The sequence below is a fragment of the Oncorhynchus nerka genome, linkage group LG21 (assembly GCF_034236695.1).
Source record: "Oncorhynchus nerka isolate Pitt River linkage group LG21, Oner_Uvic_2.0, whole genome shotgun sequence".
NCBI classification, from domain to species: domain Eukaryota; kingdom Metazoa; phylum Chordata; class Actinopteri; order Salmoniformes; family Salmonidae; genus Oncorhynchus; species Oncorhynchus nerka.
Window position 1 is genome coordinate 10,424,060 of NC_088416.1, and position 60,948 is coordinate 10,485,007.

Here is a 60,948-nt window from a genome sequence, read left to right on the forward strand (position 1 = left end):
GTGGGTCGACGCTTTACTGAATGGGGACTGATTGGCTACCTGATAATGCCCCTCATTGCTTACACATGCTGGACCTTTGTGCTAAAAAAGTACAATTTGATTGACTGGTGAGTCAATGGTTGTGTCCCTATCACCTCATCTCCTTTCCTTCCTGATAGCTGACCAATGGAAATGTTCCACCTCTTGAGTGAGCTACATGGCCCAAATTTACTTTTGGTTTGAAGAGAAGGCCTATGGACCTTTTGCTGTCATCCACTTCTAATTAAATGTAATTGGTTGTCTAATTGTCCAAATTATAAAGTGGTTCATTGGTAATGATGGAATAGGCCAGTGTCATTACACGCATCGCTGTACCATAGTGAGTCAACCGTAGTGGGAGAGATGACATGTTGCCTCAGCAGTCACCGAGGTCAGATGAGATATTTACATTACCAAGTCATTACCGCTGTTGCAACAATGACTCTGACTCGCTCCTTTGACACAATGAACATGCGAAAGCCCTTTAAATGAGATACATTAGTCTCATCTTATACATTCGTACCCACATGTTATTGACATCGTGATACGAGGGCTCGTGAGGCCATGTTATCGACATCGTGATACGAGGGCTCGTGAGGCCATGTTATCGACATCGTGAGACGAGGGCTCGTGAGGCCATGTTATCGACATCGTGAGACGAGGGCTCGTGAGGCCATGTTATCGACATCGTGATACGAGCGCTCGTGAGGCCATGTTATCGACATCGTGATACGAGGGCTCGTGAGGCCATGTTATCGACATCGCGATACGAGGGCTCGTGAGGCCATGTTATCGACATCGTGATACGAGGGCTCGTGAGGCCATGTTATCGACATCGTGATACGAGGGCTCGTGAGGCCATGTTATCGACATCGCGATACGAGGGCTCGTGAGGCCATGTTATCGACATCGTGATACGAGGGCTCGTGAGGCCATGTTATCGACATCGTGATACGAGGGCTCGTGAGGCCATGTTATCGACATCGTGATACGAGGGCTCGTGAGGCCATGTTATCGACATCGCGAGACGAGGGCTCGTGAGGCCATGTTATCGACATCGCGAGACGAGGGCTCGTGAGGCCATGTTATCGACATCGCGATACGAGGGCTCGTGAGGCCATGTTATCGACATCGCGATACGAGGGCTCGTGAGGCCATGTTATCGACATCGCGATACGAGGGCTCGTGAGGCCATGTTATCGACATCGCGATACGAGGGCTCGTGAGGCCATGTTATCGACATCGCGATACGAGGGCTCGTGAGGCCATGTTATCGACATCGCGATACGAGGGCTCGTGAGGCCATGTTATCGACATCGCGATACGAGGGCTCGTGAGGCCATGTTATCGACATCGCGATACGAGGGCTCGTGAGGCCATGTTATCGACATCGCGATACGAGGGGTGGTGAAGCCACACGAAGCCACCCAAGTCGATGCAAAGAGAGAAAAAACAAAGCCTGATTAGATTGCTATTTCTCACACACACACTCCCACTCGAAAACAGCCAGTGACAGTAAACAGACAACTCATTATGTGAAATGACTTTCAACACCTATCCCCATGCATGCCAGGAAACCAGGCTTCTGGCTAGCGTGGGCTACGGCTACTGCAACCAAGTGATCAGTGTTGCTTATGACTGATGGCATATGTCACACCACCATAGTGTAAGACTGCTGGACTTCTGCTTGACCGGATCGTGTTGTGTTATTCCGATCGGTCTTGACCGGATCATGCTGTGTTAATCCGATCGGTCTTGACCGGATCATGCTGTGTTAATCCGATCGGTCTTGACCGGATCGTGTTGTGTTAATCCGATCGGTCTTGACCGGATCATGCTGTGTTATTCCGATCGGTCTTGACCGGATCATGCCGTGTTATTCCGATCGGTCTTGACCGGATCATGCCGTGTTAATCCGATCGGTCTTGACCGGATCATGCCGTGTTAATCCGATCGGTCTTGACCGGATCATGCCGTGTTAATCCGATCGGTCTTGACCGGATCATGCCGTGTTAAGCCGATCGGTCTTGACCGGATCATGCTCTGTTAATCCGATCCCGGATCATGCTGTGTTAATCCGATCGGTCTTGACCGGATCATGCTGTGTTAATCCGATCCCGGATCATGCTGTGTTAATCCGATTGGTCTTGACCGGATCATGCTGTGTTAATCCGATCCCGGATCATGCTGTGTTAATCCGATCGGTCTTGACCGGATCATGCTGTGTTAATCCGATGGGCTGAATTAAGGAATATGAGGAGTAATGTAAGGTGTTAGAGCCATTCACAGGCTTCCCTTGCACTATTAGTGGTGTGTGGTTTGGGCCTGGGGCCCGAGGCAAGGCGAGGACAGCCAAACCGACAACTGCAGTTCGAAGTTCAGCTTTTTAAAAATCAACCAAATGTTCATGAAGCACGATAGTTATTTGAATAATTATTTTTAGTTAGAGAGATCAGGGCACGAGGCTATTTTCTAAAATACAGCAAAACAACTGACAAAGTAATACACTAATATAAAAGTACACTGAACTATAATACACCGATTAGTTGTCAGGATGGAAAGGAGAGCAGGGAGGATTACTGGGACATTTGTGACACACTGAGACATGCCTCCCAGATAATGCTCCTGGCTTAAACTACCTACAAGCTTGTCTGGCAATTGACAACTGGGACGCAGGCTTGACCATGGGGTCTTAGTCATTGCCTTACAATTGACCATTAGGACATAGACATGGCCTTATCATTGACTACTGTGACACCGACCACTACCTTTTTCTATTAACTCTCCACTAACTCCATCCTCTGTCTCTCTGCAGTTTCTTTTTCTGCCGGCGGCGCCCCCTGCAGTTGTGGATGTGGTATGACCCTGTGTGGCAGGAAGGTGTTGACGGTGCTGAGCAGCGTGTTCGCTGTGTGTGCCCTGGGCCTGCTGGGCGTCGCTGTCAGTACTGACTACTGGCTCTATCTGGAGGAGGGCGTCATCCTGCCCCTCAACCAGAGTACCGAGTTACGCATGTCCCTGCACTCGGGCCTCTGGCGGGTCTGCTTCACAGCTGGTAAGTTTCTAGTTAGGGGTAGACGTTGCCCCTTAAGTACAGATCTAGGATCAGTTCAGCTTAGACATGCATATGTCCCTGCAGTCATAGATGTGGAGAGTCTGATTCATATTTGGTGAGTAGATGTTGCCCCTCTGGCACAAGTGTAAGATCAAGGTCAATAAAAAAAAAAAAATATATATATATATATATATATATATATATATATATATATATATATATATATATATATTTCTTTGACTGTCCCCATGGAGAACCCTTTTTGGTTCCAGGTAGAACCCTTTTGGAACACACAACCCAAAAGGGTTTCCTATTGGGACAGCCGGAAAACCCATTTGGAACCCTTTCTACAGAGGGTTCTACATGGAACCAAAAATGATTATACCTGGAACCAAAAAAAGGATTATTCTATGGGGACAGCCAAATAACCCTTTAAGGTTCTAGATAACACCTTTTTTCTAAGAGTTTAGTAGTACGGTGCCCCTGGAGCAAATTACTCAAGGACACATTGTCAGATTTTTACCAGCGAACTTTAAGTTACTGGCCCAACGCTCTAACTGCTAAGCTACCTGCCGCCCTAGACGTTGCCCTTCGGCACGAATCTAGGATCAAGGTAGACGCTGCCCCTTAGGCGTACCTACCAAGAGATTTCTCATCAGTTATAGTCACAGCTGTGTACATTCCCCCTCAAGCAGACACCAAGATGGCCATTAAGGAACTTCACTGGACTATATGCAAACCATATATCCTGAGGCTGCATTTATTGTAGCTGGGAATTTTAACAAAGTAAATTAGAGAACAAGGCTACCTAAATTCTACCAGCATATTGATTGCGCTACGCGAGGGGGAAATAGCCTCGACCACTGCTACTCTAACTTCCGCAATGCATACAAAGCCCTCCCTTTGGCAAATCCGACCATGACACCATCTTGCTCCTACCGTCTTATAGGCAGAAACTCAAACAGGATGTACCAGTGACGAGAACCATTCAACGCTGATCCGACCAATCGGAAGCCACGCTTCAAGATTGTTTTGATCACGCAGACTGGAATATGTTCTGGTCAGACTCAGAGAACAACATCGACCTATACGCTGACTCGGTGAGTGCATTTATAAAGAAGTGCATTGGAGATGTTGTGCCCACTGTGACTATTAAAACCTACCCTAACCAGAAACCGTGGATGGATGGCGGCATTTGCGCAAAACTGAAAATCCGATCCACCGCATTTAACCATGGAAAGAGGTCTGGGAATATGACTAAATATAAACAGTGTAGTTATTCCCTCTGCAAGGCAATCAAACAAGCAAAATGCCAGTACAGGGACAAGGTGGAGTCACAATTCAACGGCCCAGACACGAGACGTATGTGGCAGGGTCTACAGACAATCATGGACTACAAAAAGAACGTCACGGACACCGGCGTCACGCTTCCAGACAAACTAAACACCTTCTTTGCCCGCTTTGAGGATAATAAAGTGCCACCGTCGCAGCCCGCTAACAAGGACTGCACCCCAAACCCCCCTCCCCCACTCTCTGTGGCTGACGTGAGTAAAACGTGTTAACCCTCGCAAGGCTCCTGGCCTAGACGGCATCCCTAGCCGCGTCCTCAGAGCATGCACAGACCAGCTTGCTGGTGTGTTTACAGACATATTCAATCGCTCCCTATCCCAGTCTGTTGTTCCCAAATGCTTCAAGATGGCTACCATTGTTCCCGTACCCAAGAAGGCAAAGATAACTGAATTAAATGACTACCGCCCCGTAGCACTCACTTCTGTCATCATGTGCTTTGAGAGACTAGTCAAGGACCATATCACCTCCACCTTACCGGCCACCCTAGACCCACTTCAGTTTTCATACCGCCCCAACAGGTCCACAAATGACACGATTGCCATTACACTGCACACTTCCCTATCCCATCTGGACAAAAGGAATACATATGTAAGAATGCTGTTCATTGACTACAGCTCAGCATTCAACACCATAGTACCATCCAAGCTCATCATCAAGCTGGAGGCCCTGGGTCTCAACCCTGCCCTGTGCAATTGGGCCCTGGACTTTCTGACAGGCCGCCCCCAGGTGGTGAAGGTAGGAAACAACATCTCCACTTCGCTGACCCTCAACACTGGGGGACAACAAGGGTGCGTGCTCAGCCCCCTCCTGTACTCCTTATTCACCCACGACTGCGTGGCCATGTCACCCAAAACCCTGACAAACTTCTACAGATGCACAATCGAGAGCATCCTGTCGGGCTGTGTCATAGCCTGGTATGGCAACTGCACTGCCCTCAACCGCAAGGCTCTCCAGAGGGTGGTGCAGTCTGTGCAACGAATCACCGGGGGTAAACTACCTGCCCCCCTACAGCACCCAATGTCACAGGGAGGCCAAAAAGATAATCTAGGACATCAACCACCTGAGCCACTGCCTGTTCACACCGCTACCATCCAGAAGGCGAGGTCAGTACAGGTGCATCAAAGCAGGGACCGAGAGACTGAAAAACAGCTTCTACCTCAAGGCCATCAGACTGTTATACAGCAATCACTAACTCAGAGAGGCTGCTGCCTACATTGAGGCCCAATCAATGGCCACTTTAATAAATGGATCACTAGTCACTTTATATTATGCCACTCTAAATAATGCCACTTTAATACTCATATCACATGTATATACTGTATTTTATACCATCTATTGCAATTTGCCTATGCCGCTCGGCCATCGCTCATTCATATACTTACATGTACACATTCTCATTCACCCCTTTACACACGTATTAGGTAGTTGGGGAATTGTTAGATTACTTGTTAGATATTACTGCCCTGTCGGAACTAGAAGCACAAGCATTTCACTTACTTTACTTCAGTGTCTATGTCTCATGACTGGTACCTTCTAGCTGGCCCCGGTGCCAGTCTGTTTCTGTTTTTGGTAAGTGATGACAGGAAGTTGGCGAGGCGGCGAAACAGGCTGGCACTCCAGTCCTGATTCACTAGACCGCCACAGGACCCACTCTTGAGAGTCAAATGTTCATCCTCTCCTCTCTCCACTCCCTCCCGGCTGCATCCCAATAATCTGTCCTCGCGTTACCCTGTCTACCCATGTTGGGTTATTACCATTACTTGTCCTGTCAACTCACCCTGGCTGCCCTCTTGCTCTGGTACGCTGGGGGGGGGGGGGGGGGGAGGAGGAATCATGCTCTTCTACATTGCCTTTTTCCTTTGTCACTACCCCATGTGTCCCATTGCTGAACTGTTCGTCAGCGTTGGCCCATGCCGCTCGTCATTCCAGCATACAGCACCTGTCCTATTACCCCCCCCTCACCGCCCCCGAGGCATGCTGGGAGCTTGAAGCAGGAAGCACTAACTTTCACCCCTTTTCTCTCTTAGCGACGGCAGCTTTCAAAGTGTTTCCGAGCAGTAAACCAGGTATTCACTTCCTCTCTGATGTACTGTACTCTCTCTCCCCAGGTAGCCTCTGGATACTGAGGCTGACACAATCAACTGTAGCCAGTGCATGAGAATCAAACTAGTGACCTAACATTTACTGTATTTAAAATGCATGCACTTGCTAAGTAATATTTGTGAGGACAATAAACAGGATTTGTTTCTATATTGCCATTGTACCAGTGAAGGCTGGTGGAGGTATAAATGGGGAGGACTGGCTAATTTCTCCCTCCACCAGCATTATACTTTCCAGGAAGCATCACAGAGTGGCATGATGTTACAAAGCACACTCCTAGGTACTTCCATTTAACGTGTCTTTTTTTTGCCCTCAGTGTCCATCCTTACCTCCCATAAATCCTCAAGCAACACACTGTCAACATTTACATGTTTCTGTGGTGATTAAATAGAGGACATTTTGCTTTGGTCCAAAAGACCAACTTCCATTGAGGTTTTAGCTGTGATTTAATGGCCTTGTTGCTAAACTGCCCCACCTAGCTATCCGTTTGACCCAGAAAATCTAGGCTTGTGTTGGGTTAGTTAGTGACAGACACACAGGGTCTATCTGGCTCAGTACTGTTACGATACATCATTACACCATAGAGTGTGAATGGGCTGTGTTTGGCCCAGTGTTTCTGCTGCGTAGCGTCCATTGAGTGGGGGTATTAAATGCGGCTGTTGGTCCCAGTCTCTGTTTGATTTGTGCTTGTGCTGACTCTGGCCAATCCACTGTATAAAAGCTCGCTTCTCTCATGCCCATGAGACTATGAAGATGATGTTATGACTAGGGTGCTATAGTAGTGCTATACTAGGGTGCTATAGTAGTGCTATACTAGGGTGCTATAGTAGTGCTATACTAGGGTGCTATAGTAGCTTGCAAACAGGTCACTGATTGAACATGCTTTTTTAGTCCAGGAGTATGCCTAATAAGAGTCCAGTAAACCACCTCATAGCGAGTAAGAAACATGAAGGGGATTTCTTATTGAGTTAGAACAAAATGAAAATCAGCCACCTATCGACTTGACCGTAGACATTAAAAACAGTAGACAGTGCTGACGTCTTCCACTCATTCCTATGGACAATTTGAAGCGCGTCATATTGCTGCATGGCACCTCCTCGTAGGCTGCCGGCCCGTAATTGGTTCTGTGTCAGTACATGGTCCTGTATGACAACAGATGTAGTCAGAATGGATCCGTATATGATTAAATATCTTAAACTTGTAGCGGACTTTAAATGAATTCAGAGTGGGGATCGAAGTTGATCCATAATAAACCAATTATAGAGCCCTAAACGCCCCCCCCCCCCAAAAAAAAAAATGTTGGGCCCTTCTGGCGATTGGAATTTACATAAGCTTTCTAGGGCCAACCAGGGCTTTTTGCACCGCTAGGTTGCTACGAAGTAGACGACCAGCAGAGCTTGTGACTTCACGCTCCAGACCAGAAACTAGGGGCCCGATTTGGACAAGTAGGGGTACTGTACAAAAGTACAAATACGTCCTTTCATTCCACCAAACCATCTAACCATGGTTCACCTGTTCACCAAGTCCTCCTCCTGGCCTAACCAGTCACCTGAGTGCCCACACTCATTTTCAGGTACAACGCTGGGAAATGGTGCTCTAATTTTGATGATGTTTTTCTGGGCAGAGCTGAATAGTATTTATGAACACATAGTATGTCTGAAAGTTGCAGTCTAATTTGATTCCATTTATTATGGAATCATTCTATGGGCTGCGTTCCAAATGACCCCCTTTTCCCTACATAGTGCCTTACTGTGGTCTATATAGGGAATAGGGTGCCATTTGGGACGGGGTAATGATGGCTTAATAAGGCAGCGAGGGATCCCATGGCTCTTCATCACTAGTCTTATAGTAATTCAATTATACCAGACTGACAGCAAAGATTCCCTTATTGAAGAGGGTTAATTACTGTTAAGACTCTGCAGAGCGAGAGAGAGAGATTCAAGCGCACACATACGGTAGGCCGTCACTGTAAATAGGGATTTGTTCTTAACTGACTTGCCTAATTAAATAAAGGTTAAATAAAATAAATAAATACATGCACACACACACACCATCACCAGTGAGTAGGGTGAAATTAAAATAAGCACTCTTTCCCCACAGGACAGGGTGATAGAATGTCATGGCTGGGTGTTGGAACAAACAAACATTGAAGATCTCGGTGTATATTTGTACAATTATGTGTCTTACAAAGTAAAAGTAACCGCCTTTCTTTGGTCGCTTGTATCTTCCTCTTTCCTGATCTAACAACCCTGGTGTCGATGTCTGTTTAAACCCTTTAAAACAACACAAGTCTATTCCCAACTCTATGCAACAGTTCTCTTCTGTCTATTCCCAACTCTATGCAACAGTTCTCTTCTGTCTATTCCCAACTCTATGCAACAGTTCTCTTCTGTCTATTCCCAACTCTATGCAACAGTTCCCTTCTGTCTATTCCCAACTCTATGCAACAGTTCTCTTCTGTCTATTCCCAACTCTATGCAACAGTTCTCTTCTATGTCTATTCCCAACTCTATGCAACAGTTCTCTTCTATGTCTATTGCCAACTCTATGCAACAGTTCTCTTCTATGTCTATTGCCAACTCTATGCAACAGTTCTCTTCTATGTCTATTCCCAACTCTATGCAACAGTTCTCTTCTATGTCTATTCCCAACTCTATGCAACAGTTCTCTTCTATGTCTATTCCCAACTCTATGCAACAGTTCTCTTCTATGTCTATTCCCTATTCCCAACTCTATGCAACAGTTCTCTTCTGTCTATTCCCTATTTCCAACTCTATGCAACAGTTCTCTCCGATGTCTTTTCCCTATTCCCAACTCTATGCAACAGTTCTCTTCTATGTCTATTCCCAACTCTATGCAACAGTTCTCTTCTGTCTATTCCCAACTCTATGCAACAGTTCTCTTCTGTCTATTCCCAACTCTATGCAACAGTTCTCTTCTGTCTATTCCCAACTCTATGCAACAGTTCCCTTCTGTCTATTCCCAACTCTATGCAACAGTTCCCTTCTGTCTATTCCCAACTCTATGCAACAGTTCTCTTCTGTCTATTCCCAACTCTATGCAACAGTTCTCTTCTATGTCTATTCCCAACTCTATGCAACAGTTCTCTTCTATGTCTATTCCCAACTCTATGCAACAGTTCTCTTCTGTCTATTGCCAACTCTATGCAACAGTTCTCTTCTATGTCTATTGCCAACTCTATGAAACAGTTCTCTTCTATGTCTATTCCCAACTCTATGCAACAGTTCTCTTCTATGTCTATTCCCAACTCTATGCAACAGTTCTCTTCTATGTCTATTCCCAACTCTATGCAACAGTTCTCTTCTATGTCTATTCCCAACTCTATGCAACAGTTCTCTTCTGTCTATTCCCTATTCCCAACTCTATGCAACAGTTCTCTTCTAGGTCTATTCCCTATTCCCAACTCTTCAACAGTTCTCTTCTATGTCTATTCCCTATTTCCAACTCTGTGCAACAGTTCTCTCCGATGTCTTTTCCCTATTCCCAACTCTATGCAACAATTCTCTTCTATGTCTATTCCCAACTCTATGCAACAGTTCTCTTCTGTCTATTCCCAACTCTATGCAACAGTTCCCTTCTGTCTATTCGCAACTCTATGCAACAGTTCTCTTCTGTCTATTCCCAACTCTATGCAACAGTTCTCTTCTATGTCTATTCCCAACTCTATGCAACAGTTCTCTTCTATGTCTATTCCCAACTCTATGCAACAGTTCTCTTCTATGTCTATTGCCAACTCTATGCAACAGTTCTCTTCTATGTCTATTGCCAACTCTATGCAACAGTTCTCTTCTATGTCTATTCCCAACTCTATGCAACAGTTCTCTTCTGTCTATTCCCAACTCTATGCAACAGTTCTCTTCTATATCTATTCCCAACTCTATGCAACAGTTCTCTTTTATGTCTATTCCCTATTCCCAACTCTTCAACAGTTCTCTTCTATGTCTATTCCCTATTTCCAACTCTATGCAACAGTTCTCTCCGATGTCTTTTCCCTATTCCCAACTCTATGCAACAGTTCTCTTCTAGGTCTATTCCCAACTCTATGCAACAGTTCTCTTCTGTCTATTCCCAACTCTATGCAACAGTTCTCTTCTATGTCTATTCCCAACTCTATGCAACAGTTCTCTTCTATGTCTATTCCCAACTCTATGCAACAGTTCTCTTCTATGTCTATTCCCAACTCTATGCAACAGTTCTCTTCTATGTCTATTCCCAACTCTATGCAACAGTTCTCTTCTATGTCTATTCCCAACTCTATGCAACAGTTCTCTTCTGTCTATTCCCAACTCTATGCAACAGTTCTCTTCTATGTCTATTCCCAACTCTATGCAACAGTTCTCTTTTATGTCTATTCCCTATTCCCAACTCTATGCAACAGTTCTCTCCGATGTCTTTTCCCTATTCCCAACTCTATGCAACAGTTCTCTTCTAGGTCTATTCCCAACTCTATGCAACAGTTCTCTTCTGTCTATTCCCAACTCTATGCAACAGTTCTCTTCTGTCTATTCCCAACTCTATGCAACAGTTCTCTTCTATGTCTATTCCCAACTCTATGCAACAGTTCTCTTCTATGTCTATTCCCAACTCTATGCAACAGTTCTCTTCTATGTCTATTCCCAACTCTATGCAACAGTTCTCTTCTATGTCTATTCCCAACTCTATGCAACAGTTCTCTTCTATGTCTATTCCCAACTCTATGCAACAGTTCTCTTCTATGTCTATTCCCAACTCTATGCAACAGTTCTCTTCTGTCTATTCCCTATTCCCAACTCTATGCAACAGTTCTCTTCTATGTCTATTCCCTATTCCCAACTCTTCAACAGTTCTCTTCTATGTCTATTCCCCATTTCCAACTCTGTGCAACAGTTCTCTTCTATGTCTATTCCCAACTCTATGCAACAGTTCTCTTCTATGTCTATTCCCAACTCTATGCAACAGTTCTCTTCTGTCTATTCCCAACTCTATGCAACAGTTCCCTTCTGTCTATTCGCAACTCTATGCAACAGTTCTCTTCTGTCTATTCCCAACTCTATGCAACAGTTCTCTTCTATGTCTATTCCCAACTCTATGCAACAGTTCTCTTCTATGTCTATTCCCAACTCTATGAAACAGTTCTCTTCTATGTCTATTCCCAACTCTATGCAACAGTTCTCTTCTATGTCTATTCCCAACTCTATGCAACAGTTCTCTTCTATGTCTATTCCCAACTCTATGCAACAGTTCTCTTCTATGTCTATTGCCAACTCTATGCAACAGTTCTCTTCTATGTCTATTCCCAACTCTATGCAACAGTTCTCTTCTGTCTATTCCCAACTCTATGCAACAGTTCTCTTCTATATCTATTCCCAACTCTATGCAACAGTTCTCTTTTATGTCTATTCCCTATTCCCAACTCTTCAACAGTTCTCTTCTATGTCTATTCCCTATTTCCAACTCTATGCAACAGTTCTCTCCGATGTCTTTTCCCTATTCCCAACTCTATGCAACAGTTCTCTTCTAGGTCTATTCCCAACTCTATGCAACAGTTCTCTTCTGTCTATTCCCAACTCTATGCAACAGTTCTCTTCTATGTCTATTCCCAACTCTATGCAACAGTTCTCTTCTATGTCTATTCCCAACTCTATGCAACAGTTCTCTTCTATGTCTATTGCCAACTCTATGCAACAGTTCTCTTCTATGTCTATTCCCAACTCTATGCAACAGTTCTCTTCTATGTCTATTCCCAACTCTATGCAACAGTTCTCTTCTGTCTATTCCCAACTCTATGCAACAGTTCTCTTCTATGTCTATTCCCAACTCTATGCAACAGTTCTCTTTTATGTCTATTCCCTATTCCCAACTCTATGCAACAGTTCTCTCCGATGTCTTTTCCCTATTCCCAACTCTATGCAACAGTTCTCTTCTAGGTCTATTCCCAACTCTATGCAACAGTTCTCTTCTGTCTATTCCCAACTCTATGCAACAGTTCTCTTCTGTCTATTCCCAACTCTATGCAACAGTTCTCTTCTGTCTATTCCCAACTCTATGCAACAGTTCTCTTCTATGTCTATTGCCAACTCTATGCAACAGTTCTCTTCTGTCTATTCCCAACTCTATGCAACAGTTCTCTTCTATGTCTATTCCCAACTCTATGCAACAGTTCTCTTCTATGTCTATTCCCAACTCTATGCAACAGTTCTCTTCTATGTCTATTCCCAACTCTATGCAACAGTTCTCTATGTCTATTCCCAACTCTATGCAACAGTTCTCTTCTATGTCTATTCCCAACTCTATGCAACAGTTCTCTTCTATGTCTATTCCCAACTCTATGTAACAGTTCTCTTCTATGTCTATTCCCAACTCTATGCAACAGTTCTCTTTTATGTCTATTCCCTATTCCCAACTCTTCAACAGTTCTCTTCTATGTCTATTCCCTATTTCCAACTCTATGCAACAGTTCTCTCCGATGTCTTTTCCCTATTCCCAACTCTATGCAACAGTTCTCTTCTATGTCTATTCCCCATTCCCAACTCTATGCAACAGTTCTCTTCTGTCTATTCCCTATTCATCTACAGTCATGCCATTTCATTCCTGCACCATTCCATCGATTAACTCTACTTACCCCCTTTTCTAGCGATGAGCCCCCTAGTGTTTGGGCTTTGTATTCACATGTTAAAGGTGTCGTAAAGGGTTAATAAATGCCGTCTTCTCCTTTGCTTGTGTTGCAGGTGATGAGAAGGGCCGTTGTTTCACCGTTCAGTATGTGATGCCCACCAACGTGCAGCTGACCTCTGAGTCTACAGTTAGTGTGCTGAGTAAGTGAAGAAGACTTGTCATGGGGACATATCAAGTGTCTTAGAGTAGGAGTGCTGATTTAGGATCAGTTTGACCTTTTTAGATCACAATGTATAAGATAACATGGACAGGCGGATCTGATCCTAGATCAGCACTCCTACGCTGAGATGCTTTAGGAATACGGGCTCTGGTCCCTAGCAGAAACACACCCGTTCTGTTGTGGGAGGACATAAATGTAGAGACAAGAGTTTTTCCTGAATGTATGACCGGGCAAGTCATTAACTATCCCATAACCAGAGTTGTTCCAGATCAGATCACATGGTCAAGAAAATCTCTCGGCCTAACTCCGAGACCACCGGACAGACCGCTGTCACTTTAGGGCTCAAGATATTTCTGTTCTTAAAGTCTAAAAATAACTTTGACATGAGTTGAGTTGAGTAATAGATGAGGGGTATGCCTGAGGAGAGGAAGCACATGCTTCATCGTCAGTCCCCCAGGGTCCATTCTGATCACGTCAAACAAAAGGCATGAGTTTCATTGGAATGTCCTTCCTTTGCCTACATGACTCACAATGAATAATAGTCAATTCTGTGGACAATGATGCTATAGACATGCTGTATGTCTCATACAGAGTACAGAGTACTTCCGGGTTGGAGCGAGCGGTCGCATCCGCACTTCGGTCCGCAGGTAGTATAACTTTTCATTACATTTCATTACATTTCATTATAGTACAACGGTTTGATTTGTCTAATCTTAGCAATTTATTCTTAGCTAGCTACATAGCCGTCTTTGTATCAAAGATAATTGCGTAATTATTGTATTTCGTCGTCCTAACGTAGTCTACACTGCTATCTGCCCAGCAGCTAGCCAGCTAGCAAACGTCCACCGTATAGCAGCACTGTAGAAACTATTACACTCAACTGAACGACTTGATTAGTGTTAGCTAGCTACATAGTTGTCTTTGCTGTCTTCGTATCCAAGATAATTGTGTAGTTTAGAGTGTGTAGTCTTAGAGTGATTATCTTAATTTACCGAGGTTAGCTAGCCAGCTATTTGTCGTCCTTAACGTAGGGCGAAAACTCGCCTCCCTGCGGACCTGGCATCCTTTCACTCCCTCCTCTCTACATTTTCCTCTTCTGTCTCTGCTGCTAAAGCCACTTTCTACCACTCTAAATTCCAAGCATCTGCCTCTAACCCTAGGAAGCTCTTTGCCACCTTCTCCTCCCTCCTGAATCCTCCTCCCCCCCTCCTCCCTCTCTGCAGATGACTTCGTCAACCATTTTGAAAAGAAGGTCGACGACATCCGATCCTCGTTTGCTAAGTCAAACGACACCGCTGGTTCTGCTCACACTGCCCTACCCTGTGCTCTGACCTCTTTCTCCCCTCTCTCTCCAGATGAAATCTCGCGTCTTGTGACGGCCGGCCGCCCAACAACCTGCCCGCTTGACCCTATCCCCTCCTCTCTTCTCCAGACCATTTCCGGAGACCTTCTCCCTTACCTCACCTCGCTCATCAACTCATCCCTGACCGCTGGCTACGTCCCTTCCGTCTTCAAGAGAGCGAGAGTTGCACCCCTTCTGAAAAAACCTACACTCGATCCCTCCGATGTCAACAACTACAGACCAGTATCCCTTCTTTCTTTTCTCTCCAAAACTCTTGAACGTGCCGTCCTTGGCCAGCTCTCCCGCTATCTCTCTCAGAATGACCTTCTTGATCCAAATCAGTCAGGTTTCAAGACTAGTCATTCAACTGAGACTGCTCTTCTCTGTATCACGGAGGCGCTCCGCACTGCTAAAGCTAACTCTCTCTCCTCTGCTCTCATCCTTCTAGACCTATCGGCTGCCTTCGATACTGTGAACCATCAGATCCTCCTCTCCACCCTCTCAGAGTTGGGCATCTCCGGCGCGGCCCACGCTTGGATTGCGTCCTACCTGACAGGTCGCTCCTACCAGGTGGCGTGGCGAGAATCTGTCTCCTCACCACGTGCTCTCACCACTGGTGTCCCCCAGGGCTCTGTTCTAGGCCCTCTCCTATTCTCGCTATACACCAAGTCACTTGGCTCTGTCATAACCTCACATGGTCTCTCCTATCATTGCTATGCAGACGACACACAATTAATCTTCTCCTTTCCCCTTCTGATGACCAGGTGGCGAATCGCATCTCTGCATGTCTGGCAGACATATCAGTGTGGATGACGGATCACCACCTCAAGCTGAACCTCGGCAAGACGGAGCTGCTCTTCCTCCCGGGAAGGACTGCCCGTTCCATGATCTCGCCATCACGGTTGACAACTCCATTGTGTCCTCCTCCCAGAGCGCTAAGAACCTTGGCGTGATCCTGGACAACACCCTGTCGTTCTCAACTAACATCAAGGCGGTGGCCCGTTCCTGTAGGTTCATGCTCTACAACATCCGCAGAGTACGACCCTGCCTCACACAGGAAGCGGCGCAGGTCCTAATCCAGGCACTTGTCATCTCCCGTCTGGATTACTGCAACTCGCTGTTGGCTGGGCTCCCTGCCTGTGCCATTAAACCCCTACAACTCATCCAGAACGCCGCAGCCCGTCTGGTGTTCAACCTTCCCAAGTTCTCTCACGTCACCCCGCTCCTCCGCTCTCTCCACTGGCTTCCAGTTGAAGCTCGCATCCGCTACAAGACCATGGTGCTTGCCTACGGAGCTGTGAGGGGAACGGCACCTCAGTACCTCCAGGCTCTGATCAGGCCCTACACCCAAACAAGGGCACTGCGTTCATCCACCTCTGGCCTGCTCGCCTCCCTACCACTGAGGAAGTACAGTTCCCGCTCAGCCCAGTCAAAACTGTTCGCTGCTCTGGCCCCCCAATGGTGGAACAAACTCCCTCACGACGCCAGGACAGCGGAGTCAATCACCACCTTCCGGAGACACCTGAAACCCCACCTCTTTAAGGAATACCTAGGATAGGATAAAGTAATCCTTCTCACCCCCCACCCCCCCTTAAAAGATTTAGATGCACTATTGTAAAGTGGCTGTTCCACTGGATGTCATAAGGTGAATGCACCAATTTGTAAGTCGCTCTGGATAAGAGCGTCTGCTAAATGACTTAAATGTAAAAATATGTCATTCCCCCAGAGACCGAAGGTGCTCATGATGTATGCTTTGAAGCATGGCGTATGCCAGGGGTAGGTAACTAGATTCAGCCGCGGGACGATTTTTGTCTGAGCGGATGGTTGATTATAATCATTTGTAAAAATGCAAATTGACCACAACTAAGGCCAAAAACAGATTGTATTTGAAAATAACAATAACTTCATACCTTCATTACATTGAGACAGGATCACATATGTCTGTTTGCCTTTTTTGTGGAAATACTTGGGAACAGTTTTAGTCATTTAAACTCTTAATTTAAAAAGAAAAAATATTTTCCAAAAACGTCAAAGTTTCTGTTACTAAAAACTTTTGGGGGGGGCGGGCAAAATAAATTAAACGAGGGCCGATTTTGACCGCCTATGCTCTATGCTCTGTGTAAGAGAAAATATAAATCCATATGACACAGGCTTGGGATGGACTGAATGAACATAAGGTACAGTAGAGCTACAGTGGTCCTAACTGACACATATCCACAGAATCCACACATCTCCCCCCATATAGATGTATGTTTGTGCTATTCCTGAGGCATGGCTCATTCCACTCGAACAAGGAATACAGGGGGAGATGCAAGGGCGCAATTTCTTTTGCGAGAGATGCCCCTCAGGCCAAACGCAGATGGATACACACAGGATGGGTAATGCTCAGACAGGCACTAGGACCATGGAGACACACTGTCAGAGGAGAGAGGCTCTGGGCCAGCTCTCTAAAATGCAGTTTGAGTATATCTAAAATACAGAGCGAGAGAGATTCCCATAAGGCCTAAAGTGAGGAAGATGGGCAAATTAATATTTACAAAACTCAGAAAGCAGTAATAAGACCTGTGTCGCTCTCCCAATTTAAATAATTTGCAAAACCCACAGACCAGACCAATATACTACCAGGCTCAATTGTATTAGACACATACTTCAGAAATATTGTGCCGATTGGCCCAAATCTCATACAATTGTATCTGTAGATGCAATATCCCAATATTGTTTTCCCAATATTTAAAGATTTGATTGATCCAATGGGATCTCCTGCACTATCCAGTAATTTAACCCATTTAGTCACTGGAAAGCATATACGGCACTCAGGCTGAAGCATAGACCTGCCTCTTTACCCAGGCTATGCATTTTGACCTCCTATGGTCCGCTCCTGCTTCATAGCATAGTTATGCTGGTATGGTTAAAGAAGAATCCAGGGAGAAACCATTCTCACAGTGGGGGTGCCGGCAACATCTTTTTAAGTTGAGATGCCTGTGGAGACATCCCAGGCAGTGGAACCACCCCTTTGATGTGTGCAAATGGAATGAGACCAGGAACAGTGGTAGCTATATTGCTCCTTGTTTGTCAGAGACCTCAAGAGGGGGAAAAAAGCAATCAAACTGTGGGAAGTTGAAAAAAAAGTTCCAAAACCAATTTAACCAGGAAACAAATCTAGTGTTTGCGATATGCCATACACTGCTTTAGGGTTATTTTACTAGGTCAATCAAATCACGCTGTGCTTTATCTCAGTGGTTATAGGACACATTTATTTGACTCAATTTAAACGCTTCATAGAACACAAGAAGACTCGTCACAATAGATTTGATTTGGGATGAGTTGACACTATTGACTGAATAAACGAAACGCCAAATAAACGTACTAAAGTGTATCATCCTTTCTTTATCTCCTTCCCCTGTTCCAGAGATGATCCGTTCAGCCACTCCCTTCCCCCTGGTGAGTCTCTTCTTCTTGTTCATCGGTTTTGTCCTGAGTAACGTCGGACACATCCGGCCCCACCGCACCATCCTGGCCTTCATCTCCGGAATCTTCTTCATCCTCTCAGGTAAAATGACCTCATTCCACTTCTGTGAATGCATTTTTGTTGGAACAAAAGAGATCCTTCGCATTGTTTGAGTCTAAGGGACAGTTTCCCCGGACGCAGATTGAACCCAGTCCTCGACTAATAAACTATTTCAGTGGAGAATCGCCAATGGACAATGTGTGTTAGTCCAGGACTGGGTTCAATCTGTGTCCGGGGAAACTGGCTCAATATGGTTTAGTTTAAAATCCCCAGGACACAGTCTTTGTTGTTTCATCTATTAGTGAATCGCATGCACAGTTATTTTTGGCATTACCATAGAATGCAGCGCTTGTTCTGTAGTAACAGGAAATTTGGGTCCTGTATCAGTGATCACATCGTGACAGCTATACTATTTATTTCTATTTCTATTTCTAAGGGAATGTTGCATATCTGTACAAGTATGCAAATGTATCACCATAGAATTACAACATCCTGCTTATGCATCAGAAATACAGTAGAATCTGTATTCTTGCTGTCGCTCTGTCTCAAACACTCTCTCGCTTTCTCTCTCTCTCCCCCATCTCTCGCTTTCTCTCTTGCTTTCGCTCTCTCTGCCCCCATTTCTCTCTCTCATTTTCTCTCCCTACCCCCCCCCCCCCCCGTCCCCGTCCCGTCCCGTCCTGTCCCGTCTCTCTCTCTCCATCCCTCCTCTCTCCCTAGGTCTGTCTCTGGTGGTGGGCCTGGTGTTGTACATCTCCAGTATTAATGATGAGATGTTGAACAGGACCAAGACCAACGAGGCCTACTTCAGCTACCAGTACGGCTGGTCCTTCGCGTTCGCTGCCATCTCCTTCCTGCTCACTGAGGTAACTTCCTACTTGCTTCTTCATTACATTGTAATCCCAAATCCACCCCCATAGCCTAAACTACCCCTAGAGCCTATGCATTTTGCTTACAGCTGTCAATGTAGAGTACATAGGGCAGCGTTTCCCCAAACTCGGTCCTGGGGACCCCAAGGGGTGCACGTTTTGTTTTTTCCCCCCTAGCACTACACTGCTGATTCAAATCCTCAAAGCTCGATGATTAGTCGTTTATTTGAATCACCTATATAGTGCTACGGGGGGAAAACAGGAGAGAGTTTTTGGAAACGCTGGCATAGGGAATAGGGTCTAGGGGTCGATGAAGGTCCAATCTTTTACGCAATGACACCCACATTAAGTCTGTTGATACAGATCAGCGATTGGGCAATTAACTGTTCCTCATTAGGCATTCATAGAAAGGCACAACCCTGCAGTTGTGCCATCGTTTGTTGAAGAGGATACTTCCTGTATGTTATCCTGCTCCCTTGCATCTGTCATGTATCTCCAGACGGCCGGTGTCATGTCCGTCTACCTGTTCATGAAGCGCTACACGGCCGAGGAGATGTACAGACCCCACCCGGGCTTATACGGGCCGCGCCACAGCAACTGCTCCGACTACTCTGGTCAGTTCCTGCACCCGGACACCTGGAATCAGCGCGCCGCAGCCCCTCCAGCATCTCCAGCGAAGCCTCGCTCCAGATGAACCACTCCCTCCACTCCAACTACCCAGCGCTCCTCAAGTGTCCCGAGTACGACCGCATGTCCTCCTCCCCATGCTGAGGCCCGCGTGAAGCCCTGGAGCCTGGGCGGCGGGTTGCTCACACATCCCCAGGAAGGGAGAGTCTGGCTGGGTTGCTGAGGTGGTAGACTAGGTTGGTCGGTCTAGAGGGTGGCGATTGGGGAGGCGCCTAGGTTGCGTTTTGCGAGGGTGGGGGGGCGGGTGTATCTTTTTCCACATGTGTGACGGCCTATTTTGAAGTCCTCTTGTAGTGCACTTTTCCCGAGTTTTGACACATTTGTGAGATTACGACCCCTACAGCAGACCTTCCCTCTCTTGTTTTACTCAAAGTACAGTAGAAGTAGTGATTCTCAATCAGACTTTGTTCACCGTCGCCATACAGCACGTTCTCCATCTTGGTCAATATATAAGCCGATATCTCCCCGGTAACCCAAATAGGACTTCTGTCAACTGTATAACTTGTCAGATAATATGATACCATAAGCGGGGAAGATTGATTTTATCTTGATTCTATTTATTATGACTGTGGTTTAATCATACTTCCAGAGAAATACTTGTTTATTACAAGTATTTTTTTAATCAATTTGATTCTTTTTTTCATCGTCCATCTCACGCTCAAACACTGTTGTACTGTCAACGAAGACACACAGATAAAAGTTTTATTTTTATGGAAAGAAACCAGGAAGCTACTACTACATCCATGGAGTCCAAATGGAGTGAAAAGGGGGGTAATCAAGGGATGATGAAGCTAAAGGAGAGAGAGAAAAGAGAATAGTGTGTAGACAATAGTGTGACCATCAGATATGGAGAGCCAGTTTGAACGTAATGTAGCTGATGAAGAATGCAGAGTTGATCTAAGCTAGTCCTGGTTTTACTGTTAGTAGTGCACCAGGCACATATACGCTTCTGGTCAAACGTTTTAGAACACCTACTTATTCAAGGGTTTTTATTTTTTTAAACAATTTTCCAAATTGGAGAATAATAGTGGAGACTTTAAAACTATGAAATAACACATCTGGATTCATGTTGTAACCAAACTAGTGTTAAACAAATCAAAATATGTAATATTTCAGATTCTTCAGATAGCCACCCTTTGCCTTGATGACAGCTTTGCACACTCTTGGCATTCTCTCAAACGGCTTCACCAACAGTCTTGAAGGAGTTCCCACATATGCTGAGCACTTGTTGGCTGCTTTTCCTTCACTCTGTGGTCCGACTCATCCCAAACTGGCAGGTATAATTGAGAGAATACCAAGAGTGTACAAAGCTGTCATCAAGGCAAAAGGTGGCTATTTGAAAATATATAAAGATATTTTGATTTGATTAACACTTTTTTGGTTACTACATGATTGTGTTTTATTTCATAGTTTTGATGTTTTCACTATTATTCTACAATGTAGAACATTGTAAGAAGAAAACCCCCTGAATGAGTAGCTGTTGTACAACTTTTGACCGGCAGTGTACCTGTACAAGAATGACTGCTCTTTGGAAATTGAGTAAATCACTGAAATGTAAAATGTATATTTAAAACAAAAGTTTTGTATCAGATTGCATATGCATATAAAGTGTACAGTGACATAGCAAGCTGTTTGCTTTTGGATTCTTGGCTGTGTCCCAAATGGCACCATGTTCCCTATATAGTGCACTACTTTTGACCCTGGCCATAAGTAGTTTGCTATGTAGGGAATAGGGTGCCTTTAGGAATGTGACATTGATTAAGGAAATACCCTGTCAGAAAAAAATCTTAGGTGTTAAATGTGACTAACTTGAAAATACATCTTGTGTATTACATACACCTTAACTCAGTTTTTCACAATTCCTGACATTTAATTCTAGTAACAATCCCCTGTCTTAGGTCAGCTAGGATCACCACTTTATTTTAAGAATGAAATGTCAAAATAATAGAGGGAATGATTTATTTCAGCTTTTATTTCTTTCATCACATTCCCAGTGGGTCAGAAGTTTACATACACTCAATTAGTATTTGGTAGCATTGCCTTTAAATGGTTTAACTTGGGTCCAATGTTTTGGGTAGCCTCCCACAAGCTTCCCACAATAAGTTGGGTGAATTTTGGCCCATTCCTCCTGACAGAACTTGTGTAACTGAGTCAGGTTTGTAGGCCTCCTTGCTCTCAAACGCTTTTTCAGTTCGGCCCACAAATTCTCTATAGGAATGAGGTCAGGGCTTTGCGATGGCAACTCCAATACCTTGACTTTGTTGTCCTTAAGCCATTTTGCCACAACTTTGGAAGTATGCTTGCGGTCATTGTTCATTTGGAAGACCCATTTGCGACCAAGCTTTAACTTCCTGACTGATGTCTTGAGATGTTGCTTCAATATATCCACATAATTTCCCTTCCTCATGATGCCATCTATTTTGTGAAGTGCACCAGTCCCTCTTGCAGCAAAGCACCCCCACAACATGAAGCTGCCACCCCCGTGCTTCCCGGTTGGGATGGTGTTCTTCGGCTTGCAAGCCTCTTCCTTTTTCCTCCAAACATAATGATGGTCATTATGGCCAAACAGTTCTATTTTTGTTTCATCAGACCAGAGGACATTTCTCCAAAAAGTACGATCTTTGTCCCCATGTGCAGTTGCAAACCGTAGTCTGGCTATTTTATGGCGGTTTTGGAGCAGTGGCTTCTTCCTTGCTGAGCGGCCTTTCAGGTTATGTCGATATAGGACTTGTTTAACTGTGGATATAGATACTTTTGTACTTGCTTCTTCCAGCATCTTCACAAGGTCCTTTGCTGTTGTTCTGGAGTTGATTTGCACTTTTCGCACCAAAGTACATTCATCTCTAGGAGACTGAACACGTCTCCTTCCTGAGCGGTATGACGGCTGCGTGGTCCCATGGTGTTTATACTCGCGTACTATTGTTTGTACAGATGAACGTGGTACCTTCAGGCGTTTGGAAATTGCTCCCAAGGATGAACCAGACTTGTGGAGGGCTACAATTATTTTTCTGAGGTCTTGGCTGATTTCTTTTGATTTTCCCATGATGTTAAGCAAAGAGGCACTGAGTTTGAAGGTAAGCCTTGAAATACATCCACAAGTACACCTCCAATTGACTCAAATTATGTCAATTAGCCTATCAGAAGCTTCTCAAGCTGTTTAAAGGCACAATCAACTTAGTGTATGTTAATGTCTGACCCACTGGCATTGTGATACAGTGGAATCATCTTTCTGTAAACAAGACATTTCTGGAGTGGTTAAAAAACAAGTTTTAATGATTCCAACCTAAGTGTATGTAAACTTCCGACTTCAGCTATACATTATATATTTAAGCTACAGTATTTATGCCATAGTAAGACCTCATAGTTCCATCTTTGTACATTTAAAGTCAATTATCAATTTAGAGGACAACTATTGTCGGTGTTCAATGTTGCGACTGATGTTAGTAATTGTTATTTAGGAACAATCTAGTTTTTTCTTGTTCAGTAGTCTCATTGACACCCTAGAAGTTTCTACCCACAGTGTTCAATATGAGAAATATTAGAGTAGCTGTATAAGGAAGGGGGGTAATGGCGAAAAAGGAGACGGGTGTTGGAGTGGAGAAGCGTGTGGCTAAATTGAAAAACATCTGATAGTGTTATGGTTGTTCCACAGGCAACATTTCTACATGGGATCTCCATAAAATACATACGGCATGTTTCCACTTGATAACTTTGTTCAGTTTAAAGGATAAGTATTATATTTTGAGAGAAAAAAAATCCAAGTGTGAAAACTACCAAACAAATCTGAAATATCTCACGTTGTCAAACACTATATGAGTGTTTCTTCAGATTAGAACAGTCTTCTCAATATTTGTTTTCTCCTTTGTGTTAAACGCTGAATCATCAACATGTAAATAGACTGAAATAACTTTTTATATAGACTCTTACATGTGTAAGTTCTAACCATCTGGATGTTTTACCCATTTGTAGCCATGGTGAACCATTTATCTACTCAGTGTGGTTATAGCTGCTTTGCCTCTTGCATCGCATACTCAGAATGTGAGCTTTTGAATTTATTGTTTTACACACATATTTTAGAAAAGATTCAAGTCAGAGAAGTCATATTTATTTTTATTTTTACGATGTTCAATGTATTATATCTCTGTTGAAAATAAAGAAAAATAGCTGTATTTGATGAAGTACCTCATTGCGTAACTTCTTACCTCTTACAATATGAATGTATCCACTTTATCCTACACTACATCAGGAGACCGATTTTTATCTCAAATCAAATTGCATTTGTCACATGCTTCGTAGACTAACAGTGAAATGCTTACTTACGGGCCCTTCCCAACAATGCAGAGAGAGAAAAAAGATCAATACAGGAATAAATACAAAGAGTAACGACAATCTGTTGATTTTGTGTGATGTGCTACACATTGTCTCCCTATAGTTTAGCGGTTCCCAGCCAGCGGTACTAGGACCCCTGGTGGTACTTGGCCTATCCACAGGGGTACTTGAAAAGACTCATGAGACCATAGGCCTACTGGTTAAAAATGCACATGAGGGGGTACTTCAGTGGTACTCCGGCAAAGCAAACTTCAGTAACCAAAAAAGGTAGGGAACCACTGGTCTAGAAGTTCAGTATATTTTGTACACTGCATGGCCAATATTCTTTACTAGTATAGAAATGGATTAAGAATTCCCTTTCGACTATTGAGATATACTCCTTTTAGGGTATTGAGATGTGCCCATTTTACACTTAAGATGCACCCCATTTTAAGAGTATTGAGATGCACCCCTGATTAAGAGTTGAGATTTGCCCTTTTTAAATAGTATTGCGTTGCACTTTTTAACACATATGGGGGCTGCTTCAGACCCGGGTGACGAGTGCTTAAATGGAACTTAATTCCCTTTTCATGCACATTTCTCTTTATGCTTATTCTGACCTTGGATTTAGGCATGAGGTAATGCACACAGCAAAATCAATGGTGTACATTCAACTCTGCAAGTGTAAGATGTACACAATTTTTTAGTGAACAAATGAGTCTCACTGTATTGGTGTTAAAAAATATATATACTTTTGAAAGTGTTAAATATTTAACTCTGTTGCAGTGTTCCCCATTTTACCCTTAACGTGTTCAAAGGATCTTGATTGCGGTGTTTGCATAGCTCTAATGTAGAGTAATACGCAACACCTACAGTGTAAAACATAGCATTTGGTTTAGAGTACACTGGACCCACTTCGCTTAGTGCTGACGCTGTTAGACTTTCTCAGTATAAGAAATAAACACCTGTAATGTTGCAGTAAATATTTTTTTGGGGGGTGTATTAACACTAATTTGCATATTTCCCAGGATGCCTTTTTGAGTAAATTGTAGAGTTAACACCCATAACTGTATTTGTTAGTGACAGAGACATGGTTGTTGAACTCTTTCCTTTTAAAGAGCCTCTGAATTTCCCCAAGTGAGTTCCTGGGTGAATGTTATCATTAAAATTATACTCTGACAATACATTACATACATCATAAGGTCTTACTTATTGGTCTAGTTGATGATCTAGTTTTGTCCTAACTCAGTGGTGTTAGGAAACTCCTTGTTTACAAGCCAAATCAAGCCTGCGAGTCACGTTATGCTGGCTTGCAAAGTGATGTTTCATTCCTTTTGGAATCCAGCTAGAGTCCTCGGCTGTATCACAACTGGCCGTGATCGGAAGTCCCATAGGGAGGCGCACAATTGGCCCAGCGTCGTCCGGGTTTGGCCAGGGGGGGGGCTTTCCTTGGCTCATTGCGCTCTAGCGACTCCTTGTGATGGGCCGGGTGCCTGCAGGCTGACCTCTTCGTTAGGTGAACAGTGTTGCCTCTGACACATTGGCGCGGCTGGCTTCCGGGTGTTAAGAAGCGCGGTTTGGCGGGTAATGTTTTGGAGGACACATGACTCAAGCTTCACCTCCCGAGCCCGTTGGGGAGGTGCAGCGATGAGACTAGATTGAAATTGGTGTGAAAAATGGGGTAAGATACTAACACTAAACACACTATTTATCTTTGTATAGTTAATCGATCAATGTACATGCAAAAACAGATGTTAAAAACAATCCTAAAAAGATTAATAAACCTGCAGTAGAGCATGCTGGGAAATATAATAATGGGTGTGGTTTTGATAGGACTGTTTTACTCGCTACAGTGTAGAACAATAATTCTGGCTATTAACACCAGCACTGGGATTAAAATAACCCCACTTAGTGTTCATTTCACATGTACAAAGTGAATTTAACTCCTGAATCAACACCATAAATGTTACATTAAGTGGTGTATTAAAGTATTGAGATGTCAGCTGTATTGAGATGCACCCTTTAAGGATGATTGCAGTGTTACCACCCCTCTCATCAATTCAGTTTTGCGTCTCAAATGGCACTTTATTCCCTACGTAGTGCACTACTTTTGACCAAAGCAGGTCAAAAGTAGTGCACTATGTAGGGAATAAAGTGTCATTTGGGATGCGCCCTGTGTGAATGAACAGAGTGATGGAAATGATGTCTTCAGTACAGCCATGCAGAAGATGGGGAGCTGTGGCACTGTGCCTCTGTACTACACTGCCATCTAGTGTTGGTTATAGAAAGAAACAAGTCAGAGTTGCATTCTATACTTACCATGTTAAACAAAACAAAAAGTCTCAACAAAGACATTCAAATATTTGTCCGAAACATATAAACTGTGAACCCATGAGGAAAAACTTGGCTCATCGTGCTCTAGCAACTCCTTGTGGCGGGCTGGGTGCCTGCAGGCTGACCCCTGTCGCCAGTTGAACAGTGTTTCCTCTGACAAATTGGTGCGGCTGGCTTCCGGGTTAAGCTGGCAGGTGTTCAGGAGCGAGGTTAGGCCGGTCATGTTTCTGAGGACGCATGACTCCACCTTCGCCTCTCCTGATCCCGTTGAGGAGTTGCAGCGATGAGACAAGATCGAAATGTAAAATAAATAAGAAGGCCGAGATAGACCTCAGGACTATTATGATTACTATGGCCCCGGATGCCTTCTTCCTCAGCCTTACATAACCCCACGTGAAGACCCTGAGACTGTTACAGGCTAACTAAAGCTATGTACTTGAATGTAAGAACTTCCAGCAATGGGCCCATGGTGAAAGAGGGTAAGGTTGATTAACCATCAAGCTATCAACATATTTGACATGCATCTATTACCAACTGGGATCATTTTGACCTCAAGAAGAAACTATTGGAGAAATCAACAATCATAGCAAAGCATGACCCAAACAGACTTATTTTAGCAAAATTTCACAAACTAGCATATGTCAAATGAAAATACATTTATTTTTGTCATATGAAGCTTTTTCTAAAGTACACTACATTAGTACTATGCTGAATAAAAAGATAACTGCAACATGTAAAGTGTTGGTCCCATGATTCATGAGCTAAAATAAAATAACAGGTGCTTGAATGGCACCTTATTTCCCCCATTTTGGGCATACATTTGTTTACATCCCTGTCAGTGATCAATTTGAAGTAAATATTAACCTGTCATATTTATGTGGTAAAAAAGACTGCCACTAAGGGGGCAGTACACCAACATTTGAAATAGTTAATTTTACTGTCAAAAAGTGATTCAATTCACTTAAAAAGGTGATCCTGAGAGACATTGACCAAAAACATGCATTTGTTTTCTTTATTTACTTACGCCACAGCCAGCATTAGCATCACTTCTAGTGAAACAATATCATAACAAGTTGCACATATAGAACATTGGAGGATATTGGAGGAATTTGGGTATTTATACAACATCGGGGGTCAGTGCCATTTAAGATGAGGGAGGACAAAATATTTTTTTCATGAGCATGGCCTTTTTTTCATGAGCATGGCCTTATTTCTATTACACCATGTTATAGGACTGTCATTCATATTACATCCACCCAGTTCAATGTAAGAGCGATAGGTTTAGGCTACTATATGATAATCACATTTTCCCTATACCCATCATGAGGTTGCTAGGTGCACACAGTTCGAGCTAACATTTTTAGGTGACAGGCTACTGCTCCATGGACAGACAGTGACACATTCAATACCGCCTTTCACACTCTTGCTTGCATCTAGCTGATCTCGGGTGTAATCATTACTTCAACAGTTGCAAACGAGAGTTTCTATTTGATCAATTCAGGTATGTTTATCCCCATTTCGTTCTGTTTGCTTCCGTTTTAAGAAGAGTTTTTCAACAAAATTGTCAGAATGAATACACCCCTGATCACATGTAAACACAGACTTTTATGAGCTGTTTTTGGCTCCAACTAAGCATATATCCTCTGCAATTTTGTTAATTATGGGAAACGTTAATATAGACTGACCAGGTTAATCCAGGTGAAAGCCATGATCGCTTATTGTCACTTGTTAAAATGACCCCATGTCTCTCGCGGGGCTCAGTTGCTGGAACGTGACACTTGCAACGCCAGGGTTGTGGGTTTGATTCCCACGGAGGACCAGAGTGTGTTCCTTATTTTTGGGAAACTAAATGTATCTATCAGATTACTATAGGTGGAATTAGGTGTTCTGGGTTGGGGTCAAGACCCCAAAGGACCAGAATTGTGTTTTTTTTAAGTCCATATTGATACAGAAATCCTAAACAATTATAAAGATTTGTTAAGAACAGGTTGATTGACAAAGTAATGAAAATTTGAAGAATTGAATTAATTACCTTTTGGGCTATGATTAAAAATAATAAATGCACCAGTCGGGAGGTTAAGTGTATTACGAAGTGAGTCTGATAACAAATTCAAATGGTGCGTACATAAATGGACTAATTTGGGAATTGTGAAATGATTGACTGCCTCATTTCATTATTGCAAAACAGTCCAAAAGGAAATGACAACATCAACCAAATAGCACTCATAATCCGCACAGATACACACACTGTTTGTGCCACAGAATGTAATGGCACAAACCATAGCTACAATACAATAGTGTTATTTACATTTACATTTAAGTCATTTAGCAGACGCTCTTATCCAGAGCGACTTATCAGGTCAGCCGTTCCCTTGGCTGAAAACGGTTTGATCTGAGTGAGTGAGTGAGTGAGTGAGTGATAGATATTTCAGAGTACTGCCCTGTCTCCAACATGACGCAAATGAGATCTCTCTCCAAATCGCCTGGGTGAATCATGAGCCTGTGTATCCTTAGCTGAAATGCACAGAGACTTCTATTGGTCGAGGGATGCCTCCTGCTTTGTTAGAACATTGGAATTACAATTCATGTCCTGCGTCTCATCGTGTGTAACACAACTGAGGGAATGAAGAGAGAAACTTGATGTATATAGAATGTTGTGAACAAAGTCACCAAGTGCTTGAATACTTATTTAAAGCCCTAAAGGATTACTCTTTGCACATGGCCTCCCTGGTAAATTGATGTTTGTGTTTATTTTTTTGTCTGTGTGCGTGTGTGCGTTCATCCATGCGTATCCCTGTCTGTTGCCCTGGCAATTATCAAAAAGCTCATTTGTATCAAGATATAACAGCTGGGTGCCTGCTTGAAGTATTTAAAAAAGAGCATCTTGCTTTTAATCATTGGTGTACCTCTACGGGACTCAAGCTGATTCAACTCGGGGGAGTGGAGACTCAGCCCTTTGAAAATCAGGCTCCCACTTCCAGTCTTCAAACCTCAAAAAAAATAAAACTATGACTAAATAGCACAGCGTTTCCCAGACTTGGTTCCGGGGACCTCAAGGGGTGCACGTTTTTGGTTTTTTGAACTAGCTTATTCAAATAATCAAAGCTTGAATCCACTGTGTAGTGCTATGGCAAAAAAAACTAAATTTCCTCAGGACAGAGTTTGGGAAATGCTAAAATAGCACATCACTGATTCTCTCTGTAGCAGGATTTTTTGAAAGGCAATCCCCCCCCACCGAGGGTAATCTTTCCTGCATGGCTTTATGTCAATGGTCGAGGGACACTTCACCACATTTAACTAATAGGAGGTTAAAAAGTGGTGAAGTTTCCCTTCAAAAGATCCTAAATGTTGCAAATTAACACATTTTCCTGTATGGTGGAGATGTCCATCATTAACAACACACACACGGCAATATCAGTGAAGTTTGAGTCCAGAATTCTGTCTCTAAGCAGCTTACCACAGCCTGAGGGATTGGTTTGTCCTCTTCATTTTCACTTCCTTTGTTCCTTTCTTTCTCTCTCCTCCCCTCTGCTCCAAGCCCCGTCTAGACACTCACTATCTCCTCTGACATCATAGGGGGAAGCCATCTCTGTACCCAGGACCATACTAAACCTGAATGGCACCCTATTCCCTACACTCTTAAAAAAGGTTCTTCGGCTGTCCCCATAGGATAACTATTTTTGGTTCCATGTAAAACCGTGTTTGGTTATAGGAAGAATCATTTTGGGATCCATCTACTGTACATGGAACCCAAAAGAGTTCTACCTGGAATCAAAAGGGTTCTACCTGCAGCCAAAATAGGTTCTTCAAAGTATTCTCCTATGGGAACAGCCAAAGAACCCTTTAAGGTTTGAGATACATGCTTTGGAAAAAAAGGTGGTAAGTCAAATTATTTTTAGGTGAGGTTTTACCAGAAGAAAGTTCTAGAAATTACTCATGAGGCACTCCAACAAAATAAATGTCATTATTTGAAATAACTGGACATCATTTTGGATATCTTGGCTTTAAAAGAAGCCGTCTTTAGGATGTCCACATGCACATAGCACTCACAGATACAGTGCTCTCGGAAAGTATTCAGACCCCTCGACTTTTCCCACATTTTGTTACATTATATCAGTATTCTGACCCTTTACTCTGTACTTTGCTGAAGCACCTTTGGCAGCGATTACAGCCTGGAGTCTTCTTGGGGATGAAGCTTAGCACAGCTGTATTTGGGGAGATTCTCCCATTCTTCACTGCAGATCCTCTCAAGCTCTTTCAGGTTGGATGGGGAGCGTTGCTGCACAACTATTTTCATGTCTCTCCAGAGATGTTTGATCGGGTTCAAGTCCAGGCTGTGGCTGGGCCACTCAAGGATATTCAGAGAACTAACGAGTCAGTAAACCCACTACAATCATGCAGTAACGTTACAGTGTACAGTCAGTAAGCAGTTTAGCTGTTATACGCTCCCCATCCCGAAACCACTCCTGCGTTGTCTTGGCTGTGTGCTTAGGGTCGTTGTCCTATTGGAAGGTGAACCTTTGCCCCAAGTCTGAGATCCTGAGCGCTCTGGAGCAGGTTTTCATCAAAGATCTCTCTCTGTACTTTGCTCATCTTTGTTCATCTTTCCCCCGATCCTGACTAGTTTCCCTGCCCCTGAAAAACATCCACACAACATGATGCTGCCACCACAATAGGGATGGTATTGGTCAGATGATGAGCGGTACCTGGTTTCCTCCAGATGTGACGCTTGGCATTCAGGTCAAAGAGTTCAATCTTGGTTTCATCAGACCAGAGAATCTTGTTTCTCATGGTCTGAGAGTCCTTTGGGTGCCTTTTTGCAAACTCCTGTCATGTGTCTTTTACTGAGGAGTGGCTTCTGTCTGGCCACTCTACCATAAAGGCCTGATTGGTGGATTGCTGCAGAGATTGTCCTTCTGGAAGGTTCTCCCATCTCCACAGAGGAACTCTAGAGCTCTGTCAGAGTGTCCATTGGGTTCTTGGTCACCTCCCTGACCAAGGCCCTTCTCCCCTAATTGCTCAGTTTGGCCAGGCAACCAGCTCCATTTAAGAATGATCGAGGCCACTTTATAAATGCATGTGTGTGCCTTTCCAAATCATGTCCAATTGAATTTACCACAGGTGTACTCCAAACACATTGTAGGAACATCTCAAGGGTGATCAATGGAAATAGGATGCACCTAAGCTCAATTTCAAGTCTCATAGCAAAGAGTCTGAATACGTATGTAAATAAAATACGATTTTTTTGTCTTTTGTCCTTATGGGGTATTGTGTGTAGATGAATGAGGGGAATTTAATCAATTTTAGAATAAAGCTGTTTCGCAAACATGTGGAAAAAGTCAAGTGGTCTGAATACTTTTCGAATGCACTATACATTTGTATGCAACACGTCATACTAATACCAAGGAGGCCTACCACTGAGACAGATGGCATCCGTGCCATTTCGGTTCAAGCTCATTGCCGACCAGCATAATCCCCTTGGAGGGGGTTACGGAGATTGTCTCTAATATTTCTGTCTGTGTGAGGTCAAGATGCCACAGACTAGAAGTCATGAAAATAACATTTTGTTGCAACGTGCAACACATCTATGAAAGGATATGTGTCTTCATTGACACTCGGCAAAAACATCAGTTTCACAATTTCCCTCTTCTTTGTCTCACACATTACATGTGTGTATTTTCTGGTCATTGTCTTTCCCTCTGTGCAATGAAAAGTTAGCTATTAAGAGGAAAGTTGACGAACTAACACAAACCAGAAGGCTCTTTCTGCTGCTCTATGATCCTTAAACTATAATCCTACTTAGATAAACCAAATAACATGCTTACAATGAGAAAACAACCCAGCCCCGAGTTACCTTTTGATTTCCTATCTAAACAACACTGACATGTCTCCCACTGTCATGTCTCACCACAGAGGATGTCTCCACTCTCATTCACTGGAGCAGTTCAGGATATGATTCAACCCCTTCAAGTGGCCCATTTCTCTCTCACACACACACGCACACACGCACACACAGGAAGTGAATCAGAGTGCGGCTGGGGGGCTTTCTTTCAAAGGGATGGGACAGAAACGGCAGCGAGCTAGCCAAGCCCAGCAGGTTCTCTCTGTGTCTGTGAAAGGGAAACGCTCTGCGTGGACCACAGCTGATCCAGCTGAAGCCCGGACTTTAAAGGGGCTGTTCAACCATTGAAATTACAGTTAAGATGGACATAACTTTCAAAAGTGGTCTAAAGTCTGCAGGCTACAAGTCCAATAAATGGGAGTTGGAGGTTTGAATTGACGAGCTTAAATTCAGGCGTGAATTATAAACACTTTTTTTGTGAATTCATCTGAAATGTTTTGGTGAAGTTATGGTCATTTTCTGGCCATTTCTACACTAAAGAAAAATATGAACGCAACTTGTAAAGTGTTGGTACCGTGTTTCATGAGCTGAAATAAAAGATGCCGTAAATGTTCCACACACACAAAAACCTTATTTAACTCTAATTTTGTGCACAAACTTGTTTACATCCCTGTTAGTGAGCATTTTTCATTTGCCAAGATAATCCATCCACCTGACAGGTGTGGCATAACAAGAAGCTGATTAAACAGCATGATCATTACACAGGTGCACCTTGTGCTGGGGACAGTAAAAGGCCACTCTAAAATGTGCAATTTGGTCACACAACATAATGCCATAGAGGTCTCAAGTTTTGAAGGAGTCGAACATCGTTTTAGAGAATTTGGCAGTATGTTTAACTGGCCTCACAACCGCAGACCACGTGCATGGCGTCGTGTGGGCAAGCGGTTTGCTGATGTCCACGTTGTGAACAGAGTTTGATATCAGTTGTTATGTTGTATCCTTCTGATGCCGACTCGAGGCCAATCATTGTCGTCTCTCATTGGTTAGCTGAATAGAAGGTGTGGTCTTGGTAGAATATGTTGCGCTCTTTGGCAAATCAATTCATTTGAGGAGCGAAAGCAATTCCCACATCGAAAAACACCATTCCATTCTTGGGTGTGGAAAACATCAACCTGTGGAGGAATCAACGACTTCGGCGATGTGAACTTTGGGAAATTAAAACCATGAGAAGCGTTTAGAGGAAAAAGCTACTGAACTTAAGAAGCACTCCAGTTGAAGTTTACATGAAAGTGATGTTCTAGAAAAAAAAACCCGGCAACGATAGCCATATTCTGCCGCACCAATTCGCCATATGGTTAGAGCGCGTGCCTCTTTAGTGTGTTCATAGCCCGTTGTGGATTATTATGAGGCGTCATGGCGTGGTGTGACCGTGGGTGTCAGATACTGCTGACCATCGTGGGCGCTTTTTCAGCTTTCAGTCTGATGACAATAGCTATTGGGACCGACTACTGGCTCTATTCTCGGGCGTACATATGTAACGCCACCAATGTCACCACGGACGACATGCAACCCAAGAAAACTAGAGGCGACCTGACGCACTCCGGACTGTGGCGGATTTGTTGTATAGAAGGTACTTTGTCAGCTTTCTGGTCAATTATTTAGAGTTTTTTTTCAATTTGGTTAATATAGGAACATTTCTGATGTATGAATCATTGAGTACTTTGTGTGTTGGGGGCGTTTGGGGAAAAACATAGGTGACAAAACCTTTTCTACACTGAAATAAACTGTCCACGCACAGAGTGAAGTTGTTAAGGGCGTTTGATAGAAGATGGTGTAGGCTACTCCTGCGTGCACGCTCAGTAATTGTGGGAACGTTATACCATTATGTATCCATGTGCGTAATGCAATGTATTAGGACTACGTTATATTTTTGCTTAGGATATGACGTGGCCTCGTTACCATATACTGTACATGCATAATGCACGGCTGTATGGAAATGTGCAATAGAACTAATTCATAGCCTACTCAACCCGTTTATAATCAATGGCTGTTACTTTTAGGAGTGCAAAACTACGAGTTTAACTTCAAACTGTTTAGATGCGCTTCTCCAAACGGAGGTTCTTTGTCCATCCAGTTCAGTGTATGTGATGCTGTTGCTTGGCAACTACACCTAAGCCATTGCTATGGAAACATGAGTGAGATTTAGAAATAGTTATCGGCAAATAGGGTTAACTTTAATCAAATTCAAAGCATGCATGTTTTTCACCAACATGAGATGGAACGAATATGTGAGTTACTTTCTCGTATCAACATAAGACCTAGGTTGGGCTTTGCTAAGAGAGTTGCACAGCAATGAAAGATTCAGTCAACTTCATTTATAATGTCTACCCATTTGAGCCAGGTGCTGGGTATTGTATCTGTCAATACTTCTTAATCAATACGATAAATCTGTTCAGTGGTGTCCTTCGATTTGGTCACATCCAGATGAATATAGCATCTAAATGACATAATGGATGTTGGGTCTCTACTTTTTCCCACCAAAACCTAGTTATTTACTCTTCTCCATTGAAGTAGCCACTAGCCAGCTCTTCCAGATTACTTGAGTCATTGTTAGGCGAAATCAACCACGTTAATAAATATGCAGCCTCAACCAGCTGTAGTGTCGCGATGGGGAAATAATTCTCTAGCGAACTGCAAGCGAACTGAAGTGCACTTGCGTAAATTGGCCTGGGGAAAGATGGAGACTTCCACTTATCATTTTGATGATCAAACCTTGCAATATGAATAGGTAAATATTACTTGTTATTTCTTCTGAAGGTTAGCAAGTGAAGTACAGACACTCACAGAGAGATAGAGAGCGAGAAAGAGGGCGAGAAAAGTCAAGGTTGACAAAAAAATACAATTCTCAATCATTGCCATTCCATGTATGTCCACAGCTAGGCAACATAATGTCAAGTGGCAACATTACCCACAATTCTCTTTCCCTTTCTCAACCCTCTACTTTTCTCCAACCCCTAACATGTATGTAGCGAACTATAAATTACTAAATTGACCTCACACTGCCCATCTCTTTAACGACGTGTTCCAAATGGAAAGCTCTTTATTTAGTGCCTTGTAAAACAAAATGTTCTTAGCTGCGGGAGAGCACAGGGGAGGCTTTTAAGACGCGCACGGAACAACTTGAGTCTTGTTCCCAGCTCGCTTTAAATCAAACAAGAACTCCCACTTAACCAGCGCTTCCCTCCTGTGTCTCTGTGTCGACGGGAGACGAAATGACGCACTTCAAAGAGTGAGAGTGAGCGCGAAAGAGACAGAGTGGGAGGGGTCTTATTTACTTCCTTCTAAGTAGATAAGACACCTGTTGAATGACTGTCATTCTTTCTTTGTGTTTTTGAATGGCTTTTGATTTTGAGTAGCTATTGTTGCTTTCCCGACTGAATAAGAGACTTCTTGATGATAAGGACGATGATGCATGGGTCTTGTTGGGTGTTTTGCTCTGTGAGGTAATTGTTGAATGATGTTTGTAATAAGCAAAGGGGCTTCGTGAGATACTTTTTATAGCTAGCAAAACACATTTTGGGGGTGTTTGTGTACGCAGGTCTACTCGCACACCCGCCAGTCCCCATATGAAAACATTAGTAAAATGTCAAAGAGCTCCTCAGAGATGTAGGCACGAAATGTGCTTCTTGGGCACCAGGAGGAGGTTGCCATGGCAATGCTATGCTGAGTAATAAAGGATGAGCTGTTGTCTCGCAGGCAGACAGACTGAGTTTCCACTAGTTACCACAGGCAAAGTCAAAATTGTCTATATCGTAAAAATTCATGAAAATATTGTTTTTAAAATTTTTGTATTCATTTAAGCTTAGGTTAGGCATAAGGTTAGTAGTGTGGTTATGGTTAGATTTAAAATCGCATTTTAAGAAGAGGCATTTTAGAATTAAGCAGGTGTTTCGAATCCCTTTATCCCGGCAGTCTAGGGGGGATGGTATTGAGACCCTTAACATAACTCATGCAAAGTGTAATAGTGACAAAGTAACGATGAGAACGAATCTGGCATTGTGACAGAATTTACCTTTCGATAATCCGTACATAACCTGGACGTACCATCAGGTTTAGGAACCAGAATGCAAGGAGAACTCCAAGGATTGGAACTTGGCGTAGCCAGGTCATTCTCCAACAAATATTTAACTTCATCCTTCATTATCTTCCTCTTAGAAGCATTGACACGATATGGGTGTTGCTTGATAGGGGCAGCATTTCCAACATTTATGTCATGTTCCAACACATTTGTACGAGTAGGAACGTCATTAAAGAGACATGGAAAACTGCAGTAGCCTCACAATATCGTCGGCCTGTCCGTCCGTTAAATGAACCAGACCTGATTGGATAGACAGCAGCATTTCGGAGTTGGGCAATCTAATGCACTGCTGCTGAGTATTGCGCTACTCCAATCCATCAACAATATGACAGTCCACTATCCTATGATACAGCAGTTCCTTCCTCTGTTTTTGAACTATCTAACTGGTTGATGGGTCGGGTGTGATATGCTTTCAACATGTTAATGTGGCACACACGAGATTGGCGTTTTCAGGAGTTTGAAGCACAATCAGTTTCACTTGTTTCTCTGGTCTGTATTTCATTGAAAAGAAATTGAGCTGACAGTGAAGATCCGTGAACAGGCAATAACACCAGTACTTGGTCACCTGGCTGTAATGGACGAGAAACAGCCTGTTTATCATAGTGTCTTTTCATACTCCTCTGTGAGGAAGACAGAGCTTCCTTTGCGAGAGCACAGGCTTGGTGTAGGCGCTCACGAAAGCGACTAACATAGTCCAACACATTCTCATCTCCTGTACACAACTCTTGGGACAAAAACTGTTCTTTAAGGACTTTCATTGGTCCTCTCACTGTGTGACCAAACACTAGTTCAGCCGGGCTGAACCTTAGGGACTCCTGTACAGTTTCACGAGCAGCAAACAAAACTAGAGGAACTCCCTCATCCCAATCTTTCTCAGATTCCAAACAATATTTACGTAGCATAGACTTCAGTGTCTGATGCCATCTTTCAAGCACACCCTGAGACTCTGGGTGATATGCGCTTGCCACACGGTGAGTAATTGACAAGGATTTTAAACCTGTTTGAAGAGCTTTGATAGGAAATTGGTACCTTGATCACTTTGTGCCACCTTAGGTAACCCAAATGTTGTGAAGAATTTAATTAAGGCTTTACTCACTACCGGGGCTGTAATCCTTCGCAGAGGAATGGCCTCGGGGTATCTTGTTGCCATACACATAATCGTTAACAGAAACTGGCTACCCAATTTTGTCTTCGGTAACGATCCAACACCACATGTTCGAATGGTTCACCTATGACAGGTATTGGACAAAGAGGAGCGGGAGGAATAACCTGATTTGGTTTTCCTGTTATCTGACATTATGTGGCATGTCCGACAGAACTGAGCCACATCTCGTTTTAAACCTGTCGAAGGATCCGATCATAAGTCTTTGAGGGATAACACATATTGTCGAAAGGCTGTCGGAATCACTATTTGGTAAACAGCATTCCAATCTCCGTCCACGTCTACGCTGTCGGAATCACTATTTGGGAAACAGCATTCCAATCTCCGTCCACGTCTACATGGGATGTCCATTTACGCATGAGGAGATTACCATCAATTAAGTACGCCACATTCTTCTTCTTTACCTCTTCCAATGAGACAACACTAGAAAAACATTTAGCAAGCTTGGTGTCAACCTTTTGGTTAGCAATCAGCTGCTCACGAGTGACTGGTAACTGTATTGCATCAGCAATAAGTTCAACATACTTCGATTCTTCCTTGGGCTGTTTGTCAGAGGTGATCAGCTTCCCAGAGGTAGCACACAACCCATCCTCTTGATCAACCTCAGATTTGTCGAACACTGTTCTGTTCAATCACGTCACCCACTTGTTGTGCCTGAGCACGAGTGACAGAACAAGCGGGGAACACATGTGGAAACCTCTGTGCCAGCTCATTGGAGAGAGAGTGGTCACTTTTATCCAACACTTCCAATACGGGTATTACCTTTCCTCCGGCAATATCATTACCCATTATAAAGGTCACACCTTTTACTGGTAACCTAGGACGTACCCCCACTCTGAATATTCCATTGATTAACTCAGAGTGTAATTTCACAAAGTGCAATGGCACTGGGACAAAACCCATTTCAATACCCTGAACTAACACACTGGAACCACAGTATGTATCATCAGATAAGGGCAACACATCAGACAATATAAACGACTGCGCCACACCAGTATCTCTAAGGATTTTAACCGGACGCTGAGACGCTTCGTCATTCGCTAGGGACACAAACCCCCTCGAAAATGAAAGGTTCATAACTGCGGTCGGGGACTGAGACTTGCAAACTGCAGTTACCCTGAGGCACCTGTTTAGTTTCAGACCTCACAACTGTACGAATGAGCCCAACACCTGTTTGCGGCTTGGCACGAAGAGGCATCCCTTGTTTGTGTTTTAGCAGGAAGCAATCATTAATCATATGTCCCACTTTATGGCAATAGAAACAGGGACGCTCATTCTTCTGGCGTGCTTGATATACTACTGCTGGCCGACTAGGGCTAAAAGTAGGCAATTCAGTGGCTCTACTCTCAGTATGAGCCGCAAACACACTCTTGTGCGTCAACACGAACTCGTCTGCCAACACAGATACTTCTGACAGGGAGGATACTTTGTTAGTTTAGGTAAACTACAATGCATTCGGGTAAGCAATTTTTTAACTCTTCCAACAAGATTAATTCCCGGAGAGAGTTGAAATCAGTTACCTTACTAGCAGCATGCCATTTATCAAACAGATTTCCCTTGTCTCTAGCAAATTCCACATAAGTCTTACTAGAAGACTTCCTATGAGACCTAAATCTCTGTCGGTATGCCTCAGGCACAAGCTCATAGGCGCGAAGAACAGTAGCTTTGACCACTTCATAATTCAAACGGTCTTCCAGAGGTAGCGCTGACAAAACCTCTTGGGCTTTACCAGTTCATTTACACTGAAGCAATAGGCACCATACCTCTTCAGGCCATTTCAATGCTACGGCTATACGTTCAAAAACACAAAAATAGGAGTCAACCTCTGAATCTCTGAACAAAGGTACCAAGGCAATCTGCCTACTAATGTCAAAAGTGTTGGAAGCTCCAGTTGATGAGGATGGCTCACTAACAGACACAGCAGGAACGAAGGCTAGCCTCGCTGTCTCTGCCTCCAGTTCCATCTGGCGCATTTTGAACTCTTTGTTCTGTCTACCTCAATTGTACACATCTCCAACTCTTAACTGCCTCTGTTCTCGTTATTTTTATTTTCCTGCCTCAATTTTACACATCTCCAACTGGAGAGTCTCTCACCTAATTTGGGCTCTCTCTTCCGCCTCCAGTTGGAACTGTAGGGGAGAGTGGATCAAAACGGGCCAATGTGGCTGGAGCTTTAGCCTCGCCCTCATTCTCAGACAGGCTTAGAGGAGCAGCAATCTCCCCTACATTGGTAGTAGGCTCAGGCAGCGGTAACACAAGCACCTGCTCTTCCAAAAAAACATTTAACACTAGCTGTTTAACCGCCACCTTAACTACACTCTGCGGAATCGATACAGAATAATGGTCAGCCAAGGTCATTAAATTAACTCTACAACACTTGTCAAAAACCTCCCACGAAGGGTTTTCCAAAAAGGATTTCAAATCAAAAGTAGCCATCTTGCACTACTACCAAACAAGAGCCAACAAATAGCAAACACTAATGCTACATCAGCTATGACACTCAACACTCAACTAGACCACTATAACAACCTGCACAAGCGGCATGGGTGTCAGTAATGACATATCCCGGATGGGTAGTTGGACCCAAGGAAAGAAACAAATATCCAAAATCACCCCTAAGATAGACTAGCCTACTTCAATACAGCTAACTAACTAACCAAAAATACAGTGGGTGGTCCGACCAGTTCTTACTAGTGTATTTAGACAAAGTTTACCTACGGGTAGTGTATGCCCATGGGCGACTTGTCTTGGTACCCCCTTTTCCCACCATTAAACAAACAGTTAAACACCATAACAGAACAATACTCACAGTTGGGGACAAAGTGGCATGTAGGTGCAAAAACAAAAGAGAGATTGAGCTCCAGAGGAACCAACTGAATGGGTTTTTAAACCAAGAGAAAAGGGATGTGATTGGGTAATGGAAACAGGAGGTGTGTCTTATGATTGATGACTGCATGGTGACTGATTGGGGAATGATGATTGCCACCTGTGAGGAGGGGAGAAGGAGAGAAAAGAAATACACACACACAGGATACACACACAGGATACCTGTATCCGTAACAGCAGGGTATATGACTTTTTGGCTGTGGTAACTAGTGATGACTGACAGACGCTCTCCCGCTCTCCCCTACTCACCCGCTTCTTTCTGTTAGCTCTTTCTGCACATCTCCATCAGTTAAAAAAACACTTAGCGCACGGATCCCGCTAGGGGGATCAAATTCAACATCCGGACAACATCCGGTGAAATTGCAGTGCACCAAATTCAAAATAAAAAATCGTAATAGTAAACATTCATGAAAATACAAGTGTCTTACATGGTTCAAAAGCGTACAATCTTGATAATCAAACTCCGTTGTCAGATTTCTAAAAGGCTTTACGGCGAACGCATAGCATTCGATTGTCTGAGGACAGCGCCTCACATTAACATATTTTCCAATCCAGCACAGGCGTCAAATCAAAATAGCGATAAAATAAATCACTTACTTTTGAAGATCTTCCTCTGTTTCTAATCCCAAGGGCCCCAGCTACACAATAAATGGTTGTTTTGTTCGATAAAGTCCTTCTTTATATACCAAAAGCGCTGTTTAGTTGGCGCCATTGAATTCAATAATCCACTCCTTCAACATGCATACAAAGGATTCCAAAAAGTTACCAGCAAAGTTCATACCAACAAGTAAAACAATGTTTTATATTAATCCTCAGGTTGTCTAATATCTAAATAAACGATAATATTTGATACGGAGAATACTATGTTCAATAGCAAAGGAAAAGAACGAAGAACGCGCCCTCATTCACTCGCGCAAAAAGACTACTTTTACCTTGGCGCTCACCTTGGAAAGACTACAAATACTTCTTCACTTAAAAAAACAAAAACAAGCCTAAAACCTTGTGTAAAGACTTTATCTAGTGGAAGCCATAGGAACTGCAATCTGGGAGGCGGAAATTAGATATTTCAATAGCATTGCATTGGATGTCATTGGGAGCTAAAAGAAAATCAATTCTAAATGGATTTTCCTCTGGTTTTTGCCTGCCATATCAGTTCTGTTATACTCGCAGACATTATTTTAACAGAGTGTTTTCTATCCAATTATACCAATGATTTGCATATCCTATCAGTTTACTTTGGGCATGTCAGAGAGGCAGAAATTCAGGAAACTAGACTGCGCTGAGAGGTAAAAAAAAAAAAAAAAAAAAAATTAAAAAGCCTCCCAAGTGGCGCAGCGGTTTAAGGCACTGCATCACAGTGCTTGAGGTGTTACTACAGCCGCAGTTCGATCCCAGGCTGTATCACAGCTGGCTGTGACCGGGAGACCCATGAGGTCCAGGTTAGGGGAGGGTTTGGCCCGCCAGGATTTCCTTGTTCCATCGCGCTCTAGCTACTCCTTGTGTCAGGCTGGGCACCTGCAAGCTGACTTCAGTCACCAGTTGTACAGTGTTTCCTCCGACACATTGATGCGGCTGGCTTCTGGGTTAAGCGAGCAGTGTGTCAAGAAGCAGTGCGACTTGGCAGGGTCATGTTTCGTAAGATGCCTGGCTCTCGACCGTCGCCTATCCCGAGTCCGTACAGGTGTTGCAGCGATGGGACAATTCTAACTACCAATTGGGGAGAAAAATGGGTAAAAGTACAAAAAAATGAAATAAATCAAATCTAGCAGTGATGCGAGCTGGGGTCGGCAGACACTGAGGAATCTTTTGTTGTTACATTTGTTTAATTATTGGAGTGGCTCGCAGTGCGAGTGAAGTGGATACATTGTATCTTTTCATTGTTAGAACCAAGAGCACAGGCCAGTCTGGCTATGAAGCCAACCTGGTCTCAGAGCATTTCGTATATTATTCCTTATGTAAATCCGAAACACTCCATTTAGTATGATATGTTACATTTCGTATGGTATGTTTTCATTTGTGGATATCCATCACCCATTTCGTATGGTATACAAATTTGCCAAAAGGTACAATATGTTACAAATTTGCGTATATATTTATACATGTTACGAATTCTAGCTAGGTGGCTAACATTAGCTAGCTTGCTAACTTAAGCGAGGCTAGGGGTTAGGGTTAAGGTTAAGTTTAGGAGTTAAGGTTAAGGGTAGGGTTAGCTAAATGGTTAAGGTTAGGGGAAGGGTTAGCTAAGAAGTTGCAAAGTAGCTAAAATGTAAGTAGTTGAAAAGTTGCTAATTAGCTAAAATGCAAAAGTTATCCGTGATGACATTTGAACTCGCAACCTTTGGGTTGCTAGACGTTCGCGTTATATGCCCGCCCAACCACCCTACTTTAGTTTTGCCTAAAGTAACTATCTTATGCAACCATACTAAACGTCACATATCATACTAATTTGAGTGTCCCGGATTTAGATTACTTTGTTACGTGTAGTCCATGAGACTAGGCTAGTCACGCAGCCTCAGTGCCATAGAGGGAAAGCGGAGCATATCGACAGTCATGCTTGCACCTTTATGTCGCTGAAAACCCCGTCTCACATTTTATATAATTTCATAAACCATGTTGCAGGCCATATTAAACTACTAATGGGCCACTGATTGTTGTTTTGATAAACTACTTTGTCCAGTCATGTTACCTAGCTAGCTAGCTAAACATCCTGGTAACTTGACCAATAGTCTATGCACAAATGTGGATTGCACAGGAAGAATGGAAAAGGAAAATATAGCCTACTCAAACGAATGTGCTTCAGAAGTAAGATGCCATATGCCTAATATAAATCATTCAAAACTATATCTTAATCAAAAACCTATATTTTTCTGGTGTTCCTTCAATTATTTTCTAAGTTGGGAGCAGTGTGTGTGTGTGTGTGTGTGTGTGTGTGTGTGTGTGTGAACGAGTGAGTGAGACCTTGAGTCCATAATAGATTGAGAGTACTGCCCTGTATCCAACGCTACAGCGTACATCAGAACCAATGCTAATTATATCTCCCTCTAAATCTCCTGGGTAAATCATGACTCTGTATGCTTAGCTGATACGCACGCACATAGACACTTCTATAGGCCGAGCGACACCTCCTTAGGGTTTTGTTAGAACATTGGGCTACAATTCATGTCAAGAGAGAGTGATGTGAGTCTGTGTGTGTAAGAGATAGAGAGGATGTGTGTGTGAGAGAGGGAGTAAGTGAAATGGAGAAGGTGTGTGAGGGAGGTAGAGTAAGTATGTTTGAAATATACAGTGTAAAGTTATCTGAAGAGTAAGTTAAAGATGGTTTCATAGTGTGTTTCTCCCTTACTGCCACAATGATATGCAGATCAATATGCATTTATATTCCAGACCTTACTACATTCCTCCTGCTAAATGACAGGTAGGCCTTTGGATATGAAGAAATCATCTATTTTCTGCAGTAGGGATAGCCTATTCTATACTGAACAAAAATATAAATGCAACATGTAAAGTGTTGGTCCCATGTTTCATGAGCTGAAATAAAAAGATCCCATAAATGTTCCATGCGCACAAAAAGCTTATTTCTCTCAATTTGTGCACACATTTGTTTACATCACTGTTAGTGAGCATTTGTCCTTTGTCAGGATAATCCATCCATGACAGGTGCACAGCATGATCATTACACAGGTGCACCTTGTGCTGGAGACAATAAAAGGCCACTAAAATGTGCAGTTTTGTCACAACAATGCCACAGATGTCTGAAGTTGAGTGAGCGTGCAATTGACATGCTGACTGCAGGAATGTCCACCAGAGCTGTTGCCAGATAATTGAATGTTAATTTCTCTACCATAAGCTGCCTCCAATGTTGTTTTTGAGAATTTGGCAGTACATCCAACCAGCCTCACAACTGCAGACCACGTGTAACCATACCACCCCAGGACCTCCAGTAGACAGGATCATCCAGGGGTGACTCTCTTCCAAGATCGTCTCACCCGGTTGGCTGCCATGCATCCATAGCCAACCGGCTGCCATGCCTAGTTGCTTTAGGGAAGGCCAGGTGCACCGGCGAGAGTACCAAAGGTTGCAGGAGTGTTAGTCCTCTCAGTCTGGTGAGCGTGTTGGTGGGTTGTAGAGTTGTCTTTTCGTAGGTTGCTGAGTAGGTGGGTGGGTGGAAGGGTGTGAGTAGATGTTGTGTTGAAATGTAGGAGGGTTATCACCTCTGTGTGTTTTTGTTGCTCCCTCGGCTGCTAATGACAGAGGAGCACTGCTGTTGCGTCCGTCCCTGGTCGTATAGCTTGTTGAGTAGAGTGTAGAGTGTCTATGTGTTGAAACACAGGAGGGTTGTTACCTCAGTGTGTTTTTTGTTGTTCCCTCGGTGGCTAATGACAAAGGGGCCCTGCTGTTGCATCTAGGGTTGCAATGGGTCGGAAACTTTCCGGTAAATTTCCGGAATTTTGGGGGAAATTTTCCATGTAAAGTTAAACCCGGGAATATGGGAATTTTTGCTTAAATCCATTAAAAAAAGTTTGCTTATAACAGTGAACCTTTTTTTTGTGGGTTAACACATAAGGCAATTCTAGGTATTGTGGTATATTTTGGTTAAACTTTCCCCAATTAAATGGAATTGCAACCCTCTGCATGCATAGTACATTCTTCCATCACATGTACAGCTGATTCTCAAGATCTTGCACACTAATGAGATCCTATTGAGCCCACACTACTACACTGTCTGAGCCAAAGACTACATGTTTTCTGGTAAGTTTTGATTACAATACTGGGTGGAGTGAATATATTTTATATGACATACATGATTTTCTGTTAACTAGTAAATAGTAACCTACAGCAAAGTCTGTTTAAATCATTTCTAACTTGTTAACCATTTCTGCTAGTTAGTTTTTGCTACCATGTGGGTTTTAGCTTGCTTGAGCCTGCTAACTGAGGAGTGTTAATTCACCTGTTTCCATACATGTTTCATTTTAAAACATTTATTTTATAAAGGAGTTGTTTAATCCAACTGCTTAACTTTTTATATGTACATGGAATTGTATATATATTTTTTTTACCATTTATTTTTTCAAATCTTTACAGGAAAATGCCACAGGCACTATCTGATGTGTGGAGACATTTCACTGCAGCTAATGTAAAAGGAAAAGCTGTGTATATTTGTATATACTCTGCCAAATCATATGTGAAGAATGCAACAAAGATGCAGAATCATCTGACCAAGTGCATAAAGGTTCCACAGCGCTCACAACAAGCAACCTCTGACAAAAGTCCCTCTACTTCTATTCGAGGTGAAAATGATGAATCAGACACCTTATCGATAGCAACAGCTCATGGTCCTCCTGGAATCAGAAGTTTTTTTGACTCAATTGAGGAATGTAGTCAGAGAAATGCTGATGAATATCTTGCTCGAGCTGTGTAATCAACTGGTTTACCTCTGATGCTCACAGGCAATGTGTATTGGAAGAGATTTCTGAATGTTCTTCGCCCAGCATACACCCCTCCATCCAGACAACCCCTCCAACCAGACTTTATCTACTCATTTGCTGGATGCAGAGTTCATGTGAAGGTCAAGCAAATCATAGAGAAAGCAGACTGTATTGCAACCATCTCTGATGGGTGGTTGAATGTTCGTGGGCAAGGAATAATGAACTACTATCTCCACCCCTCTACTACTATTCTACAAGAGCACAGACACAAGGGACAACAGACCCACCGGTCTCTACATTGCAGATGAGCTGTCATCAATGACCTTGGACCACAGAAGGTTTTTCCACTGGTGACAGACAATGCTGCGAACATGAAGGCTGCTTGGTCTAAAGTGGAGGAGTCATGCATTGAATCTGCTCCTCAAGGACATCATGGCACTGAAAACAATTAATACACTCTACACGAGAGCCAAGGAAATGGTTAATTGTATGAAGGATCATCAAGTTATAGCAGAAATCTACCTCACCAAGAAAAGTGAGAAGAATAATAACACCACATTGAAGCTGCCCAGCAACACCTGTTGGGTTGGGGTTGTCATGTTGGACAGTCTCCTGGAGGGGAAGGAGTCTCCAAGAAATGGCCATATCACAGTCTGCCGATATGGACAGACCTATCAAGAGGATCCTCCTGGATGATGTATTTTGGGAGAGAGTGGTAAGCAGCCTGAAACTCCTGAAACCTATAGCAGTAGCCATTGCACGGATTGAGGGAGACAATGCCATCCTGTCTGATGTTCAGACTCTGCTTGCAGATGTAAGAGAAGAAATCTGTACTGCCCTGCCCACTTCACTGTTGCTCCAAGCAGAGGAAACTGCAGTTCTGAAATACATCAAAAAGCGTGAAGACTTCTGCCTGAAGCCCATACACGCCACAGCGTACATATTGGACCCCATGTATGCTGGCAAGAGCATCCTGTCTGGTGCAGAGATCAACAAGGTCTATGGTGACATCACTGCTGTGTCTCGCCACCTTGGCCTGGATGAGGGCAAGGTTCTTGGCAGTCTGTCGAAGTACACTTCCAAGCAAGGGCTTTGGGATGGAGATGCAATATGGCAGTCATGCCAACATATCTCATCAGCCACCTGGTGGAAGGGACTTTGTGGATCTGAGGCTCTTTCCCCTGTTGCCTCCATCATCCTCCAAATGCCACCAACATCAGCCACCTCAGAGTGCAACTGGTCCTTGTTTGGAAACACACACACCAAAGCATGCAACAGGCTGACCAATACAAGGGTTGAAAAATTGGTGGCCGTCCGGGGAAATTTGAGGCTTTTTGAGCCTGACAATGAACCATACTCAACAAAGTTGGAAAGTGACAGTGAAGATGAGGCCTCAGTCTGATGTTCAAGAGGTGGACATTGAGGAGGTCCAGGGAGAAGACGTGGAAGCCTGAGAGGAAGACTTTAGTTCCTAGACTATCATTTTACAGATGTATGTTGAAAACGTTTTTGGGAGATGCAATGGATCATTGGGGATCATTCAATATTCCCTTTCTTTTGTTGTTCAGTGAAATCATCCCATGTGAAGAATCAACTCATTTAATTAAAGTTTAATTCGTAACTAAATTGTTTTTTTATTGCTATTGGAAGGATTTAATCATTTGCAATTGTCTCCATATGATATGGTAAATTTATCCAATGCAAAAAACATCTACATTTAAATGGTATTAATATTAATTTGCATATATTTCCGTTAATTCCCATATATTCCCCTTTAATAACCACGGAAAGTTTCCACCTCTGAATATTCCCCAAAATGTGCAACCCTAGTTGCGTACACCCCTGGTCATATAGATTGTTGGGTACAGTGTAGATCTAGTTGAGTTGATATGATGTAGTTGTGGTGTTGTTGGTCCTGTGTGTCTGTCAGAGGCTCGGGCCAAGGTAGGTGTAGGGCCCATGGTCATGGCAACCCTCGTTGTCCGGCGTAGGTGGATAGACTTAAGGTGGAAGGGTCCATGGTCTGTGGCAACTCTTCGCTATTGCCCCTCGTCAGAGACGTGTAGAGGCCCATGGTAGTGGCACCTCTGATGTCTCAGTCCGAGCCTGTGACGTAGTTAAGTCGGTTGTTGTGATGGTTCATGTTGGTTGTAATGAGTTGATGGCTCGGACCAGAAGTTATGTAAGGCCCGTGGTCATGGCAACCCTCAGGGGCGGAGGGTCTTTATCAGATTTTTGGAAGGATCCATGGTCACGGCAGCCCTGTGTCTCATGGCCTGAGCTGTTGTTATGGTTGAATTGTTGGACTGTTCCTGTGAGCTTCGTTGAATTTTTTTTATTCAATCTTTACAAGTCAGTTAAGAACAAATTCTTATTTACAATGACGCCACCCTTTCAGGTGTGGTGTAATCCATGATGGTGTTGTTGGATGGCGTCCTAATGTGTTGAGTGGAATAGGTTGGTTGGGATGACAGAGACGTAGATGGTGACGGGGCGGTGGAAGAGGGGGGTCATAACTGAGTTGGTATTAGGTGGTTCCGCAATTATAGAGAGATTCTTTTGCTGGGTCCATGGGGTGTAGTGTGGATGTCCGGTTGGGTTAACCAATGTTGCTGGATTTAAGGTGTCGTTGTGGTGTGTTCCAGTGCTGTCCTGAGATTGCAGGAGGGCTGACTGTGGGATCGTTGAAGGTGGGGAGGTCGTCTCCGTTAGCTGCGAGCAGGTTGATCGTCCGATCTATCCCTTGTCTGGTTCCAGAGTTACGACTGGGTCTTGGTCTGTAGGGTCCATTTATTCATTGATTATGTGACATTCCGGATATGAGACGTGGTTGCTGGCCGGAAAATGTTTTCGGTGGCCCGTCGGTGCGTCTCCTTTACAGGAGGTAGAGGGTCTGAAGGATCATCGTTGACCAGGTAAAGCATCTGGTTGTCCTTCGTAGCGTCTTCGGGATTCAGAGGTAGACGTAGAAGTGCCTGTGTTCCTCATGCTGGGCATGGAGGTCGTTGAAGTCCTGATCGGTAGGCATGGCATTATCGTTCTTTCGTATCTTTTTTTAAAGTCAGTCTCCTCTAAGTACTTCGACCAAGGGGTGCTGAGACTGAACATGTGTTCTTCTTTTATAGAGGGCAGGGGCGAGGTCTAATAGGTGTAGAGGATTCCTATTGGTGCATGATGTGTTCATGCACTGAGCATGTGAGGTGTATGGCCGATTCGTCCAATCAGAATGCAGTATCCATAGTGGCTAGTTTGGGATGTCAATGTCATCTGGAGATCCGGTGGTATAGGGATCCTGCGTTATTGAGATGGGAGGGCCTGTTCCATTGATTACAATGGTGAAGGCTTGTAATGTTTCTCCATATGGGAAATTGCATTGGAGCGGGTGCCCTTACCTTTTTGGGTGCTGTTTCCATTGCGGACCAATGATCGGTCCAGGAGGTAAATGTAAGAGTGCCACTCCGTGTGATTAAAGTGAGCCCTTGGTGGAGTTCCTGAGGGGTGTAGAAGACCCTCACTGTGTCCTCAAAGATGGTAGTCTAGACCTCTTGGTGTGCCATTGACCTGTGTGTTAGTGTTAGGGAGCGGTGGGCTCATCCTCTATTCTTTTAAGTGCCAATTGCCTGTTCCAAGGCTGGCAGGTCCGGGAGGTGTCAGAGGTAAAGGTATACCCCAGGGGGGTTGGAGCCAGCCCGTGTAGAAGTTTTTCTGAGGTGTTTTGTGGTCCCACCATGTTGAAGTCAGGTGACTAGCTTTCTTTCTCTCTCTCTCTCTCCCATTGACTTGTATGGTGCGTTGGGAGTGGTGGGCTCCGATTATACGATGTTGATTTCGATTTTGGGTGTAGGCCTTTGCTATGCCCAGGGGGGTGTTTGGGGCAGTGGTTTGCCATAGGTGCCCAGACCAGAGGGTCCATTTTGGAAGTGTTTTCAAGGTCTTAGGATGTCTGTAAAGTCAGGCGTGTATGTTATCGATTTCCCATAGACTTCATTGTAAAGGTAGAGAGCGGTGGGCTCTTGTGTTCTGTTGGCCTTGGTTCTTCGTGAGTGTGGGTTAGGGTCCTGGGGCTATAGGGGGTAGATGTATCCTATGTTGGGGTTGGAACCAGCCCAGAGTTTTGTTCCTGTGAGGTGTTTTTCCATTTTTCCAATGCTGTTGAAGTTGGGTGACTGTGTCACCGTTCTCCCATGTAATGTGTTAGAGAGTGGTGCACTCCAGCTGTGTTCTGTTGGTTTTAAATTGGAGTGTGGGCCGCTTTTGGGCCCATGGGATGTCTGGGGCAGTGGCCCACAATGTTGGGGTTGTGCCCAGACCAGGGGGCCTAGTTTGGAGGCGTTTTAGGGGTCTCTCAATCCCTTTCAAGTTGGGTGTCCTGGTCGTAGCTTTCTCATTGATTTCCATTGTGACAGTGGAGACTGTTTGGTGGTTGTTGCTCCAAACTGCAAAATGCTTACGAGCCCCTTCCCAACAATTCAGAGTTTTAAAGTAAGAACATTTGCAAATAATAATATAAATAGTAACACTATAAATAACAATCATTTTGCTATATACAAGGAGTCCTGGTACCGAGTCAATGTGCAGGGGTATTTATTATTTCAACATTTATTTAACTAGGCAGATAAGAACAAAATCTTATTTACAATGACGGCCGTCCAAACCCTAACGACGCTGGGCCAATTGTGCGGCGCCCTATGGGACTCCCAATCACGGCCGGTTGTGATACAGCCTGGAATTGAACCACGCCTCTAGCACTGAGATGCAGTGACTTAGAACACTGTGCCACTTGGGAGCATATTAGGTATTAGGTGGTAGTTGAGGTAATATGTAGATGTAGGTCGGGGTAAACGTGACTATGCAATCAGGATAGATAATAAACAAAGTAGTAGCAGCGTATGTGGAGAGTGTGTTTCGTGTGTGGGTGTGCTTTGTGTGTGTGTCAGTGTGAATGTGTGGGTAGAGTCCAGTGAGTGTGCATAGAGTCAGTGTAAAAAAAGGGTCAATGCCATAGTCCGGGTAGCCATTAAAGTCACTGATTGTCCATAGATTCCACTCACCTGGTGTCCTGAATCAGTTCCTGATTAGAGGGGAAGAATACAAATCTGCACTGTCTTGGAGATACCAATCATAGACATGTAGAATCACCACACACAGACAAATAAACCACTTAAAAGACATGTTTACATTACTATCTTGTCTCATAAATGATTGATATCTGTTTTAGAGTGAATTAAGTCCAAGCGTGAAGTAAGTCCTTGTTCATTCGCACACTTGACTTCCCAACCTCTGGTTGAGGCAGCAATTTCAGTGGAAAGTGAGAAACGTTTCAATATTCATGTCACCGACATGTTTTATTCTCTTAAGAGTGCAAAGAAGATTTTCTTAACCAAGAGTCAAACTCTTTGAATGGAAGATGCCTTGGGGCTGAAGAACATCAGAACTCTTTTATGGGTGTGCAGACTGACTTTCCTGTCCTCAGTTGGTTTCAAATATGGGGGTGAAACTAAGCTTGCTACATCTAGGGGACCGAGATCTACCTAAGTCATCCATAATCTGATATCATTTTACATTTCATTTCACGTGAGAAGTCAGTTAAGCAATGCATGTGACCTTATGGCAGACATTGTTCTCCACAGGGTTCAGGCTAAGCTTGGTCAGCCAGTCCAAGCAGGTTATCAATGTTCATAGATAGTGACTTAAACGGCAATATAAATTTTTTTTTTTTTGACAAATGGCATATCAAATGAAAAGTGTCCAAACAAACACAGAAAAACACTTCCGGGATGGGAGGCTACTCAATTTACCTCTCACTCTACCATTGCCTGTCAATCACTTGTACCTACCTGTAAGCAATGGTTGGAACCGGTTCAGGGAACAGAACAGAAAATAACACATTTGTAGTAACAGAATCAGAACCGGGACAGAACCGTTATTTTAAAAGCATGGAAACCAGGTAATAACGTTATTTTACAGCTTCTAATCCCAAGCCATAAGACTGCATAAGAATCCCAAGACATAAGACTATTAATTTTGGATTTTCTTATTTAGTTCATGTAGTAAATATTTTCTTAACCAACAACGCAGCATTTCACGGTAAGGTCTACATCTGTTGTATTCGGCGCATGTGACAAAGTTTTAAGTTCCGGGCACTTTTTTCAGTCCCACAAAAAAAAAACACAACAAAGCCCTTACTCTGTCACTCAGAAATGGATTCGTGTCTACCTGACCTGGAAATCTTTGCCAATGTGTGTAGTCTACCTGCCCCTCCCCCTCCGAAACTACTGTAGTCTACTGAAGTTGCAAGCGGGATTCAGAAATTAGGGTGAAGTTATTTAATTCTAATGAACTTTTTCAATGCTAGTTAAGGATACTATAGTTATCACGTTTCACATTGGATTTATTAACTACAAAAAGTTTAAGACGTGTTTTTAATTCTGTTGCCACTCTACACACACAGCTTGTTAGCTAGCTAGCTCGCTCTGGTTCAACGTTTAGCCAACTCTCTGAAGTTCATTCATTCAAAGTTCCTCCATAGAAGCTGCTCTTCTGTAGATATAATTATGTGGGCCTAATTCAGATAATGCACAAGAGGCTCCCACGCTGAGGTCTGTCCAACGCTGGTCAGACCAAGCTGACTCCACACTCCAAGACTGCTTCCATCACGTGGACTGGGACATGTTTCGTATTGCGTCAGATGAAAATATTGACGAATACGCTGATTCGGTGTGCGAGTTCATTAGAACGTGCGTCGAAGATGTCGTTCCCATAGCAACGATAAAAACATTCCCAAACCAGAAACCGTGGATTGATGGCAGCATTCGCGTGAAACTGAAAGCGCGAACCACTGCTTTTAATCAGGGCAAGGTGTCTGGTAACATGTCCGAATATAAACAATGCAGCTATTCCCTCCGCAAGGCTATTAAACAAGCTAAGCGTCAGTACAGAGACAAAGTGGAATCTCAATTCAATGGCTCAGACACAAGAGGCATGTGGCAGGGTCTACAGTCAATCACGGACTACAAGAAGAAACCCAGCCCAGTCACGGACCAGGATGTCTTGCTCCCAGGCAGACTAAATAACTTTTTGCCCGCTTTGAGGACAATACAGTGCCACTGACACGGCCTGCAACGAAAACATGCGGTCTCTCCTTCACTGCAGCCGAGGTGAGTAAGACGTTTAAACGTGTTAACCCTCGCAAGGCTGCAGGCCCAGACGGCATCCCCAGCCGCGCCCTCAGAGCATGCGCAGACCAGCTGGCCGGTGTGTTTACGGACATATTCAATCAATCCCTATACCAGTCTGCTGTTCCCACATGCTTCAAGAGGGCCACCATTGTTCCTGTTCCCAAGAAAGCTAAGGTAACTGAGCTAAACGACTACCGCCCGTAGCACTCACTTCCGTCATCGTGAAGTGCTTTGAGAGACTAGTCAAGGACCATATCACCTCCACCCTACCTGACACCCTAGACCCACTCCAATTTGCTTACCGCCCAAATAGGTCCACAGACGATGCAATCTCAACCACACTGCACACTGCCCTAACCCACCTGGACAAGAGGAATACCTATGTGAGAATGCTGTTCATCGACTACAGCTCGGCATTCAACACCATAGTACCCTCCAAGCTCGTCATCAAGCTCGAGACCCTGGGTCTCGACCCCGCCCTGTGCAACTGGGTACTGGACTTCCTGACGGGCCGCCCCAGGTGGTGAGGGTAGGCAACAACATCTCCTCCCCGCTGATCATCAACACGGGGCCCCACAAGGGTGCGTTCTGAGCCCTCTCCTGTACTCCCTGTTCACCCACGACTGCGTGGCCACGCACGCCTCCAACTCAATCATCAAGTTTGCGGACGACACAACAGTGGTAGGCTTGATTACCAACAACGACGAGACGGCCTACAGGGAGGAGGTGAGGGCCCTCGGAGTGTGGTGTCAGGAAAATAACCTCACACTCAACGTCAACAAAACTAAGGAGATGATTGTGGACTTCAGGAAACAGCAGAGGGAACACCCCCTATCCACATCGATGGAACAGTAGTGGAGAGGGTAGCAAGTTTTAAGTTCCTCGGCATACACATCACAGACAAACTGAATTGGTCCACTCACACTGACAGCGTCGTGAAGAAGGCGCAGCAGCGCCTCTTCAACCTCAGGAGGCTGAAGAAATTTGGCTTGTCACCAAAAGCACTCACAAACTTCTACAGATGCACAATCGAGAGCATCCTGGCGGGCTGTATCACCGCCTGGTACGGCAACTGCTCCGCCCTCAACCGTAAGGCTCTCCAGAGGGTAGTGAGGTCTGCACAACGCATCACCGGGGGCAAACTACCTGCCCTCCAGGACACCTACACCACCCGATGTTACAGGAAGGCCATAAAGATCATCAAGGACATCAACCACCCGAACCACTGCCTGTTCACCCCGCTATCATCCAGAAGGCGAGGTCAGTACAGGTGCATCAAAGCTGGGACCGAGAGACTGAAAAACAGCTTCTATCTCAAGGCCATCAGACTGTTAAACAGCCACCACTAACATTGAGTGGCTGCTGCTAACACACTGTCATTGACACTGACCCAACTCCAGCCACTTTAATAATGGGAATTGATGGGAAATGATGTAAATATATCACTAGCCACTTTAAACAATGCTACCTTATATAATGTTACTTACCCTACATTATTCATCTCATATGCATACATATATACTGTACTCTACATCATCGACTGCATCCTTATGTAATACATGTATCACTAGCCACTTTAACTATGCCACTTTGTTTACTTTGTCTACATACTCATCTCATATGTATATACTGTACTCGATACCATCTACTGTATGCTGCTCTGTACCATCACTCATTCATATATCCTTATGTACATATTCCTTATCCCCTTACACTGTGTATAAGACAGTAGTTTTGGAATTGTTAGTTAGATTACTTGTTGGTTATCACTGCATTGTCGGAACTAGAAGCACAAGCATTTCGCTACACTCGCATTAACATCTGCTAACCATGTGTATGTGACAAATAAAATTTGATTTGATTTGATTTGAATAATGCCCAGCTCTTCAAGCCAAGCCTCCTCCAACATCTCTCGCTCTTTACACCATACACAACATTTCTGTCGCATCTTGAGCCCTACAGTTGTCTGACCATCGCACATGTAAACAACTATAGATTGCCCACTCCATAGCAAGCCGCTCTATCCGCACTGATTGGTGAATTATTTGAATGTTGAACTAAATGTAAACATTTCAGAGGTTTAAAAAGGAATAGAATGGAACAATATAGCGGCAGGTGGCCTAGTGGTTAGAGCATTGGGCCAGTAACCGAAAGGTTGCTAGATCGAATCCCTGAGCTGATAAGGTAAAAAGCTGTAGTTCTGCCCCTGAACAAGGGCAGTTAGCCTAGAAACAGTGGGTTGTCATTGTAAATAAGAATTTGTTCTTACTGACTTGCCTAGTTAAATAAATGTAAAAATATATATATATATATATATAAACCATAACTTTTTTGGTTCAAATCTTTATTTTGCAGGTTAGAACAGTGGAACAGAACGAAAAAAATATATATGGTTCTGTTCAGAACTAAATGATTGGAAAATCATTTTGGTTCCAACTCCTACCTGTGATCAAAATTACCTAGCCTGGCCGCCGCTGCCCCTAGTGGTGGGATGTGTATATTGAAAATGGACTGTCTAACTGTGGTACACTAACCACTAGAATACATAATTTCCTAGCAGTGGTAGAAAATGTCTCTTGCAGATTGAGAATCCTTTTAAATAAATAATTCATAGGTTAAATTATTTGTTTCGTATGAAAATCAGTGGGGAAACAAAATAATCAGCATTATAATAGGCATCTCTTCTTTGGCAATCAATTTGTATTGTCATTTTTAATTATGACAATTAAGCAACCCCAATGTACGGCAAATCTGCAACCTCTAATCTCTTTACTTAGTGAGTGCCTTTACAGGTCAACACAGAAGTGCATTGAGTATTGGGAACCATTTTAGCTTCACTTCCACTGTGACATGTCATGAGGCATAATATATTTTTCTAACGAACAGACATGGTTGATGTACAGCCATTATTGAATTAGTATAGTGTTGTCTCAACGCTCACTTACCTGCTACTCCCCCAATGGACATGATTTCTCCTTCTGCTCCCCTGCATGTTGGAGCTCGAAGCCTAAGATTTTCGCTGTATCCTGCAATAGCACCTGCAACTCTGACTATTAAACAATATGAACCATGCTCAATTGGAGTTAACACATATATACAGTACCAGTCAAAAGTTTGGAAACACCTACTCATTCAAGGGTTTTTCTTTATTTTATTTTTTACTATTTTCCACATTGTAGAATAGTAGTGAAGATAAAACTATGAAATAACACATATGGAATCATGTAGTAACCCAAAAAGTTTTCAACAAATCAAAATATATTTATATTCTTCAAAGTAGCCACCCTTTGCCTGGATGACAGCTTTGCACACGCTTGACTTTCTCTCAACCAGCTTCACCTGGAATGCTTTTCCAACGGTCTTGAAGGAGTTCCCACATATGCTGAGCACTTTTTGGCTGCTTTTCCTTCACTCCGCGGTCCAACTCATCCCAAACAACTCAATTGGGTTGAGGTCGGGGGATTGTGGAGGCCAGGTCATCTGATGCAGCACTCCATCACTCTCCTTCTTGGTCAAATATCCCTTACACAGCCTGGGGGTGTGTTTTGGGTCATTGTCCTGTTGAAAAAGAAATGATAGTCCCATTACGCGCAAACCAGATGGGATAGCGTATCGCTGCAGAATGCTGTGATAACCATGCTGGTTAAGTGTGCCTTGATTTCTAAACAAATCACTGACAGTGTCACCAGCAAAGCACCATCACACCTCCTCCACACATGCAAAGATCATCTCTTCATTTACTCTTCATCTCAAGACACGGGGGTTGGAACCAAAAATCTCACATTTGGACTTTCCACTGGTCTAATGTCCATTGCTCAGGTTTCTTGGCCAAAGCAAGTCTCTTCTTTTTATTGGTGTCCTTTAGTAGTGCTTTCTTTGCTGCAATTTGACCATGAAGGCCTGATTCACAGTCTCCTCTGAACAGTTGATGTTGAGATGTCTCTATTACTTGAACTCTGTGAAGCATTTATTTGGGCTGCAATTTTTAGGGCTGGTAAACTCTAATGAACTTATCCTTTGCTGCAGAGGTAACTCTGGGTCTTCCTTTCCTGTGGCGGTCTTCATGTTTCATCATAGCGTTTGATGGTTTTTGCGACTGCACTTGAAGAAACTTCAAACAAATTTTCCGCACTGACTGACTGACCTTCATGTCTTAAAGTAATGATGGACTGTCTTTTCTCTTTGCTTATTTGAGCTGTTCTTGCCACAATATGGATTTGGTCTTGGTACTGTATGAAAATCATTAGCCGTGTTTCAAATGTCCACTAAACTGCATGAGCTAGAATCAACTTCTCGACCCTTCTGTCTGAAGTGTGCACTCTTTTATAACAGACTTTCTGTGGTTCTTTTGACTCCACAGGAATCAACAAAGGAAGCTGTCTTCGGATCAATCACTTCCCAGAAGATAACAACTACGACACAGACAGCTCGGAATACATCTTACGTAAGTGCTTGTCTCCTGCCACCACATCCAGATGTCTGTTCATCCTTTATCATCGTGTGTAAAGCACACAATGCCCATAGATACTCAATGGTAGCCAGTGGTCAAGGGGTGCTTTATCTGTCATAACTCCCTTGGCCCTGGCCCATAACAGCATGATGTCATGGCAGTAATTGGAGCTATGGAGAGAGAGACAGATGGCGTAAGTGCTGGGTTTATATAGAGCCGTCAGTGGGGAAAAAAGTACAGAGTTTTCATACTTGGAGTAAAGTAAAGCTAACGTTGTAAACATGCTAACCATCCTAACTGCTGTGTACTATACAGGTATAGTGCGGGCCTCCAGCCTCTTCCCCATCCTGAGCAACATCTTGTTGTTGCTGGGAGGACTGTGTGTCGGGGCTGGGAGGATCTACAGCAGTAAGAACAACATCCTGCTCAGCGCCGGCATCCTGTTTGTGGCTGCAGGTAGGTGACGTCACACAGCTATTCAAAACATTGCAATGGCGGCGATTCCTTGCATATCTAGCATTGCCTTGGAGTATACATTACCCACATATTGATGTTTACATATACTGTATATACTTTTGAAAACACTAAGCTACTGTATGGGCAAGGCCCTACATTTCTACCTCTTTCTCGATGTATCTCCTCAGGTCTAAGCAACATCATCGGCATCATCGTCTACATCTCCAGTAATGCCGGTGACCCTAGCGACAAGAAGGACGAGGACAATAAGGGTAGCTATGGATACGGCTGGTCTTTCTACTTCGGAGCGCTGTCCTTCATCGTGGCGGAGTCCGTTGGCGTTCTCGCTGTCAACATCTACATCGAGAAGAACAAGGAGACGCGGTGCCGGGCGAGGCGGGAGTTCATCAAGACCACCTCTTCCACCTCGCCCTACTCCCGTATCCCTAGTTACCGTTACCGGCGGCGACGTTCCAGTTCCCGCTCCACCGACCCATCCCGAGAGACCTCACCCGTCGGGGTTAAGATGGGAGGAGGAGGGGGAGCAGGCATAGGAAGTGGAGCAAGCTTTGGGATGCCCATGGGTGGTATCTCCATGTACGCCCTCAGTAGGGACACTATGAAAAGTGGGATAGCTGGGTACTGTAGTCCAGAGCGTGACTCAAGCTTCCTGCAGGTCCACAACTGCTTCCAGAAAGATCTGAAGGAGGGTGTCAACAGGAGAACGACTCCCGTATGAGGGTTGGAATGCATCTCTGAACTTGGTAGGATACAGGAGACTTCACTAAACTGTAAAGGAAACACTTGGACAGCACATGATCCAGGATCATTGTTGCAACTACAATACACAGACTATCTTCCATGTTGAAAGGTCATAGTTCATATGATGGAGTGTGCTTTTTTTTTGTTATAACAAATTGCCGTCCGTCTTCGTTTGAATGTGGAGGAGAAATGGAAAAGGAATATTTCGAAAACCTTTGGTAAAGCTACTATAAGTCCATTTACAAAGACTACAGAAACCCAGACCTTTAGTAGCAATGCTTCTGTGATACACCATAAGAAAAGTATGTGTTTTGCATTTCCCTCAACAAATGGTAGTCATATCTTGTTGTTTTGATGTTGTCAAGTGATAACTCACTGGAGGGGTTTGATTTTGCCATTGTAACTGGTGCTATACACTTTCAACACACTTTGAATATTCTGATTACACTCTTAGAAGAAAGGGTTCCAAAATAGTTTTGTGCTGTAGGAGAACCCTTTTTGCTTTGGGTTCCATGTAGAACCCCATGTAGAAGGGGTTCTATACTGAACAAAAATATAAACGCAACCTGTAAAGTGTTAATGGAATAAAAGATCCCAGAAATGTTACATATGCACAAAAATCTTATTTCTCTAAAATGTTGTGCACAAATATGTTTACATCCCTATTGGTGAACATTTCTCCTTTGCCAAGATAATCCCAAAATAATCCATCCACCTGACAGGTGCATATGAAGAAGCTGATTAAACAGCATGATCATTACACAGGCACACCTTGTGCTGGGGACAATAAAAGACCACTCTAAAATGTGCAGTTTTGTCAAACAACACAATGCCACAGATGTCTCAAGTTTCGAGGGAGCATCCCATTGGCATGCTGACTGCAGGAATGTTCCCCAGAGCTGTTGCCAGAAAATTGAATGATAATTTCTCTACCATAAGCCACCTCCAATGTTGTTTTAGAGAATTTGGCAGTACATCCACCTGGCCTCATAACTGCAGACCACATCTAACCTCGCCAGCCCCTGACCTCCACATCCGGCTTCTTCACCTGCGGGATCGTCTAAGACCAGCCATCCAGACAGCTGATGAAACAGAGTATTTCTGTCTGTAATAAAGCCCTTTTATGGGGAAAAACGAATTATAATTGGCTAGGTCTGGCTCCCCAGTGGTTGGGCCTATACCCTCCCCGGCCAACCCATGCCTGTGCCCCAGTCATGTGAAATCCATAGATTAGGGCCTAATGAATTCATTTAAAATCACCGATTTCCTGACATGAACTGTAACTCAGTAAAATCATTGAAATTGTTGCATTTTGCATTTATATTTTTGTTCAGTGTACATAAAACCCTCAAAAGGTTCTACCTAGAACTAAAAAGGGTTATTCAAAGGGTTCACATTTGGTGACAGCTGAAGAACCCTTTTCAGTCCTAGATAGCAAATCTTCTAAAACCTGGGAATTTTGGTAAACTTTTTTTTGTACATTTTGTAACTCTAATCCTTCTCACTTACTGTCATGTGATCCTCATCTATCTATCTATCCTCTGTGGTCTTTGTATTGGCGGGAACTGGTGTACCTGTACGCTTCGTATGTTTGTACTATGATCTGACCCACTGCCATACTCTTACTATTAGTAAATATCCAAATACAAACCTGTTGTAGATTGAAAATAAGTAAGGGGGATGTATGGAAATACTGAACTCATTTTCATGAATAACATTCCAATCAATATAAATACGTAGATTTATTTCAATCAAATGGACATTGTCTTTATTGAGTGTTATATATTATTTTCGATTTTGCTCAGGGAAGCTGTATTGATATCAACTAATTTACACCTTTATGAAGAATTACCTATTAGGTATTTTACGTAAAAGCATTTATGCTGTTATATCTTGTCTAATGCCATAAAGACTGTCATCAGTGTCCGAAAATAGAGGTGAGATCACACTGTAGGCTATGTCTTGTTGTTTATGAATCTACTTTTTAAATCATGTACTTCTGTGGAGGACTGTGTGTATGGCAAACTCCATGTAGAAGTTGCCCGTAGGCACAGATCTAGCATCAGCTTACCAAAATCCTAACCTTAACCATGAGGGGATAAAATGCTAAACTTACCTTGGATCAGCATCTTGAGAAAATGTCATTCCCTTATGTGTTGGAAAACTAAAGTCTTGTTCACATTAGCAGTTTGAAGTGACTCAAATCTTCCAAAAATGGCATATCCTTGAATGTGCTATTTTT

At 43.5% G+C, this 60,948-nt stretch overlaps 1 protein-coding gene and 1 pseudogene across 1 annotated transcript; both read left to right on the forward strand.

Annotated features, from left to right (window-relative positions):
- Positions 1–19,980, forward strand: part of LOC115103568 (voltage-dependent calcium channel gamma-5 subunit-like) — a 31,216-nt pseudogene extending 11,236 nt beyond the window's left edge.
- Positions 19,981–33,372: 13,392 nt separating this feature from the next.
- LOC115103569 (voltage-dependent calcium channel gamma-4 subunit-like) lies at positions 33,373–60,441 on the forward strand. The gene is made up of 4 exons (XM_029624409.2): positions 33,373–33,878; positions 57,399–57,482; positions 57,804–57,944; positions 58,133–60,441. The coding sequence occupies exons 1-4, from the start codon at positions 33,662–33,664 to the stop codon at positions 58,681–58,683; spliced, it is 993 nt and encodes a 330-aa protein (XP_029480269.1). The 5' UTR covers positions 33,373–33,661; the 3' UTR covers positions 58,684–60,441.
- The last annotated feature ends 507 nt before the right edge of the window (positions 60,442–60,948 follow it).

Excerpts from the sequence above, each read along its gene's own strand:
- LOC115103569 (XM_029624409.2), top strand. The coding sequence starts at position 33,662 with ATGGCGTGGTGTGACCGTGGGTGTCAGATACTGCTGACCATCGTGGGC. Across the intron at positions 57,483-57,803 it reads CAGCTCGGAATACATCTTAC|GTATAGTGCGGGCCTCCAGC; the intron begins GTAAGTGCTTGT and ends TGTACTATACAG. Across the intron at positions 57,945-58,132 it reads CATCCTGTTTGTGGCTGCAG|GTCTAAGCAACATCATCGGC; the intron begins GTAGGTGACGTC and ends GTATCTCCTCAG.